This window comes from Phoca vitulina, unplaced genomic scaffold, assembly GCF_004348235.1.
Source record: "Phoca vitulina isolate PV1807 unplaced genomic scaffold, GSC_HSeal_1.0 scaffold16, whole genome shotgun sequence".
In the NCBI taxonomy this organism is placed as follows: Eukaryota; Metazoa; Chordata; class Mammalia; order Carnivora; family Phocidae; genus Phoca; species Phoca vitulina.
The window spans coordinates 33,112,104-33,178,545 of record NW_022589719.1 but is presented as its reverse complement, the minus strand read 5'-3'; the positions used below and the strand labels follow the sequence as shown (position 1 = coordinate 33,178,545).

The 66,442-nt window shown below is 56.5% G+C and overlaps 4 protein-coding genes across 9 annotated transcripts; 1 reads left to right on the top strand and 3 right to left on the bottom strand.

The window, feature by feature from the left end:
• Positions 1 to 3,770: 3,770 nt before the first annotated feature.
• POLD4 (DNA polymerase delta 4, accessory subunit) lies at positions 3,771 to 5,789 on the top strand. 2 transcript variants are annotated; one of them, XM_032414241.1, is made up of 4 exons: positions 3,771 to 4,081; positions 4,334 to 4,423; positions 4,571 to 4,682; positions 5,040 to 5,789. In XM_032414241.1, exons 1-4 carry the CDS (start codon positions 3,985 to 3,987, stop codon positions 5,062 to 5,064), a joined length of 324 nt encoding a protein of 107 aa, XP_032270132.1. In that variant the 5' UTR covers positions 3,771 to 3,984; the 3' UTR covers positions 5,065 to 5,789. The 2 variants fall into 2 exon arrangements, with proteins under 2 accessions (XP_032270132.1, XP_032270131.1); XM_032414240.1 differs by lacking the exon at positions 3,771 to 4,081 and having other exon boundaries at positions 4,091 to 4,423.
• A 24,131-nt stretch (positions 5,790 to 29,920) lies between these two features.
• Positions 29,921 to 37,915, bottom strand: SSH3 (slingshot protein phosphatase 3). 2 transcript variants are annotated; one of them, XM_032414166.1, is made up of 14 exons: positions 37,569 to 37,914; positions 37,044 to 37,084; positions 36,232 to 36,463; positions 35,220 to 35,338; positions 35,066 to 35,137; positions 34,652 to 34,717; positions 34,364 to 34,552; positions 34,190 to 34,283; positions 33,646 to 33,774; positions 33,528 to 33,574; positions 32,714 to 32,860; positions 32,322 to 32,522; positions 31,952 to 32,225; positions 29,921 to 30,858 (listed from the first exon to the last, which is right to left on the bottom strand). In XM_032414166.1, the coding sequence occupies exons 1-14, from the start codon at positions 37,632 to 37,634 to the stop codon at positions 30,583 to 30,585; spliced, it is 1,953 nt and encodes a 650-aa protein (XP_032270057.1). In that variant the 5' UTR covers positions 37,635 to 37,914; the 3' UTR covers positions 29,921 to 30,582. The 2 variants fall into 2 exon arrangements, with proteins under 2 accessions (XP_032270057.1, XP_032270058.1); XM_032414167.1 differs by lacking the exon at positions 34,652 to 34,717 and having other exon boundaries at positions 37,569 to 37,915.
• An 814-nt stretch (positions 37,916 to 38,729) lies between these two features.
• Positions 38,730 to 48,173, bottom strand: ANKRD13D (ankyrin repeat domain 13D). Of its 3 annotated transcripts, none has more exons than XM_032414970.1 (15): positions 48,015 to 48,173; positions 47,351 to 47,486; positions 47,130 to 47,254; positions 46,376 to 46,421; positions 46,146 to 46,289; positions 45,694 to 45,883; positions 41,978 to 42,044; positions 41,496 to 41,577; positions 41,217 to 41,278; positions 40,983 to 41,113; positions 40,075 to 40,232; positions 39,860 to 39,976; positions 39,617 to 39,780; positions 39,444 to 39,535; positions 38,730 to 39,097 (listed from the first exon to the last, which is right to left on the bottom strand). In XM_032414970.1, exons 1-15 carry the CDS (start codon positions 48,102 to 48,104, stop codon positions 38,884 to 38,886), a joined length of 1,818 nt encoding a protein of 605 aa, XP_032270861.1. In that variant the 5' UTR covers positions 48,105 to 48,173; the 3' UTR covers positions 38,730 to 38,883. The 3 variants fall into 3 exon arrangements, with proteins under 3 accessions (XP_032270861.1, XP_032270863.1, XP_032270862.1); XM_032414972.1 differs by lacking the exon at positions 48,015 to 48,173 and adding an exon at positions 47,669 to 47,757; XM_032414971.1 differs by lacking the exon at positions 48,015 to 48,173 and having other exon boundaries at positions 47,130 to 47,271; positions 47,351 to 47,435.
• A 2,859-nt stretch (positions 48,174 to 51,032) lies between these two features.
• GRK2 (G protein-coupled receptor kinase 2) lies at positions 51,033 to 60,245 on the bottom strand. 2 transcript variants are annotated; one of them, XM_032414884.1, is made up of 20 exons: positions 59,894 to 60,245; positions 58,079 to 58,152; positions 57,865 to 57,966; positions 57,668 to 57,742; positions 57,480 to 57,541; positions 56,641 to 56,692; positions 56,249 to 56,340; positions 55,759 to 55,858; positions 55,586 to 55,664; positions 55,366 to 55,496; positions 55,012 to 55,106; positions 54,830 to 54,937; positions 54,561 to 54,627; positions 54,183 to 54,283; positions 53,562 to 53,628; positions 53,386 to 53,481; positions 52,977 to 53,139; positions 52,681 to 52,817; positions 52,482 to 52,592; positions 51,033 to 52,369 (listed from the first exon to the last, which is right to left on the bottom strand). In XM_032414884.1, the coding sequence occupies exons 1-20, from the start codon at positions 60,141 to 60,143 to the stop codon at positions 52,205 to 52,207; spliced, it is 2,127 nt and encodes a 708-aa protein (XP_032270775.1). In that variant the 5' UTR covers positions 60,144 to 60,245; the 3' UTR covers positions 51,033 to 52,204. The 2 variants fall into 2 exon arrangements, with proteins under 2 accessions (XP_032270775.1, XP_032270774.1); XM_032414883.1 differs by having other exon boundaries at positions 52,482 to 52,595; positions 59,894 to 60,240.
• Between the last annotated feature and the right edge of the window lie 6,197 nt (positions 60,246 to 66,442).

Here is a 66,442-nt window from a genome sequence, read left to right as displayed (position 1 = left end):
GAGGTGGGGGTGGGGACAACGAGGGAGTAGCTGTGAACTGTAGGACCAGAGTTCCAGCCCTTTCTTTCTCCCAACCTTCAGGGTCTTTTGGCCTCCCGAGTTCAGAGGTCACCTCCAGGCCCCTCCCCAACTTGCCCCCATCTCTAAGGCCTGGCGGATGGGGTGGAAACTAACTAGGACTTTCCTCCCAGCTAGACAAAGTCTGACACCTGGTGGCCAAGGTGAGAAATGGCCAGAAGGATCCCTTTTCAAATGTCCCCAGAATTTCTCCAGGGCCAGGCTGGCCAAGGTGAAAGGGGAGGTGATGGGAGCTTTGGAGGGGGTGGCTGGGACAAAGCAGAAGAGACAGCCAGTGGCAGAAAAACCCAGACGCAGGAGAACTTTTGCCTTCTGTCAGGCTCCTGCCCCTTAAGCCCACTAGGCCGAAGACCCTGGAGCAGGGAGAGGTGGGGTGTCTGGGAGGATCATGATGGACTAGGAGGGGCTGCCTGAAAGAATTTTGGCCCACAGGGTGGAGAATGGGGCCCAGGGCGTGTGAATATGTGGGGGCTGGGGGTATGAATCTGGCTGCCCAGAATCTCCAGCTCAGGGTGGGTGGCAGGGCCTGAGGGCCTGAGGAAGGGGGGTGCTGGGGAGAAGGAAGGAGAGCAGGAAGGAGAGCAGGCTACGCCCCACAGCCTGCTGGGCCCCAGGCAGCTGCTTCCTTCCCTCTACCTGCCCCCACCTTCCTAGCTCTAGCTGGCTCTCTCCAGAAGCCCCATTGTGAGCAGGGGGAGGGGGAAGGGGCTCCCAGGGCGCCTGCGCAGTGCTGAGGCCCCCCACCCTGCCACATTGTCTGAGCTAAGCCAGGCCTAATCCCCCTTCCCTTTGGAGGAGTAGGCAGTGGGCCTCAGCCCTCAGGAAGGTGCTGGGCTCCTGTTCCAGTTCTTTGCTCTCTTTTCTCTTGGGTTCTCCCAAGACTTTGGCCTTGGCCTAGAGCAAGGCCCTTGGGTGTTCCCAAGCTGAGGTCACTCCTGCAAAGTGCAAAGGTCACTCCTGCTAGTCCCATCACCAGCCTCTGGGGGTCAGAGCTGACAGAGAAACAGGCTCCTGGGTCTCAGGAAATTCCCTGAAGGAGGGAGAACTTAGCTCCCAACTCAGACCTCTGACCTGGCCCTCCAGCCTGACGCCTGACTTGTGATAGGCCCCACCATAGCAGTTTTGGGGATAGGACAGGAGGCTGTCTGAGTCGGAACAGGGGTTCCAGGAAGAAAGGTGATAGGGGCAGACAGGTTAGAGGAGTGAAGAAGGAAAAGACCTGAGGATGGCAGGCCAAGGTTCTAGTGGCCAGCACACCTCAGGGATCCAGACACCAAGTTGGGGAAGGATGCCAATTAGACAGGGATGGTTCCAAAACTCCTGGGTGCCAACTCCTTTGAGTCAGGGAGCTCAGTCCCACTACTCTCTGACTAGGACAGAAGGGCAATGCTGCCTGTGGAGAGTTCTCTCGACTCCAGGCCAGAAAACCGGTCCTAGGCCACTTGCACTTGAGCTGACCGCCCTGATTCTTTCTTGGGGCTGGGGGGAAGCTGAAGGCCAAGGGAGACATCTTCCAGGCTAGGTGGGAGAGGCTAGCAGGGCCTGGGCCAGGCAGAGCTGGGGGCAGCCGGCAGGGATGGCCCAGACAGTGCCCACAGAGCAGGTCCGGGTGCCAGAGGAGAGAGGGAATGAGCTCGGGCGGCGGTAGGAGCCACTGTGGCCGCCCAGCGGCACACCCCATTTCACGCTCCCTGGGCGGTGGCAGGGCCCCACGGCTATCAGCTTTCAGGGGTGGGAAGGACCAGGAATGAGGAGGGGTCTGCCCCACCCATGGCTTCCTACTCCCTTAAGGCTCTGTGGGCTCAGGAGTGAGGTGCCACACACCTCTGGGAACGCCCTCTGGGGAGAGAGTGGTCAGTCCCACAGAGCCTGGGCACCATCCCTCTGTAGAGTGCACAGGGCCTGACTGGACCCCACACCTCAGCCCTTCTCAGGCATGGTGGAGAGGGCCTCCCTGTTTTCCTTCCCAATGCAGCAGGGCCCCCGTCTCCCTCAATGTGGGCCCCACTTAGTCCACGAGGCAGATGGGGGATTAGGCCAGGCCCAGCCCAGAAAATAAAGCAGGGAAGGGCCCTCCAGCTCTGTGCAGTGCATTCACGAGCTCTGACTCCCACTCAGCCCTCCTCAAGGAAGTGCATGGGGAGAGCCAGGCAGGAGGAGGCCCCTGAAGACACGGCTGCTCTCGTTCCTCCCCTTTGGTGGTCTCCTGTCCAGAGCATTTCCTCTCTTATGCCCACCTTACTCCTAACACAGAGCACCGAGGCCCCGGAGCAGTGGGAGAAGGGGAGGCAGAAGTGTCTGGGCAGGCCCTTGCCCTCCTGGAAGAGCTGGATGGGATCTCTAAAGGGCACTTAGAGCTGGGCTGGCCCCTGTGCTGATTCCCAGACTCCCACTGACCAGCACTTTTGCCTGCTGCCAGGAAGTTGGTGAGGGGGAGGCGGGTGAAGGGGTGACTCAGCGATGACAGGAGCCCAAGGGACAAAGGTCATGGGTGGAGAATTGAGAGACACTGTTTACAGCAGCCCGCCTCCTCCAGGAGGTCTTCCAGTGCTGAGCCAACCCTGTGGTCCAACTCCTCTCTGACCCACCCTTCTCCCCTTTCCTGTTTGTTAGGAATTTTATCCTTGCACTGACAACTTGTGTATCCTATCTGCCTACCCCATTAGCCTCTGAGCTCCTGGGTGGGGAGGGCACAGAGGGACTGTGGTTTAACTGGGGCCCCACAATGCCTGTGACGATCAGCACTTCCTACTTTGAAAAACCATTTTATGGGGCCCCTGGCTGGCTCAGTCCGTGGAGCGTGTGACTCTTGATCTCGGGGTCATGAGCTCAAGCCCCACGTTGGGGGTAGAGATTACTTAAAAAAAAAAAAAAAAAGGCAGCATTTTACATCTAGTTTAGTTGAGTGAATATGTAGGAAAGCGCTGAGAACAGTACTTGGCACACCGTGCCATGTAAGAGTTTAGTTTATCATTGGTATTTTCTGCTCATACTGTCACATTAGTGAGACAGGGCAGATTTTACTGCTAAAGACCTGGGGATACAAACACTCTGGTCTCCTGCTCACTGTGGAATCTCCCTGACTAGTAGGGTAGGCATGAGCAGGCTACGGGACCCCCGGAGAGTCGACAAGGCCAACGCTTGCCTGGACGGAGAGCGGGCAGGGTCTTTGGGCACAGACTGTGAGAAAGGAGCTTTGGAACCCATGGGCTTCTCCAGCCAGGTCTCCTGGGGCCGGTGGGGGTGGGGTGGGAGCAGGGAAGGGGGCTGGATTAGCCCGAACGCTCTTCGGACCTCCAGACCTGCCCCCACAAGGCTCTGCGGGACGAGGGGTGGGAGTGGAGGCTCCAGCTGGACTCTGGGGAGTTACCAACCGGCCACGGGGATTACTGAGGCTGAAAAGAACATTTGCCTAGGAAGGGAAAACGGGAAGTGAGAGCCTGAGGATAACGCTCTATAAGTCCCCTGAGACCCACGGCAGACCAATGGGGAGGAGGGGGGCAGGAGGAGGTGGTGCAGTCTGGGGCATCTTGACAGGTCCCCCGCCCCAGCCTCACCCCTTCTCCCCCAGAACACAGCTGCAGCAGCTGTCCCGCCCCCTCTGCCGTCGCCGCCTGCCATTGGCTGGAGCCGGGCCCCGCCCTGCAGAGGCGGCCAACCATTGGTCTAGGTCTTTGATGTTTGTGCGCTTGTGGGGGTGGGGGACAGGCGTCATTCCCTGGAACCAGCGGACTTCCTCTCTGCTTGTCTGGGTCACCCTGTCTGCCCGTCGCTGGCCCCAGGCTCGCTCTCTGGCCCCAGCCCTCTTCTCTCTCTCTCCCTCAGCAGCTGTCTCTCTCGTGCCCGCTGGCCTGTCTCTCTCCTTCCCCGCGGTCGCCTCCTTCTCCGCCTGCCTGGGTGGCCGCCATGGGCCGGAAGCGGCTCATCACTGACTCCTACCCTGTAGTGAAGAGGAGGGAGGGCCCCGCTGGGCACAGCAAGGGGGAGCTGGCACCAGAGCTAGGTCTCTTACGTGTGGAGGGGGCGGGAGTAATGGACACCGCTGAGGGGCATGAGAGGACGTGGGCGGACGTGGGCAATGGAAGGGGAAGTGAAGTATGTCCTTTACTTCCTACTCCAGGCCTGGCAGTGGCCGGCAGAGGCAAAGGGGTGGCGAGGGCCGGGGAGCAGTGGGGCAGCTGTGAGGCGATGGGCAGGGGACTGGCCTTGCAGGGCACAGGCCTGGGCAGGCCTGAGGAGCAGCATGTCATTGCAGGGGAAGAGCCCCAGCCCCTGAGCGTGGATGAAGCAGAGCTGGAGCTGCTGAGGCAGTTTGATCTCGCCTGGCAGTATGGGCCCTGCACAGGTGAGAACCCTCTCAAGGCCCTGCCTGACCCTCTTGGGCACTGTCTCCTGAGACTAGGGGGTGTGGAGGTCCTGACAGACCCCTCCACACGCATTCTCTAGCCTGCACCCCCCATGAGGTGCCCGCGTCTCCTTCCCACCCTGGCAGGGATCACACGGCTGCAGCGCTGGTATCGGGCGGAACAGATGGGCTTGGAGCCTCCCCCAGAAGTGCGTCAGCTGCTACAGACCCACCCTGGAGATCCCCGCTTCCAGTGCAGGTCAGAGACAGGCCAGGGAGGGTTCTCAGGGGAGCCAGGCACCACCAGCCTGCTGGCCCCCCGGGGTGGGGACTGCCCTGACCTGAGGAAGACATGGATACGGGTTTGGGGCCTTGCTGAACAGGCAAGAAGATTCTCTAAGGTGCCTGGCTCCTTAGGCAGAAGATGGCTTTAATAATCCTTATCGCTGAGCTAATGGTGGGGGAAGGGTGCACCCAGGGCCCAGGGGACTATCTATTTAGTACAGAGGGGTTGGCCAAGGACAATAGACCATGGCCAAGAATTGGGGCTGGTGAAATCAGATCAAGGACTTAATTGATTCTGGTTTCTCCCTCCCTGTCCCCTCCCCTCGCACAGCCTCTGGCATCTCTATCCCCTTTGAGGCCCACCTAAGACCTCCTGCCCGCTATCCCAGAACCTCAAGACACAAGTGAGAGCCGGTTGCTGCCCCCTTGGCTCAGTTCTGCTGTGAAGAACTTTTGGCAGGAAAAGAGCCTCATAGAGAGAGAAAAGAGGCTGAATCTGGAGGTCTCTGAGGCTCAGCCCTCCATCTAACCAGCAGGCTTCTGGAGCCCCCTCTGAGAGCCAACACAGCTGAAGCTTGCACTTCCTACGTGGAGAATGGTCTCTGAGGACAAGGACCTGGCCATGACCTTTCAGATGCCTGCTACACGCCTCCCTGACCACAAATACTGTGGTCCTGGGAATAGCGTGGCAAATAGGCACAGCCTTGACATGGTCAGACTCAGGCAGATATCTATCTACGAGGCAAAGATGCACTCCCCACTTAAGGCTGGGAATCTGAGGGCAAAACTGGCAAGAGGTTCACTAATGCTTATCAATAAAGAACACTGAGTCTGGAAGCCTGACCTCCAGTCCCTTAATGTGGCCCTGCGTGGGCTGGCAGCCACCAGCAAGTTGATAGGTGGGAGAGAACCAGCACTACGCCTTCCCTCTGCTGCCCAACCCTAGACCTGGGACTAGACACTTCTATAGACCGTCGGACACGTCCTCATTAGAGCTGACCAGCCTCTGGCGCCCCCTGGTGGTGTAAAGGGAAACTACTCTTTTTTTAAGATTTTGTTTATTTGACAGAGATACACAGCGAGAGAGAGACACACAGAGAGAGAGAGAGAGAGAGAACACAAGCAGGGGGAGTGGGAGAAGGAGAAGCAGGCTTCCCGCAGAGCAGGGAGCCCGATGCGGGGCTTGATCCCAGGACCCTGGGATCATGACCTGAGCCAAAGGCAGACGCTTAACGACGGAGCCACCCAGGCGCCACGGGAAACTACTCTTTAGCCACCTTCAGAGACCAGCCAGAGAAAAACTTACCTGACCTGCCACCTAGCCTGCCCAGTGTGGCCCACCTCACAAAAATGGGTCTTTGTCGGAGGAGGATCCATAGGGCCCACGCCCCATAAAGTCCAGACCTACGGATTCCCGGCAAGCACCTCTGCTTCCCACATTGAGGCCACCTGGATCCAAAGCAGGGTTGAGGAGGCTTTCAACCTGCAGGTCCTGCTCAGGGATGGCCATCATCTGATGGGCTTTGGTGGGGAACTGGGTGGAACAGAGACAATGCTTAGGGGACCCTGGGATGGTATGACATGGAGAATGGGGTCAGTGTTCCTTGCACTGTGTTTACCTTCACTGGCTGTACCAGCCCTCCATCCTGGGCAGACAGAGACAGCACTACTAACTCCTTGGGGACAGGCCTACAGAGCAGCCAAGTAGCCTCTTCAACCCCCACTGTCCTGGGCACTGCCCGTGCCTCAACACTTCAAATGAATCATCTCTAAAATTGCTAAAGGGCTGTCAAGGTAGATTTTATAGTGAGGGGGCCTGAAGCCCAGAAGAGCTGTGTGGGGCTGCTCAGCAGCACCAGCAGGTATGTGGTGATGAGAGGCCATGTGCACCAGGCTCTTCCTGTCTACACCCAGGCACCTGCTCATCTGCTGAGCACCTGCTGTATGCTGCGCTCTAGAGTGTTGTTAGTTGGGTGTTGTTAGTGGTGAGGAGATCAAAGAAGACATACAGGTAAATATAATGCCGTGGTGGTCTGTGGTAGGCAAAGTTAGGGTTAGAGGTCAAAGAATGCCAGGAGTGCTGAGGTTGACCATGGAAGCTCTCTGACAGGGTGGCATCTCAGCGGAGACCTGAATGAAGTATAGGAACGGGCCTTGCACCTACGGGGGTGCTCTGGATAGAAGGAACAGCAAGCACACTTCCCAAGACAGGAGTGTGTGCACCCTGGTCCAGGAACAGCATGGAGGCCAGCGCAGCCAGGGCAGAGGGCGCGAGAGGAGTATGTTGGGAAATGAGGCCAGAGAGGTAGCAGGTCGCTCCCACAGGGCCTTTCAGGCTGAGATAAGGAATCTGGATTTTAATCTGAGGAGACAGGAAGACACTGGTGGGTTTTAAGCCAATAAATGACATAATCAAGCTTATGTGTTGAAAACACCACACTGGCTGTTGGTGGAGAATAGACTGTGGAGTTGGGGGAAGAAGAGGCAGCAACACCGTGCTCAGGAGGCTTTCTGGGGTCAGCCTTGAGAGAGGTGATGGTGATCTGAACCAGGGTGGGGAGTTCAGCTGGCTGTGGGTTGGAGAGAGAGGAGCCAAGAAGAACTCCAAAGGCTCTGGCCCGAACAGCTGGAAAGCCAAAGTTCCCACGACTAAGACGGGAAAGACTTGAGAGGGGTGGGGAGGGCGGGGGAATCAGGAGTTCGCGCTTGACACCCAAGCAGAGCTGGGGAGTAGGTGGTGGATACACAAGTCTGGAGTTCTGGGGAGCTCTGAATTTGAGCTGTAAATGTGGGCGTTTTTTAGATGGCATTTAAAGCCCTGAATGTGGATGAGGTTACCTGTGCGAGTACAGATGGAGATAGAAGTGGTCCAAGGACGGGCCTGCACCTTCTATGCTTAGAGGTGAGGAAGGAGGAGACTGGGGGTGGCAGGCTGGAGGAAAATCTGGAGGCGTGGGCCGGGGAGGCCCGGACAGAAGGCATTTCAGGGTCTCAGATGTTTTGGAGAGGTTCGTAAAGTGAAGCCCGAGGGCAGCATGCTGGACTTGGCAATGCAGAGGTCACTGGGGACAAGAAGTTTCCATGAGTGCCAGGGTAAGAGTGTGCCTGGAGTGGGCTCAGAGCGAATGGCAGTGGAAGTGGAGACCAGGAGCATGCCAACTCTTTCAGGGACTTTTACTGTAAAGGGAGCAGAGGAATGGTGGTGACCAGAGGGACGTGGGATCAAAGGAGGGTTTGGGTTTTTTTTTTTTAGGATTTATTTATTTATTTGAGAGAGAGAGCATGAGTGCCAGTGGGGGAGGGGCACAGGGCGAGAATCTTCAAGTAGACTCCTCGCTGAGCTCAGAACCCTGATGCGGGGCTTGATCTCAAGACCCATGAGATCATGAAGATCAAGACCTGAAGTGAAATCAAGAGTTGGTCCCTTAACTGAGCCACCAAGGCGTCCCTCAAGGGAGGGGTTCTGATGTGTCGTTTTGTCTTTTGTTTTAAATGTACTTTTAAAAAAGATTTTATTTATTTACTTGAGAGAGAGAGAGCACAAGTGGGGTGAGCGGCAGAGCAAGAAGCAGACTCCCCGCTGAGCAGGGAGCTGGACTCGGGGCTTGATCCCAGGACTCCAAGATCATGACCTGAGCCAAAGGCAGATGTTTCACCGACTGAGCCACCCAGGCACCCCTTGTCTTTTGTTTTAGATAGAGTGACACTAGAGCATGATCATATAGTATGAAAGTGAGCCAAGAGGGGACAGAGGTGGCGGTCTTATGAGTGAGGCTTTTGTGAAAGTGACAAGGGCCAGGACCCAGGGAGAAGGTGGCCTCAGGCAGGAGCATCCAGCTCAACAGGAAGGGAGGCCAAGGATGTGGGAGTAGATGCAGGTGGGAAGGTATGGTATCGGTGGGAACATTCGAGAATCTGATGTTTGCTGAGAGCCTCATGCAGCTGGGAGGAGTCTGACGTTTACCAAGTGCCCTCCGTGCCATCTGCTGGGCTGAATGCTGCACATTCCTTATGTGGTTGACTGGAGTGACTCAGAACACTGTCATTAGGTAAGTATTAGCCACGGCTCACGGATAAGGCACCTGAGGCTGAGACTTGCTCAATCAGGAAACACCAGGCTGGACTCACACGCAGGGCTGCCTTCCTCACTGCATCACCCCGCTCCTGCACCTGCGCTCCAGCTCGGGGTGCTGCTGAACAGAGAAGATCTACCCGTGTGGAAAGTTAAAAAAAAGCAATGTGATACAGAGGCCACGTCGTCGGGGCAACTAGGAGTGGTAGCGACACTGAGTCCTCGGGAGGGAGAGAGCATGTGTGTTAAAGAGACCCTCACTGTGGCGACCCTGAGCCCAGGACAGCCCCCTCCTACTGCAGTGGTTCCCTCTGTCTGACTTCAGTGCCTCACCCCCTCTACTCACCACACCCCTGCTCCTCAGACCCTTCTGCTGCAGAATGAATGCAGAGCCCCCAGTGCAGCAGGAGGTGGGCCCAAGACACCTCCACTCTGAATATTCTTACTACTTGTATCTTTTATCCGCAAAATCTCCAGCCAGTTTTGTATTCTATTCCATGATATGCTCGAGTAGTTGCCGTTACATTAAAAATGGATGAACTTAGGGGCACCTGGGTGGCTCAGTCGTTAAGCGTCTGCCTTCGGCTTGGGTCATGATCCCAGGGTCCTGGGATCGAGCCCCGCATTGGGCTCCTGGCTCAGCAAGGAGCCTGCTTCTCCCTCTCCCTCTGCCTCTCTCCCTGCTCATGCTCTCTCTCTCTCTCTCTCTCTCTCTCTGTATCTCTGTGTCTCAAATGAATAAATAAAATCTTTAAAAAAAAAAAATGGATGAACTTACTTACCAAGTAAAATGGACCCTCTGGGAAGACGTGCCATGTGTGGCCTCTGGCTGGCTTGATGTACCCCAACGTGCCCACCGCCACCCAGCCAGGCGGAGTGCACGGCAGGAAGTGGCAAACAAGGGTTCATGGGAAGCAAAATGGGAGGTCAGTGGCCCATGAAGGGTGGGGAAGAGTAGGTGGGCAGAGAAGAGCATTCTAGAATGAGGAACTGGGCTGAGCAAAGGTAACAAGGAGAGGATGTGTGCGCCCAGGGGAGAGGTGTGCAGACGACAGCACTTGCTTATGAAAACCAGGGCAATAAAAAGCTGGCATTTCAGTGCTTACTACATATGCAGCACTGTTCTAAGTGCCTTCTTTCCCCTAGAAATGATGATACACTTTTTATAAAGAGATTTTAAAGAGGAGATTTAGGCACAACAAGGTTAAGTACTTGCCCAGGGTCACAGAGCTCATTAAGTGTTGGGAATAGAACCTGATGCCTGCAGGCATGTCATGTGGGCTAAAGCCAGCAAGAGGGGCTGGGACCAAACATAGGGCCTGGAGTCTGGATTTATCCATGGTGATGACAGTGCTAGAAGGCTGCTGAGCAGGAGAGAGGTAGGATAAAAACAATCATTCTGGAGAATCTGTCTGGCCAGGTAGAAAGAAAGACTAGAGGGGAAGGAGCTGCCGGCAGGGAGACCACAGGGGGAGCTATTAAATATTCAGGACATGGGAGTCTGGGTGGCTCAGTCTGTTAAGCATCTGACTTCAGTTCAGGTCATGATCTCCAGGTCCTGGGATTGAGCCCCGTATTGGCGGGAGTCTGCTTGCCCCTCTTGCTCTGTCTCTCTCGCAAATGAATAAATAAAATCTTAAAAAAAATATTCAGGACATGGGTACGGAGACCCTGGATTAGCAGACAGAATGCAAAGGACAGAGAGTTCCAAGAGATGTTGCAAAGGCAGGTGGCAGGGCTTGCGTTTGGGAAGGGACGAGTGGGGAGGGAGGCGTCAAAGATGACTCAGGATGTAAGCTTGGGTGGGTGAGAGAAGGCTGATGCCATGGGCAGAAAAATGGAAACCGGGAGGGAAGGCAAGCTCGATCTCACGCATGTGCAGTTTAAGATGATGACAGGACTCCCAAAAGGCAACATGCAGGAAGCAGTGGCAGCCTAGAGGGCAAGTCCAGCAGCGAGGTCAGGGAGAGGTGGCATCCAGGGCACAGGGGGATCGCCTGCATAGAACCGACGGTCAAACCCATGGGCATGGGTGGTTTCTCAGGGGGTGAAGAGGGACAGGGAGAGGGCGTGAAGACAGGACCAAAGATGGCACTCGGGAAATCCTCTCTAGAAGGTGGAAGACCAGCCAAGGAGAAGGGAGAGTGGCCGAGTGGCAGGAGAGCCAAGGCCGAGCTGGCACCAGGCGGTTCTGAGAACTTCGCGCGTGGCTGGTGGCACGCAGCCAGAAGATCTCACGAGGAGGAGGTGGAAAGGAGGAGGAGGTCGAAAGGAGGAGGATGGCCCACCCTGAGTGTCCTCACATTTCCTGCATCCCTCTGTGCCCGTGTTGTAGTTCTCTCTGCACCCCCACACACGGTGACTACCAGGGCCACACCCGCCAGTGAGGGTCACGCGATTCCGTCTCTGTTGACTTAGGTGTGGCAGCATTTATCCGCCCTCAAACTCAGACAAATGCACTAATAACACAAAGGCTTCAGGAGCTAATTTGCCAAGAAACTCAAGTAAACAGGGGAAAGGCACACGTTTCCGGACTGGTCTAGAAGTAGACGGAGGCCACAGCAGTGGCGGCTTGAGGTGGATTTGGGTTCACACGACCTCTAGGACTTAGGCAATCCTCAACACAGCTGCTGGGTCTCCAGGCCACTCACCCGAGCCCTAAACTAGAAATCGACAACTTCGTGCCAGTTCCGGCAGGTGCAATGGTCAGAACCGCAGTGCGGAAGCTCCGAGGGACTCCGGGGCAGGCGCGTGGGAAAGAGAGGAGGACCTGCAAGCGAATTTCAAACCTGCCACGAGACGGGTGTGGACATGACACTGTGGGAACTCGGACTCCCTGAAGACTCCCTCCCTGTGGCTAAGGATTTTAGAACGAGTAGAGTGGACACACGGTGGACAAGGTCCCTCATCTTTCCTGAGCCCTTCTTTGGCCCTTAGTCTCTTGAAGGAAAAGGCATTTCCCAGAAGCCTCCCCTGGGGCAGATGCCTCCTTCCCCTCAACCAGAGTTTGCATGGCTCCCAGTCCAGCGTGTCCTACCCTTGACTACATGCTGTTTCTCTGCGCAGCCTTCCCTGAGAAGACTTAAGGATTTCTCCTCTGCTCTCCATGGTAATGTTTCTATTTTATGAGAGCTGTCGCGTGGCTACATTTCATCGCCTCCTCTGCTACAGTGTTTCGTCAGGCACTCAAAGCTGACAGAACCTTCCCACTTCATTCATTCCTCCTGTTTGGTCTGTTGGTCCTGTCCAGCCTGTGAGAGTCGTGTAGGCGTCAGCTGAGGGAAATGTGGTCTCTAAGTCACTTCTGGGGGTTGTGTGGCCTTGAAGGCAGGAGCCATCTTATCCTAGAGCCTTCTCAGCAAGGGACGCGTCACAGCGGTCAACTTCAGAAGCGGGCTCCTTTTCCCATCCTGTTTTGAAGCCTACGGCTGCACTCAGCTCCTCTGAGGCGCTCTCGGGCGCAGAGTAGAGAGGACCATCACACCCAGAGCACCCAGGACCCTGCAGCCCACCGCTCCCCAGGCTCTCAGGAGGATGGCTGCCCAGGATGCCCCCACACAGTCAGTCCTGCAGAGCTGGCTGTAGACTGGTACAACTCCGAGGATGCCGATTTGGCATTATTTGTCAAAATGACAAATGCACACATCCCTTTCAGGCCATATCTAGAAATTTATCCTCCAGATATACTTGTATGTGTAAAATAATATATAGAAGGTTATTTATTATCTTATCATTTGTAATAGCAAAGACTAAAAACAGCCTAAATGTCTATCAATAAGGCACCAGTAAAGTAAGTTCTAGTCCATGATGGATACCACACTGTGAAAAAGTTCAAGCAAGCTCTGTATGGATTGGTATAGAATAGAATGAGCTCTAAAATATATGTGAAAAAATTGAGGTGGGAAAAAAAAGATTTATGGAACAGTGTATATAATATGCTACTATTTGGGTAAAAAATGTGTGCATTCACCTATATTAAGCATAAATATCTCTGAAAGGACACTCAAGAGATTGATACCATTGGTTGCCTTTGAGAGGGAGGTAACTTGGTGGGTTGGAAATAGGGAATGAAGGGAAATTTTTTATTAACAGAGCTTTTGCATTTTGAACTACGTGACTATGTTACCTATTTAATCAATCAGTAAGAAAAACAGTCTTACCGGGGCGCCTGGGTGGCTCAGTCGTTAAGCGTCTGCCTTCGGCTCAGGTCGTGATCCCAGGGTCCTGGGATCGAGCCCCACATCGGGATCCCTGCACCGTGGGGAAGCCTGCTTCTCCCTCTCCTACTCCCCCTGCTTGTGTTCCCTCTCTCGCTGTGTCTCTCTCTGTCAAATGAATAAATAAAAAATCTTTAAAGAAAAAAAAAAAGAAAAACAGTCTTACCATGTTCATATTAACAGTACTAGAGACAATTCTACTAAGGTAAAAGGGGCTTTGTGTCACGTTTTGCAATGGGTTCGTGGACTCCTAATGCTGCACTCTTTTTACTACATTCCACTGGGAGAGAAGGCTCTTCTGCCTGTCCTTGGTAGTGCTAATAAAATGACAGAACATTTACCCTCTGATCCAGCAGTGCTATTTCTAGGAATTGATCCCGAAGATTCACTTCCACAGACATATAGCAACATAGGCATAAGCTTAATCACTGTGGCATTAATTGTAATAGAATATTGGAAACCACCTAAGTTCCCATCCATGGAAGCTAATTAAATAAACCCACCAATGCAATCCTGTGTAGCTATAAAAAAAAAAGAAAGGGCGCCTGGGTGGCTCAGTTGGTTGAGCGACTGCCTTCGGCTCAGGTCATGATCCTGGAGTCCCAGGATCGAGTCCCACATCGGGCTCCCTGCTCAGCAGGGAGTCTGCTTCTCCCTCTGACCCTCCTCCCTCTCATGCTCTCTGTCTCTCATTCTCTCTCTCGCAAATAAATAAAATCTTTAAAAAAAAAAAAAAAAAGAGAGAGAGAGAGAGAGAGAAAGAGATTTCTGTTAGCTGATACAAAGTGATTTCCAGGATAAATTGCTAAGTATGTAGTGTGCTACCTTTGTGTAAGAAAAAAGGGAAAATAAGATATAAATCCGAAAGAAGAAACGTAGGAAGAGTAAACTAGAAATGAGTAAAATAGATCCTTTTGGGGGTAGGTAAGAATGGGGTGGAAGAGAGAATGGGAGTGAGATTTGTCTAAGTATTTTTTTATATAGTCTCAGCTCCTGAATCATATGAATATTTTACAAATCCAAAAATATATCAGGAGACTTTTTTCAAATCTCAAAATTGACTACAAATAGTAATAACTGAACCTAATTGTATATCAAATTGATAATATAATCATACAGAAAAAATAATATAAGAATACAAATAAATTTTCAATATAGTTCATGGGCTTCCTAAAGACTACAAAAAAAAAAAAATCTTGAACTTTACTTAATAGGTTTGTTGTTGATAATGGTATTGGTGTAGGAATTCTAAAACTGTTTTGCTGTTTTTGTATGAAGGATACAAAAAAATGAATAAATATATAGATGTTGGAAGTCAGAGATTGCACTGTGGAAAAAAGGAGATATAATATGGAAGGAAGGTGAGGAAAAATCCTCAAATGTCAGATTTGAATTGGAGATAACAATATGTAGATTTTTTGTTGTTGTTGTTAAGTAAGCTCTATGCCCAAGGTGGGGCTTGAACTCACGACCAGAGGATCAAGAGTTGTGTGCTCTACGAACTGAGCCAGCCAGGAGCCCTAGAATTTTTTAATTTTTTCATTTTATTGAAATATAATTCATCTACAGATGAATTTATAGATTTTAAGCATATAGTTTTGGTAAATGTATGCACTGATGTAACCATCAACCCAATTAAAATCTAGAACATTTGATCTCCCCAAAAGTTTCCTTACTCTCCTTTGCCCCTTTTCACTCTTTTGTTCCCAATACTTGGTAATTTGCATTTTCCCTCTTTTTTTTCTTAATCAGTCTTGCTAGGGGTTTGTCAATTTTATGGATTTTTTTCAAAGAATGAACTTTTGGTTTTGCTTTCTTTGTTCTTTGCGTATTTCTGTTTCACTAATTTCTGCTCTCATTATTTCATTTCTTGGGGTTTAACTTGTTCTTTCTTTCTTTCTTTTTTTTTTTTTAGCTTGTCTTATTTTACTCTTTGAGATATAACATAATACATAAAATTCATCATTTAAGAGTGTACAAATCAGGGTGGTGAGGCACCTGGCTGGCTTACTCGGTAGAGCATGCAACTCTTGATCTTGGGGTCATGAGTTCAAGCCCCATGCTGGGTGTAGAGATTACTTTAAAAATAAAATAAAGGAAAAGGGTACAAATCAGTGTTTTTAGTATACTCACTATGTTGTACAACCATTGCCATTAATTCCAGAACATTTCCATCACTCCAGAAAGAAGCCTGTTAGCAGTCAGTTCCAATCCCCCCTGCCAATCACTAATCTACTTTCTGTCTCTATGGATTTGCCTATTCTGAACATTTCATACAAATGGAATCAAACAACATGTAGCCTTTTGTATCCAGCTTCTTTGACTGAACATAAGGTTTTCAAGGTTCATCCATGTTGTAACATGTAACTACATTCTTTTTATGGCCGAATAGTACCCCATTGTGTGGATAGTATCTCATTGTGTGGGACAACCCCAAGATTGAGAGTTGCATGTCTTCATCCCTGCTAATTTCCCGTGTCTGGACATGTACTTGGTCTGATACTAATGGAGCTGTACCAGCTTTCTTGTGCTTTCTGTGTGCCCAGTATATCTTTTTCATCCTTTCACTTTCTGGGTCTGTAGAAAAATTGTATCTCTTTTACATATTATCTAGTGGGGTCTTGACAAGCTCTGTGTTTTAATTGGAATGTTTACATTTATCCATCCATCAGCTGGTGGACATTTGACTTTTTGGCTATATGACTAATACTTCTATAAACACTTGTTTACCAGTTTTGTATGAATATATGTTTTCAGTTCTCTTGGGTATTATATATTTAGGGGTAGAATTACTGGGTCATATGGTAAAAATGTTTAACTTTTTGAAAAACTGCCAAACTTTTCCTAGCTTCTTAGGGTACAATCATAGAGTATTAATGTTAAACCTTTCTCTCTTTTTCCTGATATAGGCATTTAAAGTTATCAATTTTCCTCTAAGCACATCTTTAGCTGCAATACACAAATTTTGATATGCTGTGCTTTCATTTTTGTTCAGTTTGAAGTATTTTCTTTTTTTTTTTTTAAGATTTATTTATTTGATAATGCAATATATGTTAAGAAAGAAAAAAAGAAGAAGAATGTAGCAGGAGGGGAAGAATGAAGGGGGGGAAACCGGAGGGGGAGAAGAACCATGAGAGACGATGGACTCTGAAAAACAAACTGAGGGTTCTAGAGGGGAGGGGGGTGGGAGGATGGGTTAGCCTGGTGATGGGTATTGAGGAGGGCACGTTCTGCATGGAGCACTGGGTGTTATGCACAAACAATGAATCATGGAACACTATATCTAAAACTAATGATGTAATGTATGGGGATTAACATAACAATAAAAAATTAAAAAAAAAAAAGATTTATTTATTTGAGAAAGAGAGCGTGCAAGTGGGGAGAGGGGCAGACAGAGAGAGGGAGAGGAACAGAGAATCTTAGACTCTCTGCTGAGTGCAGAGCCTGACGCAGGGCTCAATCTCACAACCCGGAGATCAGGACCTGAGCCGAGATCATGAGTCAGACGCTTAACTGACTGAGCCACCCAGGCACCCTCAGTTTGAAGTTTGTTTTTTTTTTAAGATTTTATTTATTTATTTGAGAAGAAGAGAGAGCACAAGCATGGGGGAAGGGCAGAGTGAAAGGGAGAAGCAGACTCTCTGCTGAGCAGGGAGCCTGATGTGGGGCTCGATCCCAGGATCCTGGGATAATGACTTGAGCTGAAGGCAGACGCTTAACTGACTGAGCCACCCAGGTGCCCCTGAAATATTTTCTAACTTCACTGTTTTCTTCCTTGGCTCATCAGTTATATAGAAATATATTCTTTTTTAATTTTTTTTTTTTAGATTTTATTTATTTATTTGACAGAGAGAGTGATAGCGTGAGCAGGAACACAAGCAGGGGAGTGGGAGAGGGAGAAGCAGGCCTCCCACCGAGCAGGGAGCCCGATGTGGGGCCCGATCCCAGGACCCTGGGATCATGACCCAAGCCAAAGGCAGATGTTCAATGACTGAGCCACCCAGGCGCCCCTATTCTTTTTTTTTTTTTTAATTTATTTTTAAGTAATCTCTCCATGCAACGTGGGTCTCAAACTCACAACCCCAAGATCAAGAGCTGTATACTCTACCGACTGAACCAGCCAGGCACCCCTACAAATATATTCTTTAATTTGTAAACATTTGGGGAATTTCCAGGTATATTATCATTTATTTATTTCTAGTTTAATTCCACTGTGATTAGAGAACATGTTCTGTGAGATTTTAATATTTTGAAATTTATTTATTTTTAAGGATTTTATTTATTTGAGACAGATAGAGCAGAAGCAGGGGAGTGGCAGAGGGAGAGGGAGAAGCAGGGTTCCCACTGAGCAGGGAGCCTGACACGGGGCTCAATTCCAGGACCCCGAGATCATGACCTGAGCCAAAGGCAGATGCTTAACTGACTTGAGCCACCCAAGCACCCCAATCTTTTGAAATTTATTTTTATTTTTTAAAAGATTTTATTTATTTGACAGAGAGACAGCCAGAGAGGGAACACAACCAGGGGGAGTGGGAGAGGGAGAAGCAGACTTCCCGTGGAGCAGGGAGCCCGACACGGGGCTCGATCCCGGGACCCTGGGATCATGACCTGAGCCGGAGGCAGATGCTTACTGACTGAGCAGAGCCCCTGAAATTTATTTTATGCCTAGGATATAATCTAGCTCAGCGAACGTTCCATGTGTGCTTGAAAACACTGTGCATTCTGCAATGATGGGTAGAGTTCCTTTAATGTCAATTATATCAGGTTGGTCGGTTGCATTGCTCAGATTTTCTATATCCTATTGCTCTTTTGTCTAGTTATTCTATCAATTATCAATGAGGAATTTTCAAATCTCTGTGATTATGTATTTGTCTGTTTCTCCCCTTAGTTCCGTCAGTTTTTACTTCATTTTTTTGTAGCTCTGTTATTAAGTGCATATACATTTAGGATTATAATTTCCTGTTCAATCAGTCCTTTTCTGATTATGAAATGTGTCTCTTCATCCCTGCTAATTTCCCGTGTCTGGACATGTACTTGGGCTGATATTAATGTAGCTGTACCAGCTTTCTTATGCTTTCTATGTGCCCAGTATGTCTTTTTCATCCTTTCACTTTCTGTGTCTGTAGAAAAATTGTATCTCTTTTACATATTATCTAGTGGGGTCTTGACGAGCTCTGTGTTTTAATTGGAATGTTTACATTTAATGGAATTATTCATACGGTTGGGTTTAAGTCTGTGATAGTTTGCTAGAGCCCCATAACAAAGTATCACAGACTGCATGGCTTAGACAACAGAAACTTATTTTCTCACAGCTTTTGGAAGCTAGAAGTTTGAGACCAATGTGTTGACAGAATTGCTTCTTTCTGAGGGCTGTGAGAAAGGGATCTATTCCAGGCCTCTCTCCTTGGCTTGTAGACAGCCAACTTCTTCTCCCTGTGTCTTCACGTTGTTTTCCTTCTGCACATGTCTGTATCCATTTCTCTTCTTTTTTTTTTTTTTAAGATTTTATTTACTTATTTGAGAGAGCGAGAGCGAGCGCATGAGTTGGGGGGAGGGGCAGAGGGAGAGGGAGAAGCAGACTCCCCGCTCAGCAGGGAACCTGATGCGGGACTCGATCCCAGGACCCCGAGATCATGACCTTAGTCGAAGGCAGACACTTAACCGACTGAGCCACCCAGGCGCCCCCAAATCTCCCCTTCTTGTAAGAGGATTAGGGTCCAGGCTAATGACCTCACTTTAACTTAGTACCTATGTAAGGGCTCTATCTCCGTACAGTCATATTCTGAGGTGCTGGGGGGTGAGGATTTCAACATATCAATATGTCAATAGTAGAAAAGTCTATCATCTTGCTACATTTTTTAAATTTGTCTCATATGTTCTTTTGTTCCTCAGTTCTCCTTTTTCTGCCTTCTTCTGAGGAACTGAATATAATTAATATTATATTTACATATTATAATTCAATAGTCAGTATATTAAATATCATTAATGTTATATTTTACTTCCTTTCTTTGCTTTGTAGCTATACCTCTTTTTATTATTTTTTAATGGTTGCCTTAGAAATTATAGTATGCGAGGTGCCTGGGTGGCTCAGTGGGTTAAGTGTTTGACTCTTGGTTTTGGCTCAAGTCATGATCTCAGGGTTGTGAGATTGAGCCTGGCGTCCACTCAGTGGGGAGTCTGCTTGAGATTCTTTCCCTCCCTCTCTGCCCCTTTCCCTACTTGAGTGTGTGCTCGCTTTCTCGCTCTAAAATAAAATCTTTAAAAAAAAGAAATTACAGGGGCGCCTGGGTGGCTCAGTCGTTAAGCGTCTGCCTTCGGCTCAGGTCATGATCCTGGGGTCCTGGGATTGAGCCCCGCATCGGGCTCTCTGCTCAGCAGGAAGCCTGCTTCTCCCTCTCCCACTCCCCCTGCTTGTGTTCCCTCTCTCGCTGTGTCTCTCTCTGTCAAATAAATAAAATCTTTAAAAAAAAAAAAGAAAGAAATTACAGTATGCATCACTAATTGATCACAGTCTAACTGAACTTCTTCACATTTTGCAAATATAAGGATGTTACAACAATATAACTTTATTTGCTCTCCCATTCCTGGTGCTGTTGTATTTTATGCCTACATATATCATAAACTGTACCTTATGATAATATTACTTTTGCTGTAAATAGACATTCGTCTTTTATGGAAATTAAGAAAGGAAAAAAGCAATGCTTTTAAATTTACCCAGATATTACCATTTCTGTGGTGCTTCATTCCTTCCTATGGATCCAAGTTGGCAAATGTCCTTTCGGCATGAAGGACGCCCTTTAGCATTTCTCATAGTGCAGGCCTGCTGGCAGCAAATTCTCTCCTCTGTCATTTTCCTTAAAATGTCACTACTTGTCCCTCCTAGTGCAAGGTATTTTCATTGGCTACCGAATTCTAGATTGAAACTCTTCTTTGTCGGCCCTTTAGAGGTGCGACCCCACTGTCTTCTGTCCTCTGCTCTTCCACATCACCATTCCCTGATATGTAACCTACCTGCTTTCAAAATGTTTTCTTTACGTCTGGCCTTCAGCAGTTTGCCTATGATGTGCCCACTCCAGGTGTGATTTTCTTTGTGTTTATCCTGTTGGTATCTTGCCAAGCTTCTTGAATCTGTAAGTGAGTGTTTCTTATCAAATTTCAGATTTTTGTTTTTGATCATTATTTCTTCAAATATTTTTTTCTGTCCCATTCTCTCTCTCCTCTCCTTCTGGAACTCCAGACACATATGTCAGACTGCTTGATATTTTCCCACAGATCACTGGGCACTGTTCATTTCTATTCAATACTTTTGTCTCTGATTTTCAGATGAGATCATTTCCCCGGACCTGTTCTTAAACTCATGGCCTTTTCTTCTTCCAAGCCTTCTTCAATCTTCTGTTAAGCCCCTCCAATGGATTTTTCAGTCTACTTGGTTCTTTTTTAGAGTTTTAATTACTCTGCTAAGACTCCCCATTAAGACCACCATATTTTCCAGGGGTCCTGGGTAGCTCAGTTGGTTAAGCATCTGCCTTCAGCTCAGGTCATGATCTCAGGGTCCTGAGATTCAGCCCCATGTCGGGCTCCCTGCTTAGCAGGGAGTCTGCTTCTCCCTCTCCCTCTGCCCTCCCTCTTCTCCCTCCATCTCCCTCTTCTCCCTCCATCCCCCTCCCCTCGTCCCTCCCCCTTCCCCCTCCCTATCCTCCTGCTCATGAGTTCTCTCTCTCTCTCAGATAAATAAAATCTTTAAAAAAAAGACCACCATATTTTCCTTTAAGTCTTTAGTCATATTTATAGTAACTGGTTTACAGTTTTTGTACATTAATTTCAACATCATTGTCATCTCATGGTATATTTCCACTGATTTTTTTTCTTGATTATGGATAACGTTTCCCTCCTTCTTTGAATAACTAATAATTTTTTATTATACACTGGACATTGTCTAGATAACACTGTCTTCAAGAAATGCTGAGTTTGGGGCTCCTGGGTGGCTCAGTGGCTTAAGCATCCAACTCTTGATTTCAGCTCAAGTCATGATCTCAGGGTTGTGAGATCGAGCCCTGCAATGGGCTCCATGCTGGGTGTGGAGCCTCATTGAGATTCTGTCTCTCCTTCTGCCCCATCCCCCCTCACCTGGCACGAACACACGTGCCCTCTCTCTCTCAAAAAAAAAGAAAGAGGAGACAAGAGAAAATTCTCCTTTACTGAAAAATAATAGCTTATTATGTTAAACACATAATAGATGTACAAGGTATGATATAATTAAAAGAAACAAAATGAAATAAATAATTTAGGCCAAGATCATTACTTGATACCAAAACCAATGACTGACAAGATTGCTGGGGACAGGATATTCACACAGCCTCAACTTACCACACAGTTCATGACCGTGAAGGGAAAAGGACAATGGAAAGATCTAGCTGACGGCATCTTAACCAGCACTCGAATTCAGCGTCAGCAATAATGAGATAAAGCAGCATTAAATGGCTGAAGTAATGAAGCAGAAAGAACATATTGCTCATATTGTTCATTTGCAAGTATTCTTGCAAATAGGTTTCACCTGAATCTAATTGTGAGGAAACATTCAAACAAATCCAAATTGGGGAATATCCTATAAGACAACCAGTGTGGATTCTTCAAAAATGCCCGTGTCATGAAAAAGAAACAGGCAGAAGGACTATTCTAGATTAAAGAAGAATCAAGAGGGATGCCTGGGCAGCTCAATCAGTTAAGTGTCTGCCTTCGGCTCAGGTCATGATCCTGGGCTCCTGGGATCGAGCCCTGTGTCCAGCTCCCTGCTCAGCAGGGAGTCTGCTTCTTGCTCTGCCCCTCCCCCTGCTTGTGCTCTCTCTCTCTCAAATAAATAAATAAAATAAAATAAAATAAAAAACGAATCAAGAGACATGACAACTAAAAGCAGTCTGTGATCACTGACTGGGTCTTGAATCTTTTTTTTTTTAAAAAGCTGTAATGGAAAATTTAGGGATATTTGGAGAAATGTAATTATGGTAGGCAATCTAGATAATAATATTGCATCATTGTGAAGTTTCTTGGTCGCTATGAAAACAGTTTGGCAGTTCCTCAGAAAGTTAAACATAGACTTACCATATGATCCCCAGGCCTGCTTCTAGGCACATGCCCTAAAGAACTGAAGCAGAGACCCAAACGGATACTTGTACACCCATGTTCATGGCATCATTCGCAGTCACCAAAAGATGGAAACAACCCACATGTCCATCAATAGATGAATGGCTAAACATAATCTGGTCTATCCATGTAGTAGAATGTTATTCAGCCTTCAAAAGGAATGAAATTCTGGCACGTGCTAGAAGCATGGACGAATCTTGAAGATATTATGCTAAGTGATATAAGCCAGACACAAAATGACAAATATTGAATGATTCTACTTACATGAGGTACCTAGGATAAGCAAATTTATGGAGATAGAAAGTAGAATAGAGGGGCGCCTGGGTGGCTCAGTCGGTTGAGCGTCAGACTCTTGACTTTGGTTCCAAGTCCCACGTCCTTGGCTGCATGCTTAGCAGGGAATCTGTTTCTCTCTCCCTCTCTCCCTCCCTCTGCCCCTCCCCCCACGCACTGGCGCTCCCTCCCTCTCTCTCTCTCTAAAATAATAAGTAAATCTTTAAAACAAAAAAAAAAAAAAAGAAAGAAAGAAAGTAAACTAGAGATTACCAGGGGGGATGGGATGTTTGATGAAAAAGTTCTGGAAATGGACAGTGGTGATGGTGCACAACATTATCAATATAGTTGATGCCACAAGCTGTGGAGAAGGTCTCCTGAGGCCTTAGGCCGTTGGGAGTCAGTCCATCAAACCAAGAAATGTGTGCTGCTGGGGTAGACAGTCGGCTGCTGCCCCAAGCACGCTCGCCCAGTTCCAAGCCTTCCCAGGCCACATACATTTTGTGGGGAACATACAATCAGCTCTGTCTCTCTGGCTTTGAGAAGCATCCTCCTTCACCCAACCTGTCGCCCACCCCCACAATTATGTCTGACTTGAGCTAGGCCAGCATACGGGGCCTTGACTGCATCTGGGCCTGTTCTGTGCGCCCCTTTCTGACACCTCCCTCTCCATCTTTACCTCTGAGGTTCACTGACTGGCTGCCAGGCGTGCCAATGGGCTGGAGTGCGGCATTTCTACCCAGGCCAGGGAATCTCACCGGGCAAACTTTGCTGACTTGCCTCCCCACCAATGGGAGAATAGTTTTGTATTCTTACTCTTCCAGCCCAGACATAGAATCCCCTATAGTGTCCCAGTGATCCTGGGAGCAGGCAGATCTGGCAGAGTAGGGGGTGGAGCACCAGCTCTCTGCTGCGACATGCTGCCATGGGAACAAGTCAGTGTCTAGTGAGGGCATGGCAGTGACAGCCTCTGGCCAAATATGTCTCATAACAGAGAGCAGCTGGGCCAGGCTGGAAAACTGAGGAAAATGGGTAGGAAACTCTGGCTGCAATGGGAAGGAAGGGGAGTACAGGCCTACTTTCAGGTTAGCCTACGACCACAGCCTTACCTGGAGGCAGATGGCACCCTTTCAGTGACAGCCAAGGCAATGGAAAGACCACTGGTCTCGATGCCACCATTTAGCTCTTTGGTCTATAACCTAAAAACTCAGATCGCTCAGGTGGGAAAGGGAAAGTCATAATGTTAAGACTTGCTGGCCGTTGTAAATTGTAAAGGACCAGCATGGCCCTGACGTAGGCTGACGTAGGCCTCCATGGCAGGCACTGAGCTGTGGTAACCTCCTCTCGAGCATCAGGTTCTAGAGTTATTAAAGCTTTACGTGGCACTTAGCCACTCAGGAATCCTGGCACACCCAGCAGGCACTTACCTGCGGCCTGTGGAGTGGGAGCAAACTGGAGGGGCAGGATGGAGAGGAAGAACAGGACTCCATGGCGGGAGCACAGGCTGCCAGGGAGATGAGGTAACAGCTCACTTTGGGTCCCATGTTCAGGAGGAGGAGCATCTGTGGCCTCCAGAAGTCCTGCACCATCCCACATCTAGGGACAAAATCGGCAGTCACTGGTGCCCCATCCCTTCTTTGTTGAACCCACTTAAACTTTCCCCAGCTTCCTCATTCTGAGGATGACTTCACCCTTTGTGAGCAATAGAGGATCTCAGAAGGGAGTCTAAATAGGCAGGGGGAGGGTTTGCCCTGTCCTCGAGCCATTCTCCTCTCAATAGTCTCTGCTTTGCCCTCCACAAGGGACTCCTCCATCCCAGGTCCTAAGGTAGTTCTCCGCTCCCCGGGGTCACTGGACAGCTGTTTGGAGTGGTCAGCTTCAGTGCTAGCTCCTGGCACAGGGTCAATCCCTGGGCAGGACTAGAAGGACGGGGCCCAGAAGTCAGCCTGAAGATGGCGCTGCTGAAGCCAACTTCATTTCCTTTGCAGCTACTATAGGCCTTGGCACGGTGGACATGGTTTCCAGAGATGGGAGAGAAATTTCTCTGAGGAGGAGTGGGCCACAGACAAAGAAGAGCCAAAAACAGACACAAATGCTACAAGACAGACCCAAAGGAATATCCCTCACTGGGCCTCAAGACCACTTCATAATCCTGTGCTGCAGTGTCCTCCCCTTGTGGTTGTCAGCTCACTTCCAGGGAGGGAGGCTCACAAACCCTCCTACCCACTCACGAGACCCTATTCACTTGGCTCCCAGTTACTGTACTAAACAGTACGTACCAACAACAGAGCCCTTGCCCCACAGTCACCTGCCTATTCACATTCCTCCCCTAGAAGGGTGTCTGTAAGACAGCACGGAAGCTTAATAAAAGAGTCTCAGGATAACACAATGACCACATCTTGGCTCCTCTCTGCAGAAAACTCATAGCCCTTGTTCCTTCACTAATAACTCCTACGTGCCATCCACATGCCATGCTGAGAGCCAAACACTGACCAAAACCCAGTCCCTGCCTTCTAAGAGCTCATATCCAGTTAGGGCCCCAGACATTTCCCCCCCATGTCGCAAGGCTGCCGGGAGGGTGCTCACAATAACTTTGTCCTACTTCTTGGCACATCCACATTGTCCACATCCTCCAGGGCCCGGCTGAAATGCTGTCTGCTCCTTACTGCTCTCATGACACAGCCACTTACCGGTGGGGTCTCCTGCCTGAGCACAGCAGACACCGTGATGTATCTCATGACACATCACTTCCCTCCTGCATTATGTGTTTTGTATGCATAACTGATCTTCTCTATAGACTTTTTTTTTTTTAAGTAGGCTCCATGCCCAGCGTGGAGCCCAACGAGGGACTCAAACGCACCACCCTGAGATCAAGAATCAGACACTTAACCACTAAGCCACCCAGGCACGCCTACAGACTTTTCTTGAGGGCGAAGATCATTTTATACATCCTTGTATCCTTCAGACTACCCCACACAGTACCAGGTACATAATAGGTGGTCAAAAACAACTCACGGAATACAGCTTACACATAAAGATGCCTGTTGGATGAGTGAAGGCTTGTTTGTGAAGCCACTGGGAATTCCCAGACTTAATAAATAATACATTTTCTCACTAATTTAAAATTCCTTGTAAGGGTTTTCCCAATTAATACAAAGTTTGAACTCAATGCAAGTAGCATAGGATTCTTATGTATTCCTTATAACTGTGTGTGTATCCAGTCCTATGTAAATGTTATATAAATATAATTCAATATTCAGCTGTTTCTTCACCGTAGCATGTAAGTGCTCACATCCTCTATGAATCTTAAGAAAGGGAAAGGATCTTCTGCACTGCATGGTGTTGGGCTTTGCACCCTCCCTAGATGCTGTGTGGTAATGATATAACCCAAACTACAGCTGAAGGGAGGAGATACACAGCTTGAGCATCCAGGCGTGGCTAAGAAGACTCGGGCTTCCCCAGCGGAATCAGTCTATGAAACCATCCTGCGTAAGAGAATGGATTTGCCCATCAATAGAGGGAGTGACTCCAAAATTTAGGAAAAGGTCTCAAGTAGCTAAGGAATGTTTTTTAGAGTATTGGAAATGCTGGCTGGGACTCGGGACAACACTCACTAGATGCAGGCCCGGGGTTAAAAACTTACACGAATTATCTCATTTAATCTTCAAACACCTGAGGCAGCACTATCATTACCCCCAGTTTTGCAACTGAAAAAACTGAGGCTCAAGAGATGTAATAACTTTGCCCAAAGTCACAAACCCAAGTTTCTCTGACTCCAGATTCTGAGCTGAGACTAGCTCAAACCATCCAGTTCCCTTTCTTCCTGCACGCGGTGTGCAACGAGGGGGTAATGATCCCATATCTTCTAGAAGAGACCACAAAGATCATCTGCTCCAGCCTCTTTACAGAGGAGGAAATGGGCTCAGAGGGATAAAGGGACTTGTTCCCCAGGTAGCACAGAGCCAGAGGCCGCTCTGCAACGCTATCACAAGGTGCCCTAGAATTCCAGCCCGAGCCGCATTGACAGAGGGGGGACGGAAGCCCCGAGCTGGGAGCCCCGGGTCCCGGATCCGTGACAGCAGAGCCCGATCCAGCCCCAGGCGCGCTCGCTGCCCCGCCCGGCTAGCGCTCCCGTCCACTTCCACCTGCGGCGCCAACCATTCCGGCCCGCGCCCCGGGAGTACCTGTCGGCGGCGCGCAGGCTCTCGGCCGGGGACCGGGCGCTGGGGCGAAGCGAGCGGGGCTGCGCGGGCCAGAGGCGGACACTGGCCTCGCCAACCCGGGCCTCCCCGGGCCACCTCGCCTCAGAACGCCGAGGCCCCGGGAGCGCGCGGACGGCCGGAGGCCGAGAATTTGGGAGCGCTGGTCCCGGGAGGCAGAGTCGCCTGGCTTCCTCCCCTCAAGCCCCCTCCTCTGCCCCTCAACTGTCTGCAGACCCCGTCCTAGCTCGAGGGCACCTGAAGGGGAGCAACGGCCACGCGGTCCGCAGAGCCAAGCCCCTGGGACCCTCGGGGGCGAGGTTCCCATGGAAACGAGAGAGGCTCTTCGCGCCTGCGCGGACGCGCTAAGCACGGTGGGAAACGTAGTTTCCAGGCTGCTACCCGGCGGCCAAAAGAACAGACGCAAGATGGCGCCCGAGCGTTGTGGTGGGTTCCGAGCTCCTGGATCTTTTCTCCCCGCCACCCCCAAATCCCCGCCCGGGCGCTGCCGGCGTAGGAGAGGCCGCGGAGGCCTGAAAGGTAGTTTCTCTTGGCAGCCGCGGCTCTGAGGCGTCTGGGGTGCAGGGCGAAGCGGCGGGGGCACGCTCTCTTCGGCGCGTACAGTTCAGCCGTTTGAAATCTAGTCCTGAGGAGGGGCCGCGCTGGCTCGGGGCGGGTCCAAGCCCGGCCGACCCGGGCCCGGCGGAGGGAGGACTCGGTGAAGGTGGGAGCTGACCTGGGAGGCACCTGCTGTCCGAGGGACGCGAGCTCCTCGTGGCACGAGGGTTCACGTGCGGGCTGGCGCCTGAGCGCCTCCTGCCCCGGCTGGGGGCCGACTTGGGAGTCCGGGAGCGGGGGTCGTCCCGCCCCTCCCTGCGGCCGGCCTGGGGCAGAACTGGTGAATCCGGGCGAGCCAGCCTGGGAGCCGCCTGTCCGTCGAGTTAGGCCTCCGGGCTGAGATCTAGAAACTTAGGACCTATTTGAGGCCTTATCAGAGACTCAGTGACTTCTCTGAGCCTCAGTTTCCTGTTTCCAAAAAGGTAATCATAATGCCTGCTCTTTCTCGTGGGAGTGTTACAAGGCTCGATGGAAATGACATTGAGTGCGGGACATAAACAGGCATTCCCATTTGCTGTACATTGGTGCAACTTCTTGGAAGGAAATGAAGCAATGCCTTTCAAAATTAAATGCAGATAGGCTTTGCTTCAGCCGTTCTACAGGTTTCGTGGCCATGTGTGCACAAGAAAGTATATATGAGTACTTAAGCATTACTTGGAATGAAAAAAAATTTCATAAGCAACCTAAATGTTCATCAGTAGATGACTGCTTAAATAAAATAGTGGAGTCCATAGAATAGAACATGTATTGGGGCGCCTGGGTGCTCAGCGGGTTAAGTGTCTGCCTTCAGCTCAGGTCACGATCTCAGGGTCCTGGGCTAGAGCCCCACGTCAAGCTCTCTGCTCAGCGGGGAGCCTGCTTTTCCCTCTCACTCTCCCTCTGTGCTCTCCCCCCGCTCAAATAAATAAAATCTTAAAGAAAAAGGATATGTATGATTATTGTAGAAATTAGGCAGAGCTTCCTGAATTGATAAGCAACTCTTTGTGCTATGAAAAAATTTTTCAAAGTGCAGAATGTTAATGGAGTATAATTTATGTTTTTAAAAGAATAAATATATTTGATGACAGAAGCATGGAATGTCTTTGGAGGGACTCGGAAGAAGCAGTAACAGTGGTTGCCTATGAAGGATTGGAAAATAAGATCAAAGGGACACATACTTTTTTTCCCCCCCTTTAGCAATTTGCGTGAGCTGTGTGTGTGTTTCTTAATCATTAGTCTGCATTTTTTCCAAGTAATCTCTACACCCAATGTGGGGCTTGAATTTACCACCCTGAGATCGAGAGTCAGATACTCTACTGACTGAGCCAGCCAGCTGCCCCTGTCTGCATTTTTGATGCAAACAGTTTCCCCTCCAGTTTTTGTTTTCCCAGGTGCTGAATTCTTACTTCTCAAGAGTCCTCCACAGATTCTGGTTAGCCCCGGAGCTCAGAGTTCATGATAGGAACCCCTTTCCCAGCTGCAGAGGCTGCAGGAGGGCAGGGTCTGGCCTTGGCTTCCCTCCTATCACCCTACCTGCCCCTAGCATGGCTTAGGACCACTGAAAGGGCAGTCTGGGTGGGACTCAGGGCTGGCTGTAGGATGGCAGGCAGCCCCCCTGTTTGCTCAGAAGGGTGGACCAGCCAAGTGGACCAAGAATCAGACTGGCTTCTCTGGACCCTGCCTGTGACCCTAGGCATGTCACCCACAGATAGATATAAATGCTTCCTCTTGTAGAGAACACGTTGAGGGTGAATTCTGTCAGTGTATGGAGGACATATATTGTTGAAATATCAAAGCAGGAAGGGGGGCACTTAGAGATTTCCTGGTCTAATCCTTTTGTTTTACAGAAAGAAACAGAGACTGGAGGTGGAGTAATTTCTAAGTGGCAAAGCCAGGGCTAGAACCGAGGCTCCCTGCCCCTTGGTACCCCAGGGCTAGAGCAGTGCTGGGGTCCCACCAGGGTCTGGATGAAAAATGCCCTTAAAATGGGGCACGAGTTCTCCATCAATGAGAATATTTGGTGCCAACTCCTACCTCTGAGTTGGCTTTGAAGGAAGGAGGGGACAGAAGTGACAAAGATGGGCCCACTTACTCTTCTTGAACACTAAACCTGACCAAAAGGAACCTGTACCTGGAGGGGGAGGGCCCATCGAGGGGCCTGCTTCCTTGGCAGTGATGGGCTGGCTGGGAAAATCAGGCTCTGTTGCATTGTGGCAGGAGGAAGATTCTTGGGACCCAAAATGTGCTCGAGAACTGTCATCAAGTGTCCAAAATGAGCCTTAGCTTCTGGAACAGGCTTGGTCCTGTCAGATAGGCGTTGGCAACTCCCACTTCCTCATGGGTAACTCCCTTCAGCTGTCCCAACAGAGCCAAGCACCTGCTGCCCAGTGTAGGCTTGCCTGCCCCCTGCCAACCTGCCTGAGGGGCACGTGGGCAGCTAACATTTACCCAGGCCCTGCCCTAGGAGATGAGGGAGATAGCACTGGTCTCCCCTCTTCTCTTCCCCATTCTTCCACTCCACCCCAAACCCACCACTCCCCCAAACAGGCCTGTCACAAGACACCTGGGAGCTGTGAGGAGACCAGACAGGCTAGGAGAGCCCAGACTCCTCGTGTAACCAGAGAAAGATCAGACTCACAGGCAGACGGCTTTATCATAAAAGTGAAAATAATATGAAAATGTTTTTTATTTCTAAGTACAAAGCCAGATACTATTAAGACTGTGAAAAACTGGCCAGAGGCCGTAAAGGACAAAAAGGAGACTCTCTTTGGCCTGGTGTCCTGTGACCCAGCGCAGTGCTGTGGGGGAGTGGTGGGGGGTGGGGGCAGCAGCAAAAGATGGGCAGGTTGTGGAGTGTGGGAGGGAGGCCGACCCACCAGCCCCACCTGTGGGCCGGCTCTCCGCTCCTCAGAGCCTCCGGGTCTGGGGACTGAGGTTACTCTCGGCCTTTAAGGGCCACTGGGTCCCTGGCCGAGCAGACCCCAGGAATGAAGGCGGCAGGGGTGAGGCAGATGGGAGTGGGTGAGGGAGGGAGCAGAAGCCTTTCTGCACTGGGAAACTTTTATTCCGTGGCTGCAAGTGAATGTTCCCGGCAGCAACTGAGAATGAAGCAAGGTGTTCTTGCCCCCAAAGGTATCTTCAGTCTCTCGGTCACATCCCCATTATAGACAGAGAAGGTCTTGAGCCCTTGGAAAGGAGGACATGTGCGAGACTTAAGGCTGCAGCAGCCAAGGCTGTAGTGATGGAGTGTTGGGGCCACCTGGGGAGGAGCTAAAAGGAATGTGGACAGGTTGGCAGGAGTGAAGGGTGCTCGTCCCAGGAGCTGTGTGCCGGCCCCTCTATTTGTATCTGGGGGCCAGGGGCATGTGTGGGGGCTCAGGCCTCGCCCTCCTCCCCACTGCCATCCACACTGGCCTGCCTCACCACCTTCCCCCGGAGCCTGGGTGTGGAGGCACAGCCAGCCCCGCCCTGTCCCTGGAAGGCCTGGGTCCGGCTGGCCACCAGGGCGGCGCTGTTGAGGGCGACCACAGACTGGCGGGACTTCAGGGCAGGCCAAGGCCCCTTGTGGCCCCGCCCGCCTCCCTTGGCCTTTGAGAGCTGAGGGAGGGTCTCTGGAGGGTCTTCCTCTGAAGACTCATTCGAAGAAAACACCTGGCGGGGTCAGAGTAGAAGAAGAATCACTGAGAAGTCTTTCCAGGGCAGGGGCACTGAGCACAGAGTCTGGAAAGGGGCAGGTGTGGACTGGTAAGTGAATGCAGAGAAACTGGGCTACTCGAGGGTCACATTTCCACAGGAGAGAAGACAACACCCTGGCCCCACTGTCCCTGCTCCTCGGCCTTCACCTGTCTACAACCTCCTAGCCCCACAAGCCTTCCTGAGCTTCCCCGCACCTGCCACATCTTTGAGGCCCCCTCCTCCTCCTCTTGCCCCCTCTGCCTTTGTACAGTCAGTCCTGAGAGCCTTCCAGGAGCTGGGCTCTGAGCCGGGAGCCAAATGAAGACACTCTGCCTTTAGAAACATCCACACTCACCCACCAACCATCCATACCCAGTGTCGCCTCCTCCAGGAAGCCTCTCCCAAGCGTTCCGGCCCTCCCAGATGAGCTCTGGCCTCAAGTCTCGTGCGTGCGTGTGCGTGTGCGTGTGTGTGCGTGTGCGTGTGTTTAGAACGGGATGGCATCTGGCTCCCTAAGGCAAAGGCCAGCCTCTGTTCTGCTCATGCCCTGCAGCACTTAGCACGGAGATGATGCTCAACTGCTCAGGCCAGTACTTGGTTGTGTGGGTGCCATGACCCCTCTGCACCCCATCCTCTGGTGGGTCACTTGCCCCCCAGACTTGGGAGGGGCTGCAGAGGCCATCTCGTCCACCTCATCTAAGGTCAGCAGTTGGTTGTCCAGCTCCTGGCCTGTGGAGGATGGCTGGGCAGCCCTGCCCCTTAGGAAGCAAGTGCTTTCATCAGGCTGAGCATGCCCGCAGCCTCCAGCCCAGGGCTGGCTCGGCCCAGAAGCCCCCGCAGATGCCCCCGGCCCCATGACTGCTCTCCAGCTCCCATGCAGGACAGCGCTCACTGGCCCCCACTGGGTCTCCTTGGCCGCTTTGAGGGGACGAAACGGAGCCGCCCAGGGAGTGGTCCCCATGGGAAGCCGAGCACCCGTCCTGATCTCTCTCCTTCCTCCCATCTGCCCCTCCTACTTTTGTCCCCCACTGTGCCTCAGCCTGGGCTCCTTCCCTGGCCCCAGCCTCACCTCTGGCAGGTCACTGGCCCCTGAAGCGCCTTCCAGCTCCAAGGAAGGCTCCAGGAGGCTGATGGACCTCATGACCCCTCGGAGGTTGATGCGGGGCCGTGGTCCAGGCTCTTCTGTCGGGGCTGCCTGGCTCTCCTCCAAACCCATAGCCTCCATCTCCCCCCTGCCCCCTGGCTCTGGCGGAAGCGGTGGGGAAGGTGTAGAGACATCGGGGGCGAGGGGCTCCTCTGGGGAGGCCCCACCCGCTTTCTGCTCCCAGAGATGGCTCTGCCGGCTGTAAGGAGGTAGTCCTGGGTCAGCTTTGAGGGACCCAGCAGCCACCCCAGCCTCGGCACCCACCTACTCGCTTCCCCTCGTCTCCCCCTCGAACCTGGCGGTCAGGATGCCCTGGTAGGTCTGCAGCTGGCGCAGAAAGCCAGGGTTGGGGCGGGCGACGGGCCGGAGCTCCTGAACGTGGCGCAGGGCCTGCTCCAGGCCCCAGCCGTACTGCTTCATGGCATAAGCGACCACCGTGGCAGCTGAGCGGCTGACGCCCATCTTGCAGTGCACCAGCGCCCGGGTGCCCTGGGCTCTGTGGAGGCCGCAAGGTCAGCTCCCCCGCCCGCCCCCTCCCTGCCCCCGTCAGTGTGGGGGAAGGGCGGGTAGTGCTCCACCCAGAGCAGAGGAGGGGGGCAAGGCCAGGAGGGGTCCTAGAGCTGAGGGCAAAGCCGGCAGGATGAAGCTGGGCTGGGGTGAGCCGGGGGGGGGGCCGGGGCGCCCCACCTTGCGGCCTCCACGAAGCGGTGTGTCTCCTTCCAGTGGGGTAGCAGCTGGGCTGACTCCTCGTCCCAGAGGCGCACGTTGTGGTAGACGAAGCGCTCCGGGTAGAAGTTGTCAATCTCGCGGGCCATGTTCAAGATGTGGCTGACCCTGCAGCGGAGGGCAGGAGGCCTGGCTGACGTGGCCGGTGGGGGGACGCGAGGCCCATCGGCCAGCAGACCCGGCGGAGCCTGGCTGGTTCCGGGGGGGGAGATGACCGTGACCCTGAGCGAATCCTGTCGCCCTGCCGGGCTGGAGGGGCCCCCTCTGGTCCAGCCAGCGGCTCGGCTGACTGCAGTGCTAAGCCTTCTAGTATAAGTCAGAGAACAGCTTTGAGCGCAGCTGAGACCACGTGGATCTGCGGCGGGGCTGGGGTGACACGGGCCACAGCGGGTTTCCTGGAAGCCCACGGTGGACAAATGGCAGGAGCCTAGGAGAGCAGGCAGCCAGGTCCCCTGGGGGAGAGGGGCACGCGCTTCTCTCTTGCGACGCGGTCAGTGGAGAGGAGCTTTCCTGCAGGGACAGGCCACCGGGACGCCCGCGGCCGCCCCTCTTCGTGAGACTGAGGCCCTGGGTCCGGGCCTTGCTTTACAGCGTGGGGAGGGCGAGTGGGCCCGGGGAGGCCGTGCAGGGGGAGCAGCCCCAGAGGCGGGATGGGAAGCGGAGCTAGCAGCCCTTCAGGGGGGCCTGGGGGCTTCTGGCCAGGTTGCCCCTTGGGGGCGGCCAAGTGAAGCGGGGAGACAGAGGGTGGGCAGTCCTGAGGGGCTCAGAGCCCTACCTATTTCTCTGCAGCTCCTCCAGGTTCGCCGCATTCCACTCTGAGCCCTGCGGAGGGAGGGGAGCATCATCCTCCGTCCCCCCAGCTGCAGCGCCCCCGCCCCCCCACCCCTGCTCACCAGGTAGAGGTGGGGGAAGATGCGGGAGGCGCGGTCCTGCTGGGCCATGAGCAACAGCATCTGGTTGTCGATGAAGTCGCGGTACTGTTGCAGCGGCCGGCCCAGGCGTAACTCCAGGGCCTGGCGGATCTGCGGGCAGAGCCACAGGGCGCTGAGGCTCAGGGGGTCCCTTGCGCGTGTCCTGATGCCTGACCCTTCCCTCTGGGGCCTCAGAGGGCGCACCCGGCCCATCTGGACAGAGGAGCTGAGCCAGGCGTGGGGGCCTGGCTCAGGGCAGGAGGCAAGCAAGGTGGGAAGAAAGAGAGGAAAGCTCTGCCCCAGTTGGAGGACCGCCCCCCCCCAACCCCCCGCCCGGGGCCCAGCTCCCTCCTCGCCCCTGCTCCTCCCCAGCACCAGCCCACCTCTTTGGGTTTTCTGTGTCTTTGGTTGTTTTTTTTTTTTTTTAAAGAAAGCCCCACGCCCAAGGTGGGGCTTGAACTCATGACCCCGAGACCAAGAGTCACCTGCTCTACTGACCGAGCCAGCCAGGCGCCCCCCAGCCCACCTCTTTGGAAGTGACGCTCTCCAGGTCACTGGTGTCCAGCACATCCCACAGCTCAGCCCGGATCGCCTGCTCCATCTGCTCCTGTTCTGAGGGCCTGGGAGCCGAGCCCGTCAGTCCAGGGACCCCTTCCCCGCTCTGCCGCGACCCTCCCTCTCCTCCCCTCCCTGCACTGACCGGCCAGGCTCGGCGCTGGGAGGCCGCAGAGACTCCAGGTCGGCCATGGCCATCCACTCGTTGAGGCAGCTCTGGTCGGAGCTCAGTCTGTCCTGGTAGTGTCCAGCCCAGGTCAGGGCACTGCCCCCCGGCACAAGGCCACTGCCGAGGGCCGCCTCACATGCCTGGTGTAACACCTGGAGTGTGGCCCTAGGACGGGGGAGAGGCTGGATCACACTGGCCTCCCTGCCACCCCTCCCCAGCCCCTCAGCCATCCCTGAGAAGAGGATGGGCCACCCTAACCCTTACCACATGGTCTGGATGGAGATGGGCTTGAAGATGCGGCTCTGCCCACCAGACGTCACGCTGAAGCCCCTGAGGGAGATCGGGCGGGGGTAGAACCCAACTCCAGACTCTGCCACAGAGCCCCTGAGCGGCCAAGCCACTAGCTACCTCGTGAGGCTGCTCCACAGGATGTACACACACCACTGGGCTTCAAGACAAGCCCCATTTGCCAGATGTGGGGTAGCTGAGGCCCAGAGAAGCTAGGTGACTTGCCTAGGTTCACACAACAAACCAGAGGTAGAGCTGAGTAGGCCCAGGCGCCAGATGCCCAGCCCGGAGTTCTCCCACGGCTCCCCAGTGCCCAGCTGCCCCATCATACACATCGCCCCGCTGGCCCCACCCCTCCCCTCTCTCCTCCCCCTAGCTGCCACCTCTTACCCGTCTCCATCTAGGTACACCTGGGTGTCACTCCAGAGAGGCAAGACCAGGCCCAGGGTGCAGCTGGGGGAACTGGCAGGGGACAGAAGAAAAGCCATTGTCCCCCAGCATCTCACTTCCTTGCCCCCACCCCCCTTCCTCTCCCTGCTCCCACCTGCTATCGGGGAAGTCCACCCCCAGGAGGATGGTCTCATCCCGGCTCAGGTGTTCTCGTGTGGAAACTACCAGCAGGTAGCGGAGCCGGGGGGGCCGGGCTGCTTCCAGCTGGGCTGCCTGTGGGAGATAAGGAGGGAGAAGCCCAGGGTCACAGTGGCCCCAGAAGACCCTGGCCCCCCCCACCCCCGCCTGACACAGTCCTGGGCCTAGAAGAGACGTGCTGCCCGCCCTCCTCTTCTCAGACACCAGATTGGTGGTTATAATCTGATGGTTCCCCACTTGTGGATTTCACGGTCCCACAAAATGTTTAAGAAGATTTTTCTTAAAGGGGGTATGTGTGGAAAAAAGGGGAGAATGGGCCTGACACAGATTGCCCGTTTTCAATTTCTGCCTAGGAAGGAGGCTTAGAAAAAAACCTTTGCACTTGCCATCACCATCACTGGATTCAAGAAAGGTTTCTCACCCAAGAAATACTAAGGACGCGATCCCACAATGAAGGATGGTATTTCAGTGGAATAAATTCAGCTTTAGAGAGACCACCTGCTTTTGTTTTTCCCATCTTGCGGCAGACAAGGAGGTGCCCCACAGGCATCTGGGAGCTGGTCCTCAAGCTCTCACCTGTGCCCCATGGCGCCTGGGCCCCCTCCGGCTCAGCAGGCCCTCCTGAGCGCCAGGCCAGGCCTTCAGTAGGCAGACTGCTCGCGGGGTCAGGAAGGGCTTGCGCGGGTTGCACAGAACCCCGTCTGTGTAACGGCCAGCTCTTGGCCCTAATCTGGCCCTATGGGCTCAAGCAGGACAGACCTCCTGCCACCGTTTCCCACACCGCCAGAGCCCTGAAGACTGGACTGTGCCCTGTCAAAACGACTAGCTGAGCCGGCAGGCTCACCAGGGTTTGGGGGTTCATATTACTGCTCCCCACTCAGACACACAGGCTAGCTCTCTTCCATCCTCCCCCCCCCACGAAGGGCGGGCTCTCCCCCCTTCTCAGGGGGCTCGGGGCCGCCCCTCACCAGGCGGATGTCGTCCTGCGGCCTCAGCAGCTCCACCATGAGATGCAGGTGCTGGCCCTGCTCCTGCTTCCTGGGGCTCTGGGGCCCATGCCCGTCATCCGTCTGGTCCCCGTGGGGCCGTTCTTCACCTGGGGGTCTCTCCACCAGCTCGGGGCCAGCCTCAGCTGCTTCTCCCTCGTCCTCTCCATCCTGCAGTCTCAGGACAGCCCCGCGGAGGACTGCGAAGCTCTGCCTGGCAGGGCGGCAGGGAAGCCATCAGGGTCCCTCGTACCCCTCAGGACAGGTGCATCCAAATCACCCACCAGGCTTGTTAAAACAGGGGTTGGGCTCCATCCCTGGAGAGTCAGCAGGTCTGGAGTGGAGGCCTGAGAATGTGCATTTCTAACCGGTTCCCAAGTGCTGAGGCCACCCCATTTGGGGAACTGCAGTCTTGGAGGTTCTCAAGCCCTCAACCCACTTGTCTAAGGGTTGGGGGCGGGCAAGGGTTGCTCCCTTTCCTTCGTACCTGCCTAACTCAGGAGATGCTGTAAACTTGGTGGTGACCCAGGAGTCCTCGGGCCCTGTTGTCTCAACCTGCCCTTTGGTTTGTGACTACGGGCCTGAGCCAGGGTCCACGATGGTGGTGACCAGGGGGAAGAGGGAAGCAAAGGCAGCCAAGTCAGTGCTGCAAGCCCACTGCGCCCACCAGCCATGCCCACCGGCAACACCGCCCCACAGATTCAGGAGCTGGCTTTGGCTGCGAGTCCTCCAGGGTGGCAGTGGCCAGGCCTGGCAGCTGGATGTGGGTGTCTGTGTTGGGGAGAGGTGCTCACCTTCGCTGGAGCCGGCTTCCCCGCTTGGATGCCTGGTCCTGCTGAGAAAGCGGCCCCCAGGGCAGAGTGAGGCGGGCGGTGGCAAGGACTCTCCTCTCTGCTCTCAGGGTGCGATCGCCCCCCCTCCCAACTAGGGACTGGAACCAGGAAAGGTGTCAGGTCCCTTCCCACCCCAGTCCACTCCCCACCCGGAGGCACTGGGGGAGCCCGGGCCCAGGTCCAGGTAGGGCAGCGTGGGGTGAGAGTGGGTGGGGGTGTTGGAGGTGTCCAAGGGGTTGGCCCAGATCTGGGCCTGGAAGTGGGTAGGGCCTCCGCAGTCTGGGCTGGCGCTTCGGGGTTCCAGATCTTTGGTCTGAGTTCCTGGGAGCCTCAAGACCCCCTCCCAATCCCCTCCAGCGTGATACTTGGGGTCCCCCTCCCCGCACCCCCAGGCTCAAGGGGAGACTGGCCGTGGGCAGGACGAGCTCCCCCAGGCGCAGCCGGCAGCCAACTGCGTGGGCCGGACCACGGCAAAGCCAGACTTACCGTGGGCCCCACAGGCGTGGAGTGGCCGCTGGTCGGGGGGGAGCGGCTCACGGTGACCAGGGCCATGGGGCCTGGCCGGGGACACCTGGGCCGGTCCGGGCACTTTGCCCTGCCACAGCTCTACGGACAGTCCCTGCCCCGCAGGACCAGGAAGGAGAGACCGGAGCCACCAGGGCCTGGCACCTCCTCGGGGGCGGCCCTTAAAGGGCCAGACACTCGTCCAGCCGGGCCTGCGGAGCCAGCGCGAAGCGGCCGCCGCCCCTCCCTTCGCGTCTCCTCCGGTTCGGCCGCCTCGCCCCCGCCCCCGGACACGTTGGGGGCGGACCCGGGGCGGGGCGCAGGTGCGGAGCGCGGCCGGGAGGGAAGTGTCCAGAGGTCCTGCAACTTGCAGCCTTCGTTCCCGGGTTGGGTCCCTCCTCCCGGGAGGCGCCCCTGCCCCTGCCCTCCCGGCTCCGCCCACTTAGGTCACCTGAGTTCTGCTTTGGACCTCAACCGTGCTATTACCTAGAAGAGATGGGACCTAGGGAAGCAGGACTGGGGACACAGGTCTTGGAGAGGATCAGACACAGTCTTAAGTTGGGGGGCACCCCAAAATTATTTCTCCTTGCTGATTGGCCCTCCTGCACGAATCATTGGGAGACATGCAGAGCTTCAGGGGAAATCAGGCGGGATTTAGAACTGACCCCTGTGACTCACAGGGGACCCTCAGGGCCACCTTGGAGGTGCGCAGGGCAGAGCTGCAGCAGAGGGAAGTGACTTGTCCAAAATCACTGGGATAGAACATGCTGGGGTCAGTGCAGGAATCCAGGCCTGGTGTGCAGGGGGCTCCTCCCAGATGGCTGGCAGTAGTCTGGAGGCCCAGCCTTTCCCCCTCTCAGACAGGAGCACAGGTGGGTTCTGATAAAGACCCAGTGAGTCACAGGAGGACTCCAGGGAATTGATGTTAATGGAGCACGTACTCTGACATATGTGGGTTCATTTCACCCTCCCAACAGCCCTGGGGAGTGAGAGGCGGTCTCATTTTACAGCTGAGGAAACTGAGGCTCGGAGAAACTGGAAGGGCTACAGCCACGATTCAAACCCAGGTCTGCAGCCATTGCCCACAGTGTCCACCCTCAATGTCACCTCCCCACCTTGTCTCCCCATTGAGCAGAATAAGCCTGCTGCTCAGTCTCTTTATTTCCACCTAGGTCTCCAACGCAAGTCCACCTCCAGGGCTCCAGGCCCCAAGCTTAGCAGCAGAGAGTTTATAAATAAATAAGTTACAAAAGCAGGTGGGGCAGCAGCCCAGACAGCCCTCCCGGGGGCCGGGTGCTCAGTGCTCTGTGAGCGAGAGCTGCAGGATCCTCTGTAAGTCCTCCTCCTCCTGCTGCCCCCGTCGTTCCTGCTCCTCGTGCTCCCTCGAAGACAACTCCAGGGCCAGGCGAAGCTGCTCCTCAAAGCTTGGGGGGGCTGGGGCCGGGGGGGTCCTGTGAGGGGATTCTGGGCCGTTGGGCTCTGTGGACATCCGCAGGCTTTCTTGGAGGGCCCTTCCAGACAAGGCGTGAGAGGAAGGGCAGACCAGTGAGTGCTCAGGCTGGGGAAGAAGGCTAAGGGCAGGATCATGGCCATGGAGGACAAGGGCAAGGACAGGGTGGCTGGGACCCAGAAGACCAGAGAAAAGAGACAAGGCGAGGGGCCCCGTCTCCCCCATCCTCACGCTGCCTTCAGTGGCAGGCAGCACTGCTTATGGAGGGTGGCCTTGGAGAGGGCATGGGATCCCGGGCCTAGTGCCTCCCCACCACCTGCCGCCACCAGCCAAGGACCCCTGGCTGGCAGCGTCCTCGGGGCAGGGCAGGCTGAGACACTGTCCTAGTAGGTCCTAGAGGGCCTCACCGCTCCAGCTGAAGCTGCTCCTCATAAGCGGTGGCCTGGGGAAGAGGGTGGGCACCAGGCCGGGTGTTGGTCAGGGCTTCCCAGACTGTCACCTGCAGCAGACGGAGCCCGGAGCTGTCACGCCTGCCACCCGTGCCAGCACCCAGGCGGGCCGGCCCCTGCCCGCGTCCCACCTGCTCGGCCTCCGCGCCCGCCTCCAGCAGGCTCTGCCGGATGGCAAACTGGAGCAGGTCGTCATCCTCGTCGCGAAGGGGCTCGCTGCGCTCTGTGCCCAGCACGCTGTACCCCTCGGGCACCTCGAACACGGCGGGGTCCACCTCACACGGGAAAGGGCTCCCTGCGCGGGAGAAGGGCCGCGCTCAGCCCCGGGGCTTGGGGACCAGTGAGCGGCGCAGCCCGCCTCCCTGCCGCGGTACCTGACGCTGGGCCGCCAGGGCCGGGGGCTGGCACCCACACGGAGCTCAGGGGCTCGTCACAGCCACACAGGTTGCTGAAGGTGATGCGGGCGTTGAGCACGTGGAAAAGGGGAATCTCTGTGAGGAGACAGCGGGCCTGAGCCACCGGGGCCAGCGGCCGGCCCCCGTCCCCAGGAGCTGCCCAAGGGCCCCCGGTGCCCCAGGCCACCCCTCACCAATCTTGACTGGGAAGCCGGGGGGAAGGCGCAGGGTGATGAAGTCACGCAGCTTGGCAAAGTGAGCGTTGCTGATAGCCATCAGGTCAATGATGGGCGTCACCTGATCACCCAGGGAGAGCGGGTGCTCCTCACTCAGCCAGAGCGTGGCCTTGAACCTGCACAGGACGTGAGTCAAGGAACCTCTGGCGGCCCCTCTGTTAAGACCCACCCAGCCTGGACACCTGCCTTTACTCACACTCTCTGCCAAGACTGCGCCGCCCTCTTGTCTGCTCAGCTGTCCCGCCTGCCTTCCCCAGGAGCGTATGTCCTTTTGGCCCTCCTGCTCGAGCTGCCCCCCAGACCCTGGGCCCAGGCTGGGGCCTATGGTAGCCTCAACTCATCTGGATGCGGAGTCTACCTATGGTCCCTGGGACAGTGCTGGGCCCATCGTAAGCTCTATGTCATGGCTCGTGAGATCCTCCTAGTGCCCTCGTGAGCAGGGGGACAAGTGTGACTGTTATTTTACTGAGGAGAACAGACTCTCGGAGGGGAAGACATTTCCTGGGGCCACAGAGTCAGGAGATGGTAGCACTGTGAGCCCTTCCCCTTTGCCATAAGCCGGCCTCCAGCAGGTGCTCCTTCAATTGAACAGAAAGCCATAAATGAGCGGTGCTGCCCATTCATTCATTCACCAGACAAGAGTAACCAGTCCCCTGGGCCAAGCCCCCGAGCTGGTGCCAATAACCACGGATAAGACAGACCTGGCTCCTGGACCCAAGGAGGAGAATCTAGCAGGAAGCCAGCTGGGTGAGTGGGTCCCCCACTCTGGTGGGCCCCAAGTGTGACAGGAGTCTGCAAGGGCTCAGGGGGACCAGGCAGGGTCCCCGTCCCTGAGGGAAGTCCCAAAGCCAGCTCCAAGACCTCACCTCTGTACTTTGCTGGACATCTCAATGGGGCGGCCAATGTTCCTCGACTCCAGGCTGAAGTTGGGATCGAAGTATTCACTGGGGGAAATGGCTGTGGGGTTGGTGGGGCTGGCGGCCTGCTGCACAGGAGCCTGGGAGGGCCCCATGAACGGACTTAGTGCTCAGGAGGGTGCCTGCCTGGCCCTGCCCACCGGCCCCCTGCCCGTGACCCCCCCACCCGGGGGCCTGGCTCACCCCGCTGTGGGAGGAGTGCTGCTGGGCCATCCCGAGGAAGGACTGGAATGGAGTCTTCCCTCCTAAGGAGAAAGGGTGGGAGCCCATGAGGAGACTTTGGGCCACTGCCCCCAGACTGCCCCCCCATCCACTCTGGGAGCCTCCTGTCGGGTGGGAGACAGAGCACATGGGAATGGGGAGGCCTCCCAGCTTGTCCCAGACGTTGTGGCCCTAACCCCAGACCAGGGTGACCCCAGCATATGGTGTGACTGGGCAGCAGGCAGGCGCACCTCGGTTTACCTTTGCTCCTCGACTTGTCCTGATCAGAGAGGTGCTCCGTGCGAGTGCGTGTCACCAGCTCCACATTGGTGGCACTGTATACCTGGGGAGCAGGGGGGACACGGGGGGAGCTGAGGGCTCAGAGCCTGTTTCCCACACTCAGCCTCACCAGTACAGGACCCACGTCCTCCTCTCTGCAGGGACAGACAGGATCTCGCCCCCCACTGTGGAGGAGGTGGCGGGGTCTGAACCGTGGGGGCTCAGTCATGAGGGGAAAGTGCTCTTCGTGTCATCTCGGTAACCCGAGTCGGGGCCCGTGCTGGGGTGATCCCTATGTGCTCGGCGGGGCCTGGGCAGTCGGGCCCCCTGAGTTCCCATGGCCACACGGGGCTTCCAGAGCCCACGGGCTACTCTGTCTCTCCTCCACATGGGTGGGTGTGGAGAAGCAGTGGAGTTCCTGGGCCTTGTCTCCTACCCCAGCCCCCACCACTAGCCTCTCCTGCCTTGGCCTCGTAGCCGCTAACGGTTTCCATCTTCTCAGACCGCCAGCCCCAGATACCACATTTGTTCCTGAAACAGACCAAACAGGAGCTCGTGAGGATCCAGACCCCTCGGCCCTAGCCAGAGCCTTCCCTTCCAGAAACCCCTTCCAATTCGCCTTCCCACTATGAAACGCAAGGGCCTTGAGAGGATGCCTGGACAGCTGGGGACAATCAAACAGGGACTGGGGACTAAAAAGTACTGAGGAATTATCATTAATTTGTTAGGTGTGATAATGGTGTTGGGGCTCTAACAGATAAGGATAAACATCCTTATCTGTTAGGGTCATGTGCAGAAGCATTTACTGTTAAAGTGATATGACATCTGGGATGTGCTTTAAATAGTCCAGGTAGGGGCGCCTGGATGGCTCAGTTGGTTAAGTGTCTGACTTCAGCTCAGGTCATGATCCCGGGGTCCTAGGATCAAGCCCTGCTCAGTGGGGGTCCGCTCATCCCTCTCCCTCTGCCCCTCCCCCCACTTGTGCGCTCTCTCATTCTCTCTCTCAAATAAATAAAATCTTAAAAAAAAAAAAGTTTGGGGGCTCCTAGGTGGCTCAGTCATTAAGTGGCTGCCTTCGGCTCAGGTCATGGTCCCAGGGTCCTGGGATCGAGCCCCGCATCAGGCTCCCTGCTCAGCGGGAAGCCTGCTTCTCCCTCTCCCACTCTCCCTGCTTGTGTTCCCTCTCTCACTGTGTCTCTCTCTGTCAAATAAATAAATAAAACTAAAAAAAAAAAAAAATGTTCAGGGAAGAGGCACCTGGGGGGCTCAGTCAGTTGAGGGTAACAATGCTTGATTTGGGCTCAGGTCATGATCTCAGGGTCGTGAGATGGAGCCCCGCAGTGGGCTCCATGGTGGGCATGAAGTCTGCTTAAGATTCTCTCTCACCCTCTGCCCCTCCCCCCACCTCTCTCTCCCTCTCTGAAAATAAAATAAAATAAAATAGTCCAGAGAAAAAAGGAAAAAAGCAAGGAAGGATAGACTCAACAAGATTGATAGAATGTTGGTTAAGTGTTGAAGTTGGGCGAAGAGGACATTCTAACTACTTTCTCTTCTTTCATACATGTTTGAAATTTTCCAGAATAAAAAGTGAAAAATAAAAGTGTGTCTGATTCAACAATAATAGTTACAAGACATCAATATCCCACTTTTGATAATGGCTAGGACAAGGAGACAAAAGATCAACAAGGAAACAGAAGGCTTGAACAACCCCATAAAAGAGACTTAACAGACTTTCTGAGAACACTCCACCCAACAACAACAGAATGCACATTCTCCTCAGGTGGCACGTGAAACGTTCTTCAGGATGAACCATATGCTAGGCCATAAAAGAAGCCTCAATAAAACTGAAAGGAGAAAAGTCATACAAAGCATGTTCTCCAACCACAAGGGAATGAAATAAGAAATCAATAACAGAATAAAGATTTGGGAAACTCACAAAGGTGTGGAAAGTAAACACACTCCTAAAAAACCAAAGGGTCAATGAATAAATCAAAAGAGAAATCAGAAAATGCTTTGAGATAAGTGGAAATAAAGATACAATACTCAAACTTGTGGGATGCAGCTAAAACAGTGGTTAGAGGGAAATTTAGAGCTATAAATGACAATATTAAGAAAAAAAATTAAAGACCTAAGTAAATGGGAAATGGTCACATGGTCACGGAAGAGGACACTCAACATTGTCAAGATGACAGTGCGCCCCAAGCCGAGTTACAGATTCAACGCAAACCCTATCAGAATCCCACCCAACGATTTCTTTGTAGAAATTGACCAACTGAATCTGGAATTCCTATGAAATTGCAAGGGACCCAGAATACCCAAAATAATCCTGAGCAAGAAGAACAAAGTCAAAAGACTCACACTTTCCAATTTCAAAACTTACCACAAGGCAACACTTATAAGACAGTGTGGTCCTGGCACAAGGACTGACATATAGGTCAACGGAATAGAACTCAGAGTCCAGAAATAAACCCATACATCTGTGGTCAACTGATTTTCCACAAGGGTGCTAAGACCATTCAATGAAAAAGAGCAGTCTTATGCACAAATGGTGCTGGGACAAGTGGGTCATCACCTGCAAAACAATGAAGTCAGACCCTTTCCTCACACCATACACAAATAGTAATTCAAAATGGATCAAAGACCGAAACGTAAGAGCTAAACCTATAAAACTTTGAGAAAAAAACACAGGGGAAAATCTTTGTCACTTTGGATTTGACAAAATATTGTTAGACATGACACTGGAGGAACAGGTGACAAGAGGAAAAAATAAAAAAATACATAAATTGTATATTTCATGAAAATTAAAAATGTGTCTTCAAAGGACACGGTCAAGAGAGTGAAAAGTCAGCCCACAGAACGGGAGAAAATATTTGCAAATCATATACCTGAGAAGGGACTTAGATCTAGAATATATAAAGAACTCTTGCAACTCAATAATAAAAAGACAACCCAATTTTTTAAATGCACAAAGGATGTGAATAGACACGTCTCCAAAAAAAGAGCTATAAATAGCCAATGAGCACATGAAAAGGTGCTCCACACATCATTCACCATGAAGGAAATGCAAATCACAACCACAGTGAAATACCCCTTCTAACACCCGCTAGGGCGGTTGTAATCCAAAAATAAATGAATGAACAGCAATGTTGGTGAGGACATGAAGGAACTGGAATCCTCATACACTGCTGGGGGGGCGGGGGATGGAAAATGCTGCAGCCCCCTTGGTAAACAGTCTGGCAGTTCTTCAAACAATTAAACATCTGGTTACCAGATGAGCTAGCAATTCTACTCCCAGGTATACACCTGAGAGAAATGAAAACTATGTCCACATAAAACCTTGTATACTAATGTTTACAGAAACCTTCATAAAGGCGAAAGGTGGAAACCATCCTAATGTCCGTCAGTAGATGAGTGAATAAACAAAATGTGAGCTAGGCATACAATGGACGGGGTGAAGCAGTTACACACTAAACTGGATGAAGTGTGAAAACGTTCTCAGTGAAAGAAGTCACACAAGACCACGTATCGCATGATTCCATTCACGGGAGAGTCCCAAATAAGGAAATCTACAGAGAAAGTAAATCAGTGGCTGCCTAGGGCTGGGGAAGGGGGTGAGGGCACGGGAGCTGGCAGCTACAGGATTTCTTTTTGGGGTGATGACAATGTTCTAAAATTGACTGGGGTGATAGCGGCATTTCCGCAAACACGCTAAAAACCACTGAATCGTACACTCTAAACAGGTGAACTGTTCGGTATACAAAATTATATTCCAATAAAGCTGTTTGTTTGTTTGGTTTTCAAAAAGGTATTTCTGAAGTCTGTTCCAGGAACTGGGACATATGTTGTCAGAGAGAGAACAGCCTGGCTGGTAGGGTCAGATTCCTAGGCTACCCACAAAGGACTGTGGCCCAGAAACAGCCATACTACTGAGAAACCCACACTGGGGTGAAGAGCTGCCCTGAACCACAGCCTAAAGCCTTGTTGTGATGGGAAAACACGTGAGGGCCCCCTGACCTAGCCTCCTTCCCAGGAAGACAGCTGCCCTCGGACAGACATGCAGGTGGTCTGGGTGGGACACTGGGCCTGCAGGGACCCCTGCCCCCACCTGAGCAGCCTCTGAGCGGCTCACCCTCCCAGAGGCCTGAACCGGGACCCGCGGTGTGGCCGGGCCCCAACTGACCTCTCGAAGGCCACATTGCGCGTGTCCAGGTGGGTGGAGACGATAGGAGAGGTGAGCCGACTGGCCACATGCTCTTCACTGGGCCGCATGGCGGCCAGCAGCGCTTCCGGCTCCTGCAGGGCGAGCCCCAGCGTCTCGGTGTGCACCACCTGCCGGTCGTGGTCCACTTCCATCACCAAGGCTCCTGCCTCTGCCAGCCGGCACGGGTGCGTGAGGGGCACAAGTCAGTGCCAGGCCCCAGACAGCGGGGGAAAGGGCCACCACGGTGCCCTCAGCCACCTGCTGCTAAGTGGGTGAGGCCCCAGCCCGTGGGTCCCCTCCACCCTCAACCTCTGTTTCCACAAAGTAGAGAAAAAGAACAGCACCGTTCTCACAAGCCACAGAGAATCCGGCGGGGGGTGGAGGGGGGTCCTGGCCTGCCTCATGCCCACAGTGAGTCCCCCAGAGCTCACCCTGGCCCTTGAAGATAAAGCTCCTCCTGCCACGCTGCCAGGTCATGTGCTCGAAGCCCAGAAGACTGGTGTCCACCCGCAGGCTCTCCCCCCGCTTCCACACTCGGTACACGTCACTCGGGCACATCTTGGACACAAGGGGCACTGCAGGGAGTGCGGGGGTCACCATGGTTCTTTCCCATAGGATCCCCCCGCCCCGCCCCAGGCAGAGCCAAGAGGTCCTCACTCACCCCAGCTGGTGAACTCCCACTTCATCTCCACGTAGAAATCGGGGGCCTGAGATAGAGCAGAGCACCTGTCAGGGCCTGGTGCTGAGGACTGGCGGGCCTAGGGAGCTCCTTGTCTGTAGCCCCTCTCTGGGAGTCCAGCCCCTCAGCAAGTCTTCAAGCGCTATGTCCTAGCTACGCCCCCACTACAACCACACGCCCCCCAGGAAAGGGTGGGCTAAGTGGGGCCCTAATAAGGTCTTGGGATAAACAGACTATAAGGATCTGGAGCCCGGAGGTCAGTCTCCACCTGGCCACTAGACTGCGGAGGGGCCCTGGGGGAATTTCTTGCTCCCCCTGGGTCTCAGAGTCCTCATCTGTAAAGAGGGCACAATGACCCCCTCTGGGCCTGCCCCCCATGCTTGAGGAGGGCCAACAGGTACTCGGGGGCACCAGGCCACACCTGCAGAGTCAGATGAAACTCTCCCCCCAGGGAACAGGCCCACACCTAAAGCTCTGCGGAGATTTCTGGTACGAGGGACCCCTGAGTCAGCAACGGCTCTCCTCCTAAAGGGCCCCGTCTCACCCATGTGGGCCTGGACTCCTCTTCCCTACCTGACCCTGGAATGGGGTCACTGTTGTTGACAGTGATGGGAAAGCATGCTGCGCAGACTGAGCGGGCGGCAGGTGACCAGTGACCCCCCACGCAGTCTGTCACGGCCCCTTGACGCGGCTCCCTACCCCTCCTGACGGACCATACCTCTGTACCCCGCCGTACCTGGCGGAGTTTGTTGAGCAATTCCGGAATGCCAGCCAGTCTCTGTGTGGCCCTCTGGTAGTCCCGATACTGGAGCACCAGCTGTACCATCTCGGGGTCCCCAGTGCTGACTGCCTCCTGCAGGACTAGGGGCACCAGGCCGCTGAGGGGAGCTCTGTCGATGGCCCCGGGCACCAACCCCACTGCCAGCCTCAGGGGAGCCCCTCTGCCCTCTGCAGTACCTGCCCAGCCCTGGCAGCTCTCTTTGCCCACGTTGGCATTGTGTCGAAGGAGGACTCTCACGGACTCCAGGTTCCCCAGGGACACAGCCAGCTCCAGGGGAGTGCGCCCCCGGGGGTCCTCCTGTTCGATGTCGTGCTGGGGAAGATGGGACACTCAGCACAGGGCAAGTAAAGAGAAGCAAGAAGGCCACTAGGCTGAACATGGCTGGGGGCCATGGCGGGAAATAAAGACAGCAGACAGGCCATGGAAATGGCTGAGGGTGGCCTGCGTGTCCTCACAGGAGGAGGGGAGGGAGCAGGTGGGAAGGGCCTGCCCACCTCTCCTGCCTCCCGCCCGGAAGAGAGCTGGGCATCCGGCGGTGGGGCCTGGTCAGGCAGAGGTGCAGCTGCAGATGTCAAGAGTTTGGAGGGGCCTGGGGGCCAGAACCAGGCTGCCTGTCCTCAGCCCGGCTCAGGGGTGGTGTGGCGCGAATTCGGGGGCCGGATGCAGTGCGAGGCGGGCAGGCGGGCGGGGCGAGGCCCAGCGCTGGAAGCCGAGGCCAGAGGCTCAAGCGAGAGGGCCAGGTGACCCGGGCTTCGGCTCAGGCCGGGCGGCCTCCGGGACGGAGACCACGGCTTTGAGTGGGCTGCGCGGAGGACAGCCCGGGCGCCCGGTGGGTCTCACCTGGCGGCTGTGCAGCGCGGCCTCCAGTTCGCGGTGCCGGTTCGCCCAGACGAGCCGGTGCAGCGGGAAGGTGGGGCCCGGGCCGGCCATGCTGGGCCTCAGCGCCGCATCGCGGGAGGGAGGGCGGGCGCGGCGGGGGCGACCCGGCCCCGCCTCGGCTTCGGGCCTGCCGCGGCCCTCTCGCCCCCGGTCCGCGCAGCCTAGAGTGGTGCCCAATGCAGCCCCCGCGCCGGGCGGCAGTGGCGGCGGCGGCGGCGGCGCAGGCGGTGAGGAGGGCGGGCCGGGCGGGCGGGCCTCGCCGGGGCGGGGCGGGGCGTCGGGCCGCGCGCCCCCTTGCCTCCCGCAGCCATGGCAACCGCAGCCGGGGCCGCGCCCGCCGGGGGCTGGAGGGGGGCGCTGCTCAGTCGCCTTGGCAACCACGCGCGCCGGGGAAGGAGCCAGGGCCCGCGTCTCGGGGACCCCGGCCTCAGCTGGGCCTGGGTCTGCGGGGGGCGGTCTGGCGGGGGCGGTCTGGCGGGCGGGGCCTGCCTACGGCTCCGCCCGCAGCCTGCAGGGGGCGCCCCAGGCCCAGCGCAGACCCCTGCTTGTGGGTCCGGAAAAGGAAGGAGGGAGTCCGGGGGCGGGGCGGTTCGGCCAGGGGCGGGGCCTGGGCCCCCGGGACGTGCGCGCGCGAGTGCGCGTGCGTGCTCAGCAGGCCGCGGTCCTGCGGCCTTTGGGTTATCCGCGTCTCCCCAGCCGGCACTCACGCGTGCGCTGGGCTTCCTGCCCCGGCGTCCTATCCCAGCCTCGCGGGTACCGACTGTGCCTGTGAGGGCGGCTGAGGCGGGAGACCCTGGCTCCGCTTCCCATCACCTCCGAGATGTCCCTGAATGCACCTTCCCCAGGGACCTGGGCCGGTGTCTAGTGGTCGCCTCAAGACGGGCTGGGCCCAGGCTTGCGGGGAGGCGGCCCCGCCAGGTCACTGGAGTCAGGGATGGGAGCACTGGGGAATGGGGGCAGCGGGCCTGGCTGGAGTCAGGCCTCTCCCAGTGGACTGTCCCCGTAAATGGCTGCCTTCACCCACCGCACAGATCCCTTTTGCGGAGGCTGCGCTTTGCTGCCGGCGTCAGGAAAGGAAGGAGAGTTTCGAAATCAGGGCCGGCCCCTCCACCCACACCGGAACTGGAGCGCAGGCCTCAGCCGCCTGAGCTGTCGTTACCCCAGCCTCAGCCCGGGGTCTGGTGTGCAGCCGCCAGGCTTGGCCAAGGCTGACCCTCTGGTCTCAGTCTCCCTATTGGTAAAATAACTAACTACAGATTTTTTCTAGAAGTTTGAGCTGAGTCTCTGGGCTGGGAGGGCTTGGTTGCCATTTTCACCCTGCCCTCTCAGTGTGGGTAGGCGGCTCCTGTGCTATCTGGGACCTTTGCCACTCTGCCCTGTGGTGTCATCAGGTCACTGTGAAGTCCTTGGCTCTAGAGCAGCTCGAAGGCCTCTGAATGTCCAGAACTGGACATCCGGCCACACTGCCCCGCGGCAGCCCTCTCTAGCCTCCACCTTCCTTGGAAAGGGCTCTCCCCTCCCCCAGCTTCTTCAACCCAAATCTAAGGGCATGTTCTCCCGCCGGGCCCCTCCTGATTTCTGCAGTCTTGCACACAACTCTCCACCAGCATGAATCCTAACTCCACTGTCTCCTCAGCCCTCTTCCAGGGCCCCTTCTCCCTGTCCAACCCCCAAGTGGGGCGTTCCCCCTGCTGAAAGCCTGTTTCTACTGTCACCCCGACGCCGTCCCCAGGACTGCATTTCAGCTTCCTCTGGGACATCTCTGTGCCCGGTGTCCTATGCTATCCCATTAGCATTACCTAAAACCAGATCTGGTCACATTCACCCTCTTTCCCCCAGGCTGTACTCCCTGGCGGTCCTCTGAATGTGCCATAGACCTCCCTGTGGGCCCACTTGGACTCCTACCTCTCTGTCGTCCCCAAGTGGGGCCCATTCCTGGTGGGCCGTGTTCTTCCTCTCCTTGCATTTCTTCCCTGGACAAGCAGTGGCCCCTAGCCTCCCTCCCTGCTTCCTATCCTTTGCCTCCCTCCCTGCATCATGGGCATCGATCAGTCCGCCCTCATCACCCAGCCTGTCCAGAGCCTTCAGGGATTCCCAGAGCCTATCCAAGTTCAGACCCCACGTCCATTCACATCTTTATCACTAAGTGCGCCCCGGGCTCTGGGCCAGGTTTAGCCTGGTTTTCAGGGCCTCCCAGGCTGGCTCCTTCCCACAGTGCTCCCAACCTAAGCCACTCCTGACTGCCTGGCCATTCCCTGCATCGGGAACATCCTCCTCAACTCCCCGCCCCAATGCTGCGGGCCCAGCTCACAGGCCTTTCCCTCCTAAGACTCAGCCTCTACTTCCAGGGCCCCCACCCCCAGCAGCCTTCGTGCACGGAGGCCCCCCAGCCCTGCCCAGCAGAGCCCCACATGGAGTGGACAGCAACAGACATCCCCTAGAGGGGCCTGAAGGGCGAGGACGTGGGGGGAACGAAGTTGAGCAGAGCCTCCGGGTAAAGGCCCATGCTGAGGCATCCCTCAGGCCTCAGGGACCCTTACAGGGCACCAAGCCGAGAGAGGAGGCTAAAGCCAGGCAGGTCCAAGGGCCCAGAGGCTGCCGTGGGACCCCCAAGAACAGAGGTGCTTGTCGGACTGCCCAGAGGGTGTCCTCAGCACAGTGCCTGGCGAGCCGGGGTGCTCAGCCAGCCAGTCCACATGGGACACCAAGCACCGAACTGCAGGCACCTCTTCCTGCTTCCCTGGAGAGCGGGCAGAAGACCCCTTCTGCTCCCCTAGGGTGGGAGGACGAGCTGGGGGTGGGGGGGTGGGAGAGCAGTGGAACCCCCTGCCCCTGTGCCAAAGAGGGGCGGGGCCAGTGCAGCCTGGCCCTGGATGCCTGCCGTGGCAGTGGAGGGGACCCCGTGCCACCGAGACCCGGCCCAGTGGTAGCTGGAAACGGTCATTGGGCACAAAAGAATCAGACACAGCCAAGTCAGGCACCATTTTTTATAAAAACGCATAGTCTCATTTTCCACTCTTTAAAATCACATTCAAAAATCGGCAAAGGAACGCCCCGGGGAGAGTAGATGGGAGGGGAGGGTGCGCCAACCCAGCCCCGGGGGGAGGAGGGTCGGGGAGAGGGCGCGACACCACACAGGGCAGTGCGACTGGCACAAGGGGACATGCGGCAGGCGGGGCGGGGGGCAGCGCCCCGTGGGCAGTGGCACTGACAGGACGTGGGGCTCTGGGGCTGGACAGCCCGGGGGGCACCCTGACCGGCCGGGAGTGGCGAGGGCTGGCCCCACCTGGCCCCTCTCGCTGTGCTGCCCGGCCTGTCCAGGCTGGTTCCCCCCTGGTCCTGGGCAGATGAGGCCTGGCCCAGCCCGGGGAAGGGGGGATGGGGGGTGGCAGGGGACCTCGGGGCCAGGCGAGGCCAGTGTAACACAGCCCACAGCTGCCTTTCTGTGGTCCCTGAGCCCGGGCGCTTGGTGTGGGAGGAAGGGGGCACTGCAGGGAGGGCAGCGGGACCTGCTGCCAATGCCACCCTCCTGGCCGAGCCCCTCGGGCTCCGCGGACTGTGGGGATGGAGGCAGCCAGCCAGTGACACAGGGGTTCTTCCCGAGCAAGGGCACACGAGCTCAAGTCGCTGTGGCGAGGCCCTGGGGTCAGGGAGATCATGGGCCCCTCCTCCACCAACTGGCCGGAGGACAGGACAGTGCAGGACTGTGCCCCTGGCACAGGAGGGGCTGCGGTGGGAAAATTCAAGTAGTGTCCCTGTGCTGCGGCCTCCCCCGGGGTGGGGGACGCTGGGCCACCCTCAGAGCACAGCCCAGAGCCTGAGGGGGCACAACCTGGTGTGGCATCATCCCCGGGGAAGGGCCAGGAGGGCTGCCGGGGCTGCCGCTCCCCCCTCCCCGCCCCGCCGCCCCTCCGCGGGAAGACCCTGGGAGGGGAGGCCCCTGGAGGGTCAGGGCTGAGGGCAGCCGGACAGTGGCTGGGTTGGTGGCAGCAGGAGCCAAGGCAAGCGGGGCCCCCCCTGGGGGCTGGGCCAGGCTGGGGCCACAGGAAATCACAATAATTACAAAATAAAACCTTTTCCGCTTGGCGGGAAAACAAATAATAAAAATTCGACAAAATAAATTAGAGGTTTATAAAAGGCGGGCGGGCGGGTCAGAGGCCGTTGGCGCTGCCGCGCTGGACCAGTGGCACCTTGCTCAGCTCCACGACGGGCGAGCGTGGCTTGTTCTTCATCTTGGGCACGCGCTGCACCAGCTGCTGGGCCTCGCGGTAGGCGTCGCGCAGCTCCTTCTTCCACTGCACCAGCTCAGGGTCGCTCTGCGGGCGCCGGGGGTGGGGGGTGGGGAGCGTCAGGCGGGGGACCGCCCCCCCCCCCCCCCCCGGCTCGGTCCCCAGCCCGCGCCGCCCCCTGGCCCCCGGCCCCACTCACGTCACACTGCAGCACAAACTGTTTGCCGCCGCGGATCTTGAGAAGGAGGCACTTCCGCTCCTTGATCTGCGTCTCCTCCACGGACTGGATCTCCTCCATGGTCAGCAGGCTCTGCTGCAGGGCGGGGGGGGGGCAGGGGCGGTGAGGACGCAGGACCGGGGCCCCCCACCCCCCCACGCCTCCCCAGCCCGCTTCTCACCGGGGCCTCGCCCTCGCCCCGCCACTCCAGCCGGTTGGGGAACAGGTAGAAGTACCGCCGCTGCCACTGGGTCAGGAAGGGGTTGCCCATCTTGGACATGTAGCCGTGCATGATGCAGTCCTTGCCCAGGGCGTAGTCTGAGGAGGAGAGCGAGAGGCGGACTCAGCCCGGCCCGCGCGGGGTCGGAGTCCTTGTTCGGCCGCGCAGGCTGTCACCTCGGGTGGCTTCCCGAAACCCGAGCCTATTTCTCGTCTCTAAATGAGCAGTGGGTGTCCCCGGCAGCCGCGAACCCTCACCTTCCTCGTGGCCCAACTGCTTGTTTTTGGTTTTCTTGCGGGCCTCCATCCGGTCCGTCTCGGCATTGATGGTGTCGAAGACCGTCTCAGCCACCTCCTGCTGCCACCGCTCGGAGATGGTGAGGGGAAAGTTGCGGTACAGCTCCTGGTCACTGTCCAGCAACTTCGATGAGGGGACAGGGCAGGGACACCCGTCAGCCACGGGGCTCCCAGGCGGGGGGGGGGGGGGGGGGGGGCCACCGCCCCCCCCCCCCCCCCCGGGGGGGGGGGGGGGGGGGGTCTGGTCCAACAGCCTCCCACCCCCACGCCGGGCATATCTGGGGAGGAGGAGCCCGAGGCCCAGCCGCTGATGGAGCCCGGCAGGCCAGGATCAGGGCTCAGGTGGGAGAGGCCGGGGCAGGCCTGGTACCTTGATTCCTTTTGTGTCCTCCTCATCAAAGGAGCCAATGTCAAAGGCGTCAGCAGCGTTCACCTCCCCTCGAGGGGGGATCAGCGGGGGAGGGTACTGCGGCAGAACACAGGCTGGGCGTCAGCACCGGGCAGGGGCCTCTGGGGCGCCCGCCTGGCCCCAGCCCTGGCTGGTACCTTCTGCAAGAAGACCATCTGCCAGTCCAGGGAGCGGAAGAAAGGGCTCTCCTTCACCTCCTGGGCCCTGTGGGGAGATGTGGGGCATCAGGTCGCGGGGGGGGGGGGGGGGGGCCACGTCTGGGCGCTGGAGCAGGTGACCCAGGCTAACTCCTGGGCCAGCCATTCTTTGGCTCCATCACCTTGGGCAAGTTCCTTAAACTTCAGCCTGTTTCCTCATCTCTAAAACGGGGAGAGCAACAGTTCCCACACCCTAGGGCTGTTGTGAGTTTTCACATTTGTAAATCTTGCAACATCATGCCCAGCACTCAGTAAATGTTTAATAAACACCAAAAGCTCTTGTCATCATCATTATCGTCACCATCTTTGTTACAGGGGCCCCTTCTGGAAGCCGGTCCCCCGCCGGCTCCGGCAGCTGCGAGCCCAGGCAGCCCTGCCCCGAGAACACTGGACGGGGCTGGTCACGCCCTAGCCCGTGAGCTCCTCAAAGGCGGCTGGCACCAGGAGGGGGATCCGGTGATGGGACACAGGCCTCATCCTCAGGCCGGCCTAGCGGCATGCCCACACGGCCCTGGCAGGGAGGGAGGGACTGAGACAGTGGCCCTGGCCTCAGGCACTCACCCTCGGCCCAGGCAGCCCAGTCTCCGGTTGACATCCCTCTGCAGCAGCCCCTCCAACAGGGAACGGAGCTCGGGGGAGAAGGAGTCGGGCAGCTCCACAGCCTGCAGGGAGGAGCGGACATTGGCAGGGGCCGAAGAAGAGTCCTGGCCCCCGGCAGAGAGAGAGACAGTGCCCAGCTTCCTCACTCACCCCAGCAGGCATGTTTGTTCTGACAACACAGGGATGGGGAGCCTCTGGGGCAGGAGGCCAGAGTAAGGATGAGTGGCCCGAGTTTGTTGTTCGTTGGTGAGAACCAAGAGTCCAGGACCCAGACACACACAGGAGACCCCAGCCCCACCCTGGCCCCCCGTGGACTCCACCCAGCCACCCTACACTCACCATTGTCAATGTCATGCGGTCAATCTCATGCTTATCTTTGGTCTTGTGCTGCCGGAAGGGACTGTGCCTGGACAGGAGGCACAAGGTCAGAGAACAGGAATGGGGAAACTGAGGCAGGCAGCAGCAACGATCCTCATCTAAAGCCAGGAACGGTGCCACCCTAACACCCAGGCAGCTGTGGGCCCCCCTCCTCCCCTAGGCCGCTACCTGGACTCGGGAAGAGGTCCTCTCTGTTCCCTCCCACCGCCTGCCTGGGACAGATCACTTACCCCCGCAGCAACTTGAAAAGCATGCAGCCCAGGGAGAACCAGTCAGCACTGCTATCGTAGGCCACGCCCTTCTGCAGGACCTCGGGGGCCATGTACCCGTGGGTGCCCCTGTGGAAGCAAGGAGGCCGTGAGCAGGTCTGGCGGAGGGTGCAGGAAGGGAGAGTGGGGGGCCGGGCACTCACACGCTGGCGTGGGGCTTCTTCTTGGAGAAGTCGCAGGCCAGGCCCAGGTCTGAGATGCGCACGTGGCCGTGCTCGTCCAGGAGGATGTTGGCTGGCTGTGGAGGAAGCCTAGTGAGCTGCCTCCCGGGCGGCTCAGGACACGGTCTGGCCAGGCAAGATGCCAGCTAGGGTCAGGTCACTCTAGGGGGTCATGGGTGTCCAGGGACAAGGCCCCGGGCAGGGTCTTCTCCTTTCCCAAATGACAACCAGAATCGTGACAACGGCTCGGCGGCGGGCAGGGTGAGGAAGGGAGTGGCCGGCCGGCCCCCAGAGGCCCTGTGCCCATCACACTGGGGGGGGCGTGCGGAGCCTCACCTTCAGGTCCCGGTAGACGACAAAGCGGCTGTGCATGTGCTCCAGGCCCAGGATGATCTCGGCGGCGTAGAAGCGCATATCGGCCTCGGAGAAAACTCCGTGCTGGGACAGGTGGTAGTGCAGGTCCCCGCCTGGGGGAGGCAGCCCCACAGGGGTGGCGCTCAGCTCCCTGGCCAGCCCCCGGGCCCGGGGTCCACCTGGGGCCAGGCCACACACTCACCGTTCATGAGATCGAGGATGAAGCTGAGCTTGTCTGGCGTGTGGAACGCGTACGACATGCAGACAATGAACGGGCAGTCCTAGGAGGGCACGGGAGGGGAGGTCAGCAGGGGCTGCACCCGCCTCCGGAACCAAAGGCTGCTGCGGGAACCAACCCGGGCCCTCCCGGCTCACCCCAGTGCTGACGAGGGACAGCATGATGCGCTCGTTCAGGGCCAGGGTCTCCCCCTGCTTCATCTTGATGCGCTTCTTATCCAGACACTTCATGGCGTACCTGGCGGGGGAGAGGGGAGAGGGAGGGGGGATGCCGGTCGGTCAGTCAGTCCACCCGCACCTTCAGTGCAGAGCTCAGGGCTGCACCTGGGGGTCAGGAGGGGCGGGCGGCAGTCCTCAGGGCTCCTGCAGTGAAGACTAGACACTGCAACAAGCGTAAGACGCATCAGAGTCAAGACAGAAAGACAGCAGGAGAAAGTGCTGGTGAGTCAGGGGCTCTGGGGGCCTGTGGGGTGAGGAGCAGCACACACACAGGACGGAGGGAAACAGGGGCCCTCTGCAGAGATCTGCTCACTTGGTACCTGGGGGCCCCAATCCCCACGGACATCCCCAGGGGGCCCTCCCTTCCCTCAGGCACCCCACTCGACACTGGATCCGAGCCGGTGCTCACATCTTGCCCGTGTCGGCCTTCCGGCACCCATAGACCTCGCCAAAGCCCCCTCGCCCGATGATGCGGTGCACGCTGAAGTCGTTCATGGTCAGCTGTGGGGGGGGCAACAACAGGGGTCACTGCGGGCTGCCCGGACCCTGCCTCGGGGCAAAGACACCCAGGCAGCAGGGGGCCAGTCCCATGCCGGAGGGGGGGCATACACAGGGCCCCCCTCACCACGCACTTACCTGCCCTGAACCACCCCCACTGGGATCCCGGCACGCACCCTCCCCGGCCACCGCCCTGGGGGCTGAAGGGCAGACTCCCCTGCCCACCCCCAGCCCTGACCAAGCCTGGGGAGGGCAAGCAGGGAGGGAGGGAGCACAGTCCTCCACGGCCTCCAGCCCACTCACATGGATGTTGAGCTCCACGTTCTTCCACTGGCAAAACCGTGTGAATTTATCACTGTAAGAGAAGAACCCGGGGCTCCGATGAGCTTCAGAAAGCGGGCAAAATGATGCCGGGGGCAAGCCTACCCCATATCATGGCCACCGCCTGCGGTCCCGAGCCTCAGTGTCCCCTCCTGGACTGCCTAGGCATAGTGCTGGCCCACGTGGGGCCTGGCCACCTGCTGTCGGGTTTCAGATAAGCTTGGACAAGAGGTCCTCTGGTCTGATCCAGACCTCCTGCTACCATAGCTCTGACAATGCTCATCTCATCCCTGCTTGCACACCTCCAGCCAACACGGCACTCACTTCCCCCCGCCCCACGCTGAGGCTCCCACTCCACGGCTGCGCGGCTGGGGCCCTCGAAAGCTGTTCTTTACATCAAGCTGAAGTCAGCCTACAGCTCCCACCCACCAGGCCAGCTCCGGCCATGAGGGCCACAGCGGAGGACACTGTGTCCTGTTGTGCCCACCCCTACCATGGCCCCGATGCTTCTTGGGCCCAGCAAGGTGCTAAACAGTCCATGAGAAGGAAAGACACTTAGGTGGTCTCCTGCTCCCTGGAGAATCACCTGGGACAGGCTCGGAGATGCCTGGGGCTAAGAAGGGCAGGGCGGGAGTGTGCAGGAAGTGACGGCTGGGAGCCTGTCCGACCCCTGAGGAGTGTCTGCACAGGGCCGCTAGTGGGGCCCAGGCACCCGCTCGCCCTGGGCCCGAAGCAGGCTGGCTTTTCTCCTGCACACCATCCACACCCTCTCAGAACAGTCTCTTCCTCACCTTCCCCTCCCGCACGTGCCCAGCTCTCACCTCTCGATGAATTTTTGGAACACATCCCCTCGGAGGTTCTGACAAATCTCTTCGATGTATGGCTAAGGGAGGAAGCTGGAGGTTGGTGACTGAGCCAGACTAGGAGCTGACCACGCTCCGTGACCTCAGCTGCCCAAGGGTGACCCTGGCTGGGCCGGGAGGCAGCAGGGAATAGGCCCAGTACACACCTGGAAGAGATCCGGAGGCACCTGTTTCTTCACCAGGTGGCCCTGGACGTGCTCAGTGGCACTTTTCGAGAAGGGCTGGGGAAGACAGAGGTGGCTGTGAATTCTCCGCAGGGTCCTTTCGTTCCATCCCAGCGCCCAGGCCGCTGTGGGCCGGCCCTTGGGTCTAGGCCTGAGGACAAGCTGGCCGGGGCACTCACATGCGAGCAGGCCAGCAGCTCCTTCATGATGTAGGTGTCGAAGACCTCCCGGCTGCGAGCCAAGCGCTCTTCCTCTGTCTCCAGCTTCTCGTATTTCTTGATCTAGACGACGAGATCCCCACAGGTGACATGGAGGCGCCAATGCCAGGCATCTTGCAGATTCAATGAACGCAGCCCAACCCCCTCCCCTCTCTCCAGGCAGCAGGGGCCTCACCTCCTCGTAGAACTCCACCAAGGGCTTGGCCTCCTCTAGGTGTTTCAGACAGAAGTCTCGGAAGAGCAGGTACCCTGAAAGCGAGGGGGTTGGGTCACATGGAGCCACACCCCTCGGAGGCCTTCCCTTCATGGTGGGTGGTGCGGGCAGAACGCAAAGGTGGTCTCTGCCCTAGGCAGGGACTGGGCAAGGTGGCCTCCAAAGCTGGCACAAACTGAAGATTCTCAGTCCCACCCCTCCCAGAATCTGCTTCCTCGGGGGGTGGCTGGGATGTGATGGGCTCTCTGGGGAGGCGGAGGCTCAGGGCTGGCTCTGGCTGCCCACCCTCTGGCTGTAGTCCAGGGCCTGCACCTGCTGCTCAAGGGCAACATGCCCACTGGGCAGGCTGTGTGGGTGCTGATCCCCCTGGGTCAGGCCAGAGCATAGCAGGGGGGAAGGCAGCCTTCCAGGGGGCCTCTCCCTGGACCCCCCCCCAATATCATGCCCTCTCCACATATGGCTGATTTTCACAGCAGCCCTGAGAAACAGTTACAGAAACAGACTTCCGGGAGGCCTGTCAGGTGGGCATGAGTAGAACTTGGGGCTCTTCTACCGGATGGGAGGTCCTGGGAAACACAGGCCAGGGGTGACTGGGGAAGGTAAGAGGTGGGACAAGCTACGGGAAGGGCTCCCAGGAGGCCTCCCCCTTCCCTGGGCATGCCAGGCCTCACCCTTCCCAGGGGAATGGGGGCTGGAGGCCTGGCCCCAGAGCAGCCCTGAGGGTTCAAAAGAGAAGTAAGGGCAGTGCCCACTCCCTCCAGCCTCACATGGGGGACCAGGCTTGTGCTGGATGGCTTCCATGCCTCTTTGGGGGCACTGCCTGAGCCCCTCTGCCAGAGCACACAGCAATGTGTGCTCTGGTAAGGGTGGCCTGGACTTTGAGTAACTTGTGGCCTGGGTTTCCCAGTGGGCTAGGGGCTTTCACTGAGGACGCCGCATCTGGCCCTCCAACAGTCCCGGGCAACAGGGCTTCTCAGTCCTAATTCCCAGGTGAGGACACCAACAAGCACAGAGATGTGAAGCGATGTACCCGAGGTCACACAGCACAGGCCACGGACCCAATCTGTGCTTCCTGATATACTGACTCCCCAAGACTGCCCCCCAGGGCCTGATCTGCCAGGCCACGCCAGGCCAGGCCCACTCCCATTCCAGAGCTGAGATCCTGCTCTCAGGAAGGCCAGACCCGAGCCCAGAGGGCCTGGAGCCCTGCTTCCCGGAGACCCACCCCAACCCAGCCCTGCCCTGCGGGCCAGGTCTGCAGCAGCGGCTGGTAAAACAAGGGCACTGGAGGAGGAGGAGGATCTTAGGGGCCCGGCCAAAGCAGGTTGCTCACAAAGAGGGCCCATGGGGGCGGGGGCGACGACCACAGCTCGGCAGGCGCCACAGGAAGGGCCCCGCCCCTTCCTGTCAGTTCTACCAACGGCCCGAGCAGCTGTGCCTGAGCCAAGGGGAAGCTGCAACTCTCACAAACAAAAACCCCAAGGAGGAACTTCCCCGGCAGCCCTGGAAGACTGCTGGGCCCCCACCCCCTTCACGGGGCTCCCGGGGCCGACAGCCAGGGGCTGGGAGGCACGCCGGGTCGCGGCCACCCTGGGAGACGGGGTGCTCGCGGCTGCCCTGCCAAACCTCCAGGGAGCGGGGGGAACAGAGGCTGGCCAGCTGGGGGGGCGGGCAGGAAAGCGGCCTCGGGGTCCTCCTGCCCCCACACCCCAGGGCCTGGGCAGCTGGACAGTGGTGGGAGGTCCTCGGGGCCAGCAGAGCTCCGCACGGACTCACCCAGCTTCTGGGAGAAGATCTTCTCAAAGGTCACCTCGCCCCGGTCCTCCAGGTACTTCTGCATGACACTGCGGATGCTGAGAGACAGGAGGGCCTCGGTGAGCCCCCGGGCTCTCCCGGAATGCAGACTGCCACCGCTGCCTCCAGGAAGGCAGCCACCAGCCTGGGCCTGCCCACCCGTGCTCTGTCCCTCAAAGCCAGGGTGGCCAGCAGGTGGCTGCTCAGAAGTCGGGTCCCAGTACGGCCTCATGCCAGCTTCGGGAAGCCGGCCAAGCCTCAGAAGCCAGGCCTCACCATCAGCAGATGATGGGTAACCAAGATGGGGCCTGACCTGACCGTACAATCCTGCTCGGCCGTAAAGTGGGCCAAAGCGCTGACGTACAGAAATGCTACCACATGGGTGAACCTCAGCGTGCTAAGTGAAAAGAGAGAGTCACAAAAGGCCACGAGTTCTATGATTCCACTTATCTTGCGTGTCCAGAACAGGCAAATCTACAGAGACGGAAAGCAGATTAGTGGGTGCCAGGGGCTGGGGGAACAGAAGAGTAACTGCTAACAGGTATAGGAATTCTTTTTGGGGTGATAGAAATGTTCCGGAATGAGGTAGGGCAAGGGTTGCACAATGCAGAGAATGTACTGGATTGTACGATTTAAAATGATGACTTTTATGTTATGTGAATCATATCTCAAAGTTTTTACATAGTAAAAACAAAACAAAAGCCAAGCCTCAGTTCCTTGTCCATAATGTCTGAATTAAGCATGTGCCCCCTCCCCCCGGGCTGCCTGGGAGAGGCCACCTGGGAGGGCTGCAGGGGCAGCGGAGAGGCCGCCTGGGAGTGCTGCAGGGGAGAGGCCGCCTGGGAGGGCTGCAGGGGAGGCAGGGGAGAGGCCGCCTGGGAGCGCTGCAGGGGAAGAGGCTGCGTGGGAGGGCGGCAGGGGAGAGGCTGGCCATCGGCCATCGCGGCCACAGAAGCCCAGCCAGCACTCCCCATCCGAGAGCTCACCCTTAACACCAAGGACTGTCTGAGCAGGCGACATGGGGCTATCCTTCATGCCCCAGTGGTACCCTGTTGTCCCCTCCTCCACTCCCCTGGGCCACCTGCAGTCCGGCCCGGCCAGCCTGCCTGTCATGCTGGCCAGCCGTAATCAGTCTGGCCTTCCGGAGCCCGGGCTCCTGAGGAACACTCCAGCCCTGTACTGAGGACCAAGCTGGGCAGGCACACCTGAGCCCACGCAATGCTCACAGCCCTTAGGATAGGGGAGGCCACTGGCAGGTCACTGATAAGACACTGCAGCTGGTGAGGACCAGGGATGAGAGAGTCTGGGTTCTGTGCCCCGCCTCACTGCATCCCTCCTAGAGCCCAGCGCGGGTCACCAGGGTCTGCTGCACGTCCTCTACTGGAAGGGTCCACGCACCCCTGCCCTCTAGGCAGGCCCTCCCAGGGTGCAAGTTCTGCATCTGTGGCTCTAAGACACTAGACGGTGTGTGACAAAGCCTGATGGGAGCCACGAGGGAAAGGGAGAGTGCTCTGGGCTGTCAGGAGAGGCTGCGTGGAGGAGGAACTCCGCTGGGTTCCTCCGGGCAAACGGGCAGTGAGCAGGGGGCACAGCCCAGGGCAGGTGGGGGGATGTGGGGACAAGCCAAGGGTGAGCGAGAGGCTAGCAGGCAGGAGGGGGCTCGGTCCAGAGCAGACGGGAGGAAGCCCAGGTGGGGACGACGCAAGAGGGATGACCAGTAAGGAAGGGAAGAAACAGGGGTGGGAGCAGGCTCAGGCCATCAGGCGGGCGGGAGAACTGACCGGGCCAGCGGGGACAGCAGGCCAGGCCTGCCAGGGTTTTGGCCACGAAGAGGTGCCTGAGGTGAAAGTGCTCCAGGCAGGGCCGGTGCGGCCCAGGGACGCTGCCCAGCCTCTGGGCCTGGGCAAGAAGGCGGGGGAACCCCTGCCCCTTTCCCCTCAGCACTCTCCTTCTCCTTCCACCCAGCCCCCAGCCCCCAGCCCCCAGCCCCCGAGGCCTCTGCTCAAGTTTGAGCCATGCAAGGAAAGGCCGCGCCGAGCTGTCGGAAGCACAATCCTTCGGCAGTGACTCCCTCCCCCGGCTGCCCGGCCCTCGGAGGCTGAAAGATGCTGTGATATCCTCCAAAAGCTGTCTCCAACAGGAAGAAGGGTGCTGATGACCAGGACAGCCGTCCTGTGTCTCCATCCTCTGACTCCAACCAACAAGGGGAGAGCTCCCAGCCAAGGGCCAGTGGCTCGGTGGCCCCATGCTGCCTCAGAGCTGGTTCCCCTGGGGAGAGCAAGGATGCCCTCTGCCATGTGCAGGGGCTCCGAGGCCAGGATGTGGCCCCCACCCATGCCGGCACAGCCTTCCCTCCTGAGTGCCCCACACCAGTTCACATCTACCAGCCACCGACAAGAACACATCTCCTCAGCTCCACAGGACTCACAGGGACGCACGGGCACTCAGGAGGCCCACTCTGTGCTTCACACACGGCAGGAGCTCGAAAAACCTTCCCTGGGGCCTGCAGATCAGAGACTGGAGCCCTATGGTTCCTCTCCCTGTGAGGGAGAGCGCAGGACCTCCTTCTTGGAGGACAGTGGGACCGACCAGGGGTGTGTGGGGTGCAGAACAGCAGCTAGGGCCCAGGGCAAGGCAGAGAAGGCCCGGCAGGGTCTTGAGACCGGGCGGCCAGGAGTTAGGGTCTGAGCCCAGAGCCCTGGGAACCCCACAAGGGCCAAGTGCCTGAATTCTACCTGTGAAGTGGACCAGGAAGGCTGGATCCTCACCACCCCTTGGCTCAGCTCTTGGCACTCCACGTCTGCACCCAATTCTGTGTTTGGGGACATTTTGGTCTATGGGAGGGGATGGACAAAGTAATAAAGTGGGAAAAAAATATCACAAAACGTCAATCCTCCATGGAGGTGAATGGTCAGATGGTGGTCAGGTGCAGTCAGGCGGGAGGCCCAGACAGGTGGATGCAGATGACAGGCAAAGTGACTCCAGCCCGCGAAGGGTGACGCCACCAGCCCGCTGGGCACGGCCCCTGCGATAGGCACTGGGAAGGCCGCCTGAGCCCCAGACTGGTTTCCAGGGAGCCAGCGAGACTGGCACCAGCTTAGTGAAGACACTACAGCGGGAATGCCCACCACTTCCCACCACGGGCCTCGGCGGCCCCCGCGACAGCCGGGAACCGGACTCGCCAGGGAAATGCACTCTTGACAAAGGCCTGCAGATGAGGGAGCCAGGGTGGTCGCTTCTCAGGGAGCCGGCCTCCAGCACGGCCTTCTCCCTTCCCAGGAGCTCTGCTGTGGGCTCAGCCCAGGAAAGAGCAGAAAGTGGGCCCCGGGTGGTCAGACCCCGCCTCCCCTCCGAAGCTGCCTGGGACGGCCACAACTCTCTTCCCAGCCCACAGCACTTCGCTTTCTTCCTTAAAAAGAAAAAAATGTTTTCTAAATAAAATAAACAACCTCCCCCCACCCAAACATGAGATCAGACTGAGCAGAGCCCTTGAATGGAAGGCCCCCAAAGCGACGACGTTAGGGCTTCCTGTCGGTTCTCCTGGGGCTGGCAGGTTAGAAAACCGTGTTACGGGACACACTCCCGCCAGGGAGGCAAGTACAGGTTGGCACGGGAGGTGGTGGCGGCCTCCTGGGCTGGGTCACCTCCGTCTCCAACACCCGCTCCCTGCTACTGGTGGAGTCTAGAGCGGTGACGAGCCCGGGGCAGCGTTCCCGCCCCCACCCAGGCCGACAGCTCTGATATCCAGGAGCACGTGGCTGCCAGATCAACCCTGCGCTGTCAGGAGAGCCAAATGCCTGCCTCTTCCCCGCCAGGAGGACCCTGAGGCTCCCCGTCTCTCTGGGGAAGGGCCTGAGCTCCAAATGGCTCGCCCCAACCCCCCTCCCCGGAGGCCAGGCCTAGTCACAGACTTTAAACGCCCAGTTTCCCCATCTGTGAAATGAGGATGTCAACAAACTGCTGAATTTGCCCCCACCGCGCTGGCCATTTAAAAAGCCTGAGAGGACACAAGAGAAGAACTGTCTCAAGATGCCAGCCTTGCTGTGAGAGCTGTCAGCTCATGTCCCCTCCTCCTGGGATCCCACGGCCCGTGCCTCTTCTAGAACGTGATCCCGAGCTACTCGGTCTTGTTTGGGTCTCTGTTCCACACCTCCCACGTCCTACGGCCAGGGGGCCTCCCGACCGCACTGGCCACGGCTGGGGCCAGGAGCACTCCCTGCGTCGGGTGAGGGGCTGCAAGGCCCCTCTGCTCACAGACCAGCCTCACACACTCATGCTGATCTCCCTCGGGGACGGGGGGGGCGGGGGGGGCGGGCAGAGCCTGGTACGTGCCCCAACAAAGTAGCAAGGGCCCCTTGGCGGGAGGGCCGGCCCTGCCATGACAGGGGGCCGCCTATGGCCAGGGCCGTTGGCTCGGGCCGCAGCTGCTCTGAGGAGCAGGCCAAGCCTGACGCTGAGGGAGAGAGCATGTCCTCCCTCCCAGCCCGGAGTGCGGGCAGGGGTGACAGGACGGCAGGCAGGAAGGTGGTAAGGGCTGTGGGGGAGAACTTCCGGTAGCTTCTGGAACCACGTGGTTCAGAAGAAAAGCAAGGTCCCTTGCTCTGTGGCACCGAGGCCTGGTGAGCTGACCTGGGCCCTCACAGGTGACTCCCACACGGGGTCACAGACAGTAGCTTGTGCGCGGGCTGGGAGGGACAGCAGGGGTCAGAAGCAAACACACTTGTTCTGCTGGTGAAGAAATCTAGGCTGGAAGCCGAGCGGCTTGCCCCGCATCCCACACTGAGTTCGCGGCAGAAAACGAGACAACGTCCAAGTCTCCCTAAGAAAAGGTGTCCCACCGGGCAGGGGCCTCCCCTCAACCTCTGCAGGAGAGCTGGGGACAGGGTCCCCGAGGGCCCCAGACTCGTGCCCAGGCTGCCTTTCCCTCCATCCCCTGCCAGTGCTGTGGGCGGCGGGCAGCATCGCTCCCGGGAGGCCGGCACCTAGCGGGCCGGGGCCAAGGCGCCCAAGCTCCTGTGTGACAGGGACGCCGGGGTCGCGAAACCCCAGGACGGTGCAAGCTGGCACGGGGGCCACAGGCCTGGCGGGTCTGGGAAAGGCCGGAGAACAAGCCACGGAGCAGAGGCCGTGGCCTGAGCTGCAGCCCCTCTGTGGCATTTCCAGGAAACCTGGTACTGAGGTGGCAGCAGTAGGAGGAAGTCCCCTGGGGCTTCTTATTAATATTTCTCAGTGACTCTCCCTGGGGCTCCCAGTGTCCTCAGAGCTTGAGAACAGGGCCACACACCCGATGGGAAAGTCCGAGCCCTGGGCCCGGGAGGAGATGACAAGAGCCACCAGGCAGCGCACACACGAATCCCCCCTCCCCCCCGCAGATGTCCGAAGGACCGTCCCCGGCTCCCACCGGTGCCGGGGCCGCAGAGTGGCGCCCCGCGGGGTGTGCGGAAGGGGGCAAGCTGGCAGCCTGGCCACACGTCACAGCTTCTGTACGAACGTGGCATGAGCACCACACCCTGCAATTTGCTATTACGTGAAAAACGCACCAAGAGCAAAGTTCCAGGCCTCCTTGGCGCGGGGTTCCCAGGAAGGGGCTGTCCCCGACCCCGACCCCGACGGCCTCCAGGGTCCGAGAACGCCCCACTCAGACACAGCGCTGCCGACACTCCAACACCAGAAAACTCGCTCCTGAAACCCCGCTCCTCTGCCCACACAGAGGCTACCCCTGGAGGGAGCAGCGATGCCGAGAAGGAAGGTTATCGTTTTGGAAAAAAGCTGCAGCCCAACAGCTCATTTTTAGGGTCTCTTGCTGGAGACAGAGTAGCGGTAACCAGCAGGGAGGACAGTGGCCCCTGGGGGCCACAGGAAGAAGGGGGCAGGTGTGAAGGAGGCTGTGCGTTCCTGAAAGGCTCTCACGTGCTCCTGGCTCCTGCGGTTTGTTCCGTTTGTTCCGAGGCAGGAGCATAATATCCTGGAAGCACCAGGCGCGCACACGCAGCCCCTGGGTGCCCGGGGCGGGGAGGAAACGCGGCTGCAGAGTGCCTACACCTGACGTCACCGGGAATTTACTACTAGGAATTGATCGTGCATTAATAGGACACATTATTCCTGGTTTGACAGCGCCCAGATTCCCCTGCAGATTCCAACCTGTGATGCTCACGCTCCCTTCAAATCCACTTACTGAGGGAATGGCGGGCGGGCGGGTGAGTAACGTAATGGCAAAAATGTGAAGCCCCACGCTCTGGAAAGGAGAACAGATGGGCACAGACCTCCCAGAGACCCATTCCTGAGGAAAGCAGGAAAGCTGAGCCGACAAGATCACCTTGTTTGGGGAGTGGGGAGTTGAGCTACTACTGGGGTGGAAAGTCCTGGGTGAGGGATAAGGCTGGAAACACCAGGGTTTTGCTGGTGATGGAGAAGTGGAGGGGGAAGGGAGGAAACCTTCCCCTGCACCCCTTCCCTGCCTCCTCCCCCCCAAATCAAGAGCAGGAAGTCCTGGAGGCAAAGAGTTAACAGGAATGAAGAAGCAGAGGAAGA

What these genes read in the sequence shown, in the direction of transcription:
- POLD4 (XM_032414240.1), top strand. Translation starts at nt 4,111, where the DNA reads ATGGACACCGCTGAGGGGCATGAGAGGACGTGGGCGGACGTGGGCAAT. An exon ending in GCAGTATGGGCCCTGCACAG is followed by an intron (nt 4,424 to 4,570) that starts GTGAGAACCCTC and finishes CCACCCTGGCAG; the next exon opens with GGATCACACGGCTGCAGCGC. An exon ending in GATCCCCGCTTCCAGTGCAG is followed by an intron (nt 4,683 to 5,039) that starts GTCAGAGACAGG and finishes CCCCTCGCACAG; the next exon opens with CCTCTGGCATCTCTATCCCC.
- SSH3 (XM_032414166.1), bottom strand. Translation starts at nt 37,634, where the DNA reads ATGGCCCTGGTCACCGTGAGCCGCTCCCCCCCGACCAGCGGCCACTCC. An exon ending in GAGGAGCTGCAGAGAAATAG is followed by an intron (nt 32,861 to 33,527) that starts GTAGGGCTCTGA and finishes CCTCCGCTGCAG; the next exon opens with GGTCAGCCACATCTTGAACA. An exon ending in CAGGGCATCCTGACCGCCAG is followed by an intron (nt 32,226 to 32,321) that starts GTTCGAGGGGGA and finishes ACCTCCTTACAG; the next exon opens with CCGGCAGAGCCATCTCTGGG.
- ANKRD13D (XM_032414970.1), bottom strand. Translation starts at nt 48,104, where the DNA reads ATGGCCGGCCCGGGCCCCACCTTCCCGCTGCACCGGCTCGTCTGGGCG. An exon ending in GGACAAGTCGAGGAGCAAAG is followed by an intron (nt 41,279 to 41,495) that starts GTAAACCGAGGT and finishes CTTTCTCCTTAG; the next exon opens with GAGGGAAGACTCCATTCCAG. An exon ending in ATGTCCAGCAAAGTACAGAG is followed by an intron (nt 40,233 to 40,982) that starts GTGAGGTCTTGG and finishes CGTCCTGTGCAG; the next exon opens with GTTCAAGGCCACGCTCTGGC.
- GRK2 (XM_032414883.1), bottom strand. Translation starts at nt 60,143, where the DNA reads ATGAGGCCGTACTGGGACCCGACTTCTGAGCAGCCACCTGCTGGCCAC. An exon ending in TGCCTCCGGATCTCTTCCAG is followed by an intron (nt 57,542 to 57,667) that starts GTGTGTACTGGG and finishes TTCCTCCCTTAG; the next exon opens with CCATACATCGAAGAGATTTG. An exon ending in GGGGCGAGGGCGAGGCCCCG is followed by an intron (nt 52,596 to 52,680) that starts GTGAGAAGCGGG and finishes CCCGCCCTGCAG; the next exon opens with CAGAGCCTGCTGACCATGGA.